At 40.2% G+C, this 72,089-nt stretch overlaps 1 protein-coding gene across 4 annotated transcripts; it reads right to left on the minus strand.

The window, feature by feature from the left end:
- Nucleotides 1-732: 732 nt before the first annotated feature.
- On the minus strand, nt 733-57,544 carry MBOAT1 (membrane bound O-acyltransferase domain containing 1). Of its 4 annotated transcripts, none has more exons than XM_017808638.1 (14): nt 57,425-57,519; nt 34,691-34,836; nt 34,074-34,151; nt 30,298-30,393; nt 27,167-27,178; nt 19,974-20,029; nt 17,749-17,803; nt 15,010-15,193; nt 13,070-13,262; nt 9,878-9,978; nt 7,087-7,151; nt 5,613-5,745; nt 4,312-4,463; nt 733-2,579 (listed from the first exon to the last, which is right to left on the minus strand). In XM_017808638.1, exons 1-14 carry the CDS (start codon nt 57,512-57,514, stop codon nt 2,447-2,449), a joined length of 1,494 nt encoding a protein of 497 aa, XP_017664127.1. In that variant the 5' UTR covers nt 57,515-57,519; the 3' UTR covers nt 733-2,446. The 4 variants fall into 4 exon arrangements, with proteins under 4 accessions (XP_017664127.1, XP_017664126.1, XP_017664128.1 ...); XM_017808637.1 differs by having other exon boundaries at nt 9,878-9,981; XM_017808639.1 differs by lacking the exon at nt 27,167-27,178 and having other exon boundaries at nt 9,878-9,981; nt 57,425-57,544.
- Nucleotides 57,545-72,089: the final 14,545 nt, after the last annotated feature.

Consider the following 72,089-nt stretch of genomic DNA (forward strand, 5'->3'; position numbering starts at 1 on the left):
ACTAATTCATCACATTGTAGGAGCTGAAACTACAACAGAAGTTGATGGTAAGTTCCACTTAGGTGAAACTGTAGAAAAGAAACCCCACTGATAATATCTGGCCTCTTGAACGTACAGCTCAGGAAGGGCCGCAGACCAGAGCACGGGCTGTGCAGGCAGATCTCAGGGCACAGAGCAGCAGGTACAGACCTGCAACCACCTTTGAGTTGAGCATTTATTTTCCAAAGGAGGTGCTGAAGCCAACCTGCTGGGAACATCAGTCTTCTGCAGCCTTGCTGTGCATTATGCTGGCTCTGCCAGAGCTCACAGCAATTCATTCCAGTCTGTGGGAGGTAAACACAGGCTCAGCACACAGGATTCCACAGCCAGCAGCACCCAAGTCCCCATCCCTTCCTGGGGAGGCACCCTGGTTCCCTCCCACGAGAAACAGGGATGGCACAGCTAGACCTCAAGGGAAACATTAGATGCCCAAGGTGCAACTGAGGCTGGTGTCACAAGGAGAATACGCACACGAGGACCAAAAAAAAGACTTGCCAAGTTAAGGACAAAGCTGCCACAAAAACGAACGGTGGTCATCTTTTCTCCATTTCAGCAGGAGCTGGATGGAACACTCAGCTGCTCTGCAAAATCCAGCAGACCTGAACACCTCCCTTCACAGGTGTGAGGGATTTCACCCACCCACTCACCCATTTTCACATTAGATGTTTGTGATTAATAACGCCAGGCGGTGACACAAAGCAAATGGTTTATTCAGATCAATCTTTTAATCCCATCTCACCCTTTAAAATAAATTACCAAATAAACTCTTCCATGAACTATGCTCTAAATTGTGAGGTGGTCATAGGACAAGGACTTCCCACAGAGGAAAAAAAAAAATCACTTATTTTGGAACTTGTTTTGGTTTCCCTGATTTTTTTCTTCTCAAAACATTAGGATTCTGTAAAATTTTAATCTGACACAAAAATGAGAATGCAGTAAATAGCAGATTCTCTGCTCAATCACACACTGATTAAATGTTCATAAAGCAATACCAATACTTTAACAAGGGAACTGCTTCTACAAAATCCTGATAAAAGCATTCCTGGAAAACATTTAAAAACATGGTTTAGTTGATTTTGATGTGCAGTACCAGCCTATTTTATTGGGGTAAGTGGATTTAAGAAAAAAAAAGAAAAAAAACCTGACACAGTATTTTGCAGTAGGTTATCTCAATGCACAACAAGCTCTGAGAAATTAAGCCTCAAAACATCCCTATAAGTCAAGGACTTTACAAGCAGGGAAACTTGCATCAACAGTTAAGTCAGATGTCAAGGTCATACAAGGACTCAGTCTTGACACTTGTGGTCATCCTATCACATCACATCACAATATTTTTCAGAGAATGATTTATTATGACTATGATAATTACTGCTCAGGTTTCTTATTAGTGTTATCTGCTGGAATGTAACCACACCATAAGATGGGATGTTTTTCAGTAGAACAGTTTGATCCACTGCAAAGCTTCTTCAGATTTAACCCACAACTGCAAGCTTTAAAACACTAACCCTGCATGGTTCCTCACTTATTTTGATACCAAAAAGGAAGTGCTGCCTCACTCTAAAACTGCAAATTAAGGCTGATGTAGCAATGAGCTCCAGCTGCATCATTAGAGAAGCACAACTCTGCACACCACAGGGTGTATGTCCCTTCTTTTACTCTAGCTTGAGTTCCCCCTTCTGCCTTTGTTTTTCCTTTACTTGGCTTTAGATTTTGGCTTAGCCAGTTATCAGTGCTCCCAGACATCTATTCCCAAGGGACTTGTCTTGCCCTCATTACCAGCAGGTGTCACATTGAAGGATGTGAAGTACCCTTGCTGCCGAGCTCAGGCTGCAGTCCCTGCTCTGGGGATTGCTGGGGAAAGCCCCATTCCCCCGTCCCCCTGCTGGGGCAGAAGTCAGTGCCAGCACCTTGAGCAACCCCATGTCTGTAGTCTTCTACTTGCACCATCTCTCTCTCCATTACCAAGAGATGAAAAGTTTCCCCTCCCAGCTGCCCACAGCACCAGGCTATCAGGCAGCTGGCCTAACTCTTTACTAGTTGCTTTCTGTCCCTCTCTCTAATCACAGGATTATTTGTTGATTAATAATTATGTATTTCTGTAAAAGAGAAAAAAATGCCTCTCTGTGAAAAAGTTTAAATATATAAAAACATTTCATAAAAATATTTATTATAAAAATCAAAATGCCCCATGAGCCTGTAAACGTTGCCTGTAAAATCTCCACTAACTGGAATAAATTGAAATACAGTCATTCAGGCTCTTCTCTGCCCTCTCCAGTAAGATTTTAAGATAGCCAACAGAAATGCCGCTTGTCTTGCACTTCAACCCTCATGCCACCCATTTTTCTTCTTCGTTTGTTTACAATACGACAGTTCGGTTACACAATGCTGGCAACTTTCTTTGGAGGCATCATTTGTCTTTGCTTTTAACAGAGTTCATCACGGCCTGATTCTGAGCCCTTCTTAGGGAGTGGGTTTGAGGTCTGAGTGGTAACAGGAGCAACACCAGGATGCTTAGAATGTGCATGTGAAAATACACAGACCTGGGAACAAAAACAGAAGGAGAATATTATATTTTTGTTGGCAATAACATGAATTGTGCAATATCAGTAAGCAGAATTAAGTGCTAAGGGATGAATGCAGAATGTACGAAACCTAGAAAGCACAAAAATACACCCTTGAATTTCACACAGTCACACATTTCACACAGATCCACATTTGATATCTGCTGGCATGGATGAAAACGTTGCCGTGAATGTTAATGAGGCAAGGAAACAATCAGCAAACTTTGGAATCCAAAGTCTGACAGCTCAGATAAACCCATCTAATTCAACCCCAGACTTATTCAGCCCATCTCTCTTTTAATGTTACAGTATACAAGGCCATGTTCTGAAGAAATATCCTTCATGCTTAAAAAAAATTTAAAAGTGACAGAAAGCAAAAAATTCATTCAAAGTCCTGACATCTGAAATAAATCAAAGCACTCAAGTTTTAACTGGGGAAGGTCAGGTAATGATGTTTACAGAAGGCTTGTGTTTTTGAAGGTAACTACTCAGAGATATCATTATTTGGTATCTTACTAAACATCAAATATTTTTATTTCAAATAATTCAATATACACAAGATTGAAGAGAAATAAAAAATACTTAAACCAAATATGTGAGGCTCTGGCAGCTTGGTAAGGATGATGTTTGGGAGCAGTACAGTCCAGCTCTTAACCACAGAAATGCATCTTTCCATGGTCTCATTTATGCTCCTTACCACAGTTCTTAATATCCTTGTAAGGTGCCTAAGACCATTGCTAGGTGAGCAGTGCTCAAAAAATTCATGCCCTAGTCCAAAGGTGTATAATTTCCTTGCTTAACAGTCTCTAAGTTTAAATGTTAACTGTGCTCAAAATCACCAGGGCAAAAAATATTAAGAAATGAAACTAAGAAATATTTGGAGTAATTTTTATATGGTAAGTTTTCTGTGTTGAAATCAAATGTTTTTAGAAACAGGAATAGAAAATGTCGAAATTCAAACCCCTCCAAACAGACTGGCATCAGCCTATCTTGACTACCAGTTTCGTGTCTTTTATGTTAGAGGAGGAAATTGTCTGTCTTCTGAACCAAAACCTGTTACTCTATGTTGACGGTTCACTGTAGAATGAAAGAAAAGCAAAGCAATGTACTCCAGTCTCCTTTTTCTAATTATTTTCTCAATTTCCCTATTTCAATTTGGTTTTATTAGAGTACATTTGATATACTCTGCAACAGCAGTGTTTTCTTATTTTAAGGAACCTAGGGAAGTACTCATTTCCTAAGAAAAGAAGCATACTTTAATAAAGAAAAGCATACTCATTTCAAAAAGTAATGGGCTGCCAGAACCCTCCATGTCTCCTGATCGATCACATCTCTTGTTGTACCCATTTAGCAGCTGGAAACCTGGTCTTTGCTCAACAAGTCCTTCCTACTGCCAACTCACATTATTTTTAACCTCTTCAGCCTTGGCTATGGCTAATGGCTGAGACTCAGCTGTTCTGAAAATGGGAACTGAGTATATGAAAAGTCGCATAAGGACACAGAGAAGTACAAGCAAAGTGCTCTGCCTTGGCATTATGATTACCTCACTATGTTACCGAAGCGCAAAAATCACCCCTTATACATTATGAAGCATCCTGTTTGAACTCCTTTCAAATTTGATGAAACGCCAACTGTCTTTCAGTGCAGTTTGGGTTATTTAACGGAAGTCTATGCCGGTGTGGAGAACAACAGTCAAGAGGAGAAAACTTACTTGTAAAACTTAATTGTGGGCTCAACAGCCAGCATAACAAACGGTGCAACAGTATAGCACACAGCCAGTTGAGTGACAACCCAGGTAACAATGTCGTAGGCTATCTTAAGAGGCACTGATGAGAGGAAGTAATGTCTGCAATTGTTTCTTATCTGCAGATTAGGGAAAAGTAAACAAAAAATTATATACATCCATTTCTTAGGCAAAGCCATGTGGACACATTGCAGTGCATAACTCTCCACTTACCATCAGCATTAGTATCACAGAAAGGTTTATACGCCCATTAGAAAGCACTGAGTAGGAACACAGAAGTGTATTGACTGGCATATCCAAGATGCCACAGTCAGTGGCAAACAGAGAAGTGGTCCCCAATTTCCTCTCTCCTAATCACAGAAGCAGACTCTCATTATGGGTGTCTGGCACAGTATCTTTGGGGAGGGGAGCTGTTATGATGTGATCTTCCTCCCTCCTTGTTTTCATTTATTACTGGTTATCAACAGTAAAACATAGTTACTTTAATTGGACAAATAAGTGTTTATACCTGCAAGTATGTGCTGCTCCATAGAGATTTTGGGTTAGTTTCACATTTATGAAATCCTCATAAATGAGAGGCAAAGTACACATTAAGAGAGCGTGTTCAGCAACCTCCTTTAGCCATAGTGGTTAATACTGATTACTAGTTTAATTCACCTTTCAAATTGACCTGACTATTTATCCATAGTCAAACTTTAATAAAAGACAACAGTGGTGCTTCCTAGCCTTGCACAACTGGCTGGTTCAGCCTGAAAGATCAGCAGTGATAAATTTATCAATAGTGAGACATGAAACCTGTTCTGACCAGTTTACTGCATCAACTGAATCCACATAAATTGTTCAAGTTTGGGCTAATGCTCAGCCCATAGCAGCTTCTTGTGTAAGACTGGGCCCAGAGCCAATTACACACCAGCATATAGGCAACATGACCCAGCAAAAGTCTGCAATCCAACATGATCTTGAATTCCGAGCTAATTTGACTGCATGAACATAGTTGGTGGCTCTACTAATTGAATATCCTCGAACAACATTTCCTCTGACAGCCAGGGACAGCAGTGCATCACGTGCAGAATCAGTGCTGGTTCTAACTGCTGGGGGTACTTTGCAATTAGCATCAATACAGAACAAAGTTTCAATGAACATCAAGCCTGCAAAGACATGCAAGAGGGCTCACATCAGGGACAAGCTGCTTGACCATGTGATGGTGCGGTTGGCAACTGGAGAGTATCTAGCACTGGCCTTAGAGGAGAACAAAGAAAGGTACATACTGCTCTGGCTGCAAGTGTGATAAGGATTCCAGTGAGAAACGTAAAATAATATCCAGGATAGATACCATGCCACAGGGCCGACAGGATAAATGTTAAAGCCGTAGGGTACCAGGGAGCTCTGTCATAGCAGACACTGCAAAAATGAAAACAAAAGAGAAGAGGTTGAATATAACTGAACAATGGACACTGCATTTCAAATACTTCTCTGTTTCTAAGGTCTTAATCTGTTTCCTTAATGGTCTTATCTTGCCTCTGTTACAGACTAGGGCACGAGGCACTCTCCTTTCATTTAAATGGAGGTTTAGATGGAATGAGGAAGCATGCTTTTTTTGCACTGAATATCCAAAGAGTGCCTGTACTCATTTCTGGCACTCAAAGCATTTAAGTAAATAATGGAATAAAGGACAAGCAAGACTTCCTTCACCTTTACATCACTATCTGGAATCATACACTACCCTTCAAAACTCTGATGATAGATCAAGAGCAAGTTGAAAGACAAAGAGATGTGACCCCACCCTTCAGTGGTGAACTGAGATATTTTTAGGCACAGTTATCTGGCAGATGCTGGGAACAACAGGGAGTGCCGTAAGCTATTGCAAAACAGGGGATTCCTGCTAACTTTAGCAGCCTGAAAATCTTATTCCCAAGATGCAAGCGAAGGATAACAGTTAAGAACACAACAACAGGTCTATTTGGCTATCCAAAGTTTAACTGAAACACTGTGTTCCAAAGAAACGAGTCAAGATAAATGCTTTTCTTATCAGGAATATAATTTGAATAATGAAAAATAGTAGACATTGACTTTTAAGATGTATGTATTTAACATCATTATAGTTATGATAGCTACAATAAATCTATGCCTGCATTTCAGACACCATGCTGACTGTACACTGAGCTTCAATCATGCCACAAAGTGTAATGAATAACAAGACATAGCCCAATCTACAAAATTTGTACTTGTGCTAGTATTTATAACATGTGCCTTAACAGTCAGAGGTTAAAATCAAGTCATCTCAGTGCCATATCCTAAACAAGGACTCCTTGGCAAGCATCTTCTGGTAAGTCCAAACCAGACTACACTTGGACTTTGAAGATTTTGACTTCTCTCCACTTCTTACTGAACTGGATCCCAGTGACACAGCAAGGCTCACCTCTGCATGGGAAATGTAGCACAGTAAAGCAAAACAGTACGGGAAGAATAATGGAGAGAAACAAGAAAATGCTATTACTTCCTATTATGAGGGATTCTAACAGTTCATTTATTACTTTGCTGCTCATATATAAAATATGAACATTTTACATTTGCAGCAATAAAACTTTACAGCACCAAATACCCTTGTATACCACCAACTGTTTAAGACACCGAAACAAAGAACAAGAGGCTATACATTCATGAGATCCACCAGTCAGCATTTTTCCAGGCCATGTAGTGGTTTTGGGTCTCACATGCATGTTACTGTTTGATTACCCTTACCGTTTTAGCCAGGCAGCTGTCTGAATGTTCCAGTTTTCAATGTACATTTTAAAACTTGTTGCAGTCTAAGAAAGAAGTTCATGTGAAATGTTAGCACTGAAACCTGTAAAATACTACTTGCATTTTAAATTCATGAGGAGGTACATGGAAAATATTAATTCTAGCTGCTAACTTTTGGGAAGACTGTGCCACAATCCATCACTACATTAATCTGATTTGGGAGAGACATTAACTAGGTTGATGGCTCACTGCCAACTTGGCACTTGCTCTAAAGTCTCACTTTGTTACATAAAATTAAATACATTGTTTGGTTATTTTTCAAATAATGGCAAATCTGAAAAGCTTTCTTGTTTTATATGGTTGGTCTTCCCTTCAGTTCATAAACAGCTTCATTTTTGGAAGAGATACCTTGCCCCCAATTATGCAGTCTGTACTTTCCTAGAGTACAATTAAAACAATGTGTTAAAAAAATCAAAAGAAATGCATTATTATTTGGAGAAGGAAGGGGGGGAGACTGAAAAACATGGATAAAAAAATTTTAGGACTAAATTTAGAAGCCAACTGTCAGTGCACTGCCAAGCTTGAGAAACCAGAGTAGACTCCAGGGTCCTGAGAGAACCACCCATACTTCCTCTGAGTTCCCCCAGCTTTAGGAGACTGCTGGACTCCGTTGTTCAGCATCAGTTCCCTAATCCTGATCAAATTCACATCTGGTGGTTCTCCATCCCTGCTCCCTGCCTTGGTTCCATGTCTGCTGACAAGAACCTTCAAGGGCCCCCTCACCAAGCAGGGTCATGATTCAGTGACACTGCATTATTTTGCCATATCAGCTGCAGGCAAGTGCACACTGAAAAGATGCATTAAGGGCAATGATTTCCAAAGGGAACATGCAAATATCTTTGCACTTCCACAATGAATCCCAAGGCTAGCAATTCATCCTCTGAATTTAGAGTTAAAATGATTAGCAATTCCCAGTGCAGCACTGCCACATTTTAATTGCCTTACTGCACCAAGAGAAGCCAAGAAAAATACAGTTTCTCATCCAACTAATATTGTCACTCTCTTTTGGCCTCCTTTAATTTCCTCAGTTACATTACCAAGAGTGAAAGTAGTCACTGGCTGTCAAAACAAGCATGTTGCCAAAGGCTTTCATGTCCCCAACATGTGTTTAGCCCCTGTCCATGTTTTAATGCTTGTACCACTCTTGCCATGTGCTTATCTTACTACAGATCAAATAGTCCCATTTAGCACTCAAGTTCCCAACTCTTCAGCAATTTTACATGTGCTGAATATACAGACTATACCTGTACATACTGCACAATCACACTTCAATTTCCAGCACTGTTGTTGGCACATAAAGTGATGGTTCAAGGCTTACCCGAAGTCATGGTCTCTGTAGTTCCTTTTTTATTCATTGCACACATGATCAGATCAGAGAGCACTCTGCTTTATGCTCTTGGAAACAATATCTGATCTCTGTTGTCCATGAGACCAATAAAGGAAGTAAGTTTTGAGAGGTCTACAGTTCAGTGATTAGAGAGGAGCAAAAGCTCCTATTTCCTTAATTTGGCTCGACTAAAGAGCATTGCTTGCTCTTCACTTTCCTACTTCAAACAATAGTTTCCTCAGCTCATCAAAGTAGGAATCATCTCCTGCCGAAGACTGAATCAGATATTTATTCAAGATCTCAGAGTGGCACCTAGGCTCCAAGTGGCACCAAGCATTTCTTGGCTCTGTATTCTGTACGTGCTCAAGGAGAGATGTACACTGAGAATTAATTAATATTAAAAAAAAAAAGAAAGAATGTTGAAAAAGAGAGAGTGTATCATGATACTTCCAATTTTGGCATCTTCAATGAAGAATTACAGGAGCTCTTTCATTTTTGAGCAGAGCTATTACAGTACGTTTACTTAATCACAGATCATTCTACAATAAAGCATTCAACTTATTTTCCTCCATGATTATGTTTAAAATCATAACTACAAAATTACAGAGGGAAGCTCCTCCTATTTCTAAAAAAGAAACCTTTAGAAAGCAGTCTCAGACACATAATATTTCCCTATCTCACTGGCATTTCCAAAATATTTTTCAGGGCAAACAGTTGGCCATTTTTTGCATTAGAGATACAAACATAAACAGCTTACAAAAGACTAATGGATTTTAAAAGTACACTGCAGTCACAAGAAATGTGTGACAGATGTTTTGAGAAACAGTGTGGCTTGCTGGATGGCGCTCTAGACCAGTAGCCATCTAAGCTCTATGTGGCTCTGCCAGTTCCCATTCAGGTTGCTTGATTTGTACCTGTTATGCCTCCTACCCTTGTTTTTCTCCATTCACAAGAGGCACTCCAGCCCTTCCAAGTGTTTGTGCAATGACTGCTTGTGCCTCTTTCACTACCACCACTTATCTCAACTAGGCTACAAAAGTGAAAGTGTTAGAAGTAAATAAACAGACATTTCACAGATGGTGAAGAATCATAGCTGTGAGCAATTTACTGACCCACTGAGCTCAGCCACAATCTACAGCACTTGACTGCTCATTTATTAAATATCTGATGTAATTATTTATTAGCATTCAGGAAAATATTTAGAAATACCACCTGAATGCAGACCATAAGGAAGCCTGTGAGACAGATGCTTTTTATCTGCCCAACAGATAAAATACAAAACCTCTTCACGCTAAAGAGGAGCAGTCTGGTGCCATGGACTTATTTTCCTTTCAACAAAGCCTCTCCCCATTATCATGCCCATTTCTCTACAATTATGCCAATGCAGCCACTCCTTTATCTCACCTCAATGTTCCAGATATTCAAATTGGACAACAGGTCCCAGCGGAAAGTGCCTCTCTCATCAACTCCACTGAATCCATAACCAGCTGCATTGTTGACTGCATCTGCTGCAATGTCAAAGCAAAACAGGTCAAAATCAGACTGCTGGAAAAGCCATATTTTCTTACAAGTCAGTATGAGACTAAACACACATTCAAACCAGCTTTGTAGCAATTAGCAACCTCTCTTTCCAAGAAAAGCTTTTTCTTTGCAAAGGGGTACTACAATTAGGCTACATAAGAGTCATTTCCTGGAGAGGAAAGACTAGCTACCCCTTAGGCAAAAGAAATAACAATGAATAGAAATCACTTTTCCTATTATTTTGCCTTTATTATTCACCTGAGATAGATATACAAGTGTGGCCATAAAATGAATATTTTCTTCAAAAGGGCAACTGGATGTCTCAGCATCTTCCAGAATTCTGAAAAGCTGTAATGTCTCAAAGACATGCTTACCATTTCTATTAAGAGTTCCAACATGATTGTTCTAATTAAGAGTGGCATTCAGACTTCCACAGACAAAGCCTTTTGCTAATTCTGCTGCCCAGTGCCTCACTAAAGTGTCTCACCATCTCTACAAATCAAATATTGAGTAACTTCAATTACAGACTTAGCTACTTTAAGCACAAGTAAAAGCTTGGATAACAGTTGGCATTAGATATTGCTACACACTTGTTCTTGCCCAGGGTGCTGGTCAACTATCTCCCCCCCTCAGACTTGCCTGGAAGTCACCTCATCACTGGATCTCGAGATTCTGCTTTCAGTGTGCCCCTGGCTAGAAATACCTTCTTGCAGGACTAAGAAAACAGAAGGGAGGATTCATTATCACCTCTGAATCACTAGTTGCAGCCAAAACTGAGGATCATAGGAAGAAAAAGTGAAGTGCAAATACAGGTAAGGTTTTTCCTTCTAGATCCTTTACAAAATAAAAGCCTGGTTATGCTTTAAAAGGTCAGTATTTCTTTCCCAATAAAGAAAATTGATTTTGCTTTGTAAATGCTATGAGTACAGGCACAAGCTCACGGAGAAGCCCTAATGCACAAAACTAGGGAGAGAATCTAATTAAAAGCAACATGACTAACAACAAATAAATAAACAAGCAGCCTTGTCTAACCTGAAACTTTCCATTTTATTTTCCACTTTACTAAATGAGCCAGATTTTATTGATGGAAAGAAAGGCCTCCATGTTTTTAATTATCTCCCTGTTCAAAAAAAACCAAACGAATGACAAACAAGAACCCTGCATGAAGTTGGCCCATAGGATCCTGCTCAAACTCAGAGGCTGGAGCTGCATGTAACAGTCACCCCAGAGCAGGGGAACTCCTGCATTTGCTCCTTCTTGCCCTAAAGGTTGCAGGGACCAATCATTTAGTGTTTATTTGCCAAAAACAAGAAATCAGAAATCATAGGATCAGCAGTTATAATATAGCAGACCCCTCAGCCTCTTGCTTCCCAAGCTGCTGTCTGCAGAGTGAGGTGTGAAGCACAGAAAGATGACAGTTGTCCACACTCAAACTGCTCTCAGAACCCCAATCTCCACAAAGCTCAGCAGAGGTTTGTCTCCCTGCTGACTTGAACAGCTCTGGTGTATGGCTTTCACCACTCCTTGGGTGGAGGCACTCAGATCTGAAGTGGTTTGACAGCTCAGAGTTAGATTTGCAGCCACGTTCCCATGACTATCGCTAATGCAGCAAGAAGCTGAATTTTCTTTCCGTGGATATGGAGGAATTCGGCAGCGCAGCTCTCACACAATAGCGTGCCTGTCCTTTTCTGAGGACAGGAAGCGTTTATCAGCCCATTTCAGCAGGCACTTTTGTAATGCCCTGGGCCACACCACCAGGAGCAAAACTGCAAAAGGATAAAGTGTCTGCTGTTCTGCTGCCTGGATTTGCAGTATGAATAAAGGAGGCCTCACCCTCCAGTATGCAGTGCATGCTTTCCACCACCCCCCCTCATTTGTAAGATATTTCTACAGCCTCTATGGTTTAGTCATGTCACAAATCCAAGTTCAATAATGGACTTTCAGTTAACTACAATGCTGGAAAAAATGGAGGCAACAATTTGACATTGGATCCAAAAAAAAAAAGATCGTGAGCAAGCCATTCTTAATCTTAAAGCCTTTCCCATCCCACACATGCCAGTCCTGGCTGCCTTCCCTTGATCTGACAGTTTTATTCCCAGGAGTTTAATCACAGTCTCGCAATGAATCTCCCTGACTATTTCCATCCCATCTCAGTGACATCCTTCTCAGCTTCAGATATATGCATTGCTGGCTGGGCTTTTAGGATCTCCCCTACACACAGTGTCTTGTAATACCAGCAAAAAAAATTCAGTAGATTTTAAGCCTGGTCTAAAGGATCTGACTCCTCACACACAGATGTGAAACATGACTTCTAAAAGAAAGAAGGTAGAGTGCAAAAAGATTATTTTGACCACCAGTCTAGCTGGTTCCTAAAAGAAATTTGCTTCTCTTTCTAATGAGCTGTCTTACTTCTCCTTTTCCTTGCAGAGATTTTTGGGTCCTTCCCAACACCTCTCCTTTGTTCCCCGTGGTTCTCCAGTCCTTTCTCTGGACTGTTCAAAACCAAGGTGTATACAGGACCCCACAGTGCCCTAGAGGCACAGCCTAACTTCAGCCCCACAACATGCACCACAGCTTTCTAATTGAGAGACATGTGCTAAAGAGGGCCCCAAAGAAAGAGAGGGGTCTGTTTGCACTCTAACATGCAGAGCCTGAGCCAGCATGACAAATTTTAACCTCTCAACCCCATCGATATAAGTGAAAAGCTATGAGTAAAGCATAAAAATCAATGTTAAGAGGAGGATTTCCTGTAATAATTAATTTGATATATTAACAAAGTTTTAATTGAGAGGAAATCGTTACATTGACTCTACTGTAAAGGAGCTGAAAAATAGATTTGGCTCCAGACACAGGGAATCTTCACAGACAAGCTGTGAAGATTTTATGCATGTTTTTTCAAAACTTTTGACATCTCCCTTCACCAGGGTTCGCTGCCTAAGGAACACAAGTACATCTCTCAAGTGAATTACAGGTCTAGGGACCATTTTATTCTGTCCCCATCCGCAGTGTTTCACCTCTCTCCCATTTATGAACTTATTTGTTACACACAAAAATACATGATGTAGCCACACTTACCCAACGTCCATGCAAAATAATACTTTGGTTTTGCTGCCTGTGTTACAACATACAGGTAACCAAGTCTTGACAAGAAGGGTGTTTTATCAAGAAATTCGTTATCTATAATATATGCCATAGGAAAGTTCTTGGTAAGCGTCAGGAATAAAATGAGAGATACTAGTGTGATACAAAGCTTGTACATCACTGCTCCCTAAAAAGACAAAACAATGAAACATTCATTAGAAACATTTGATTAAGGGGAAAACAAGGCAGTGTTCATGACATACAAAACCAACGTGCTTCAAGAACCAATAAAGTTAGAAATTACAAAGTTGATACTGACTAATTCAGAAGAGGTGATGAAGAAAAGGCCAGAGTCAAAGGTTTAGTTTCATTTGGTTTACTGAACTACCTATAGATACGTACAAGGGACAATCAGTCACAAGTCAATTGTGATTGGTGATGAACTTCATGAAAGACTCCTACACTAGTTAGTGGAGGTCCTAAAATGAGAAAGAAAACAAACAAAACCCTACAATGGAAAGCAGAAATCCTCTCTATATGTACTATCATCTCCTGGAACTGAAGACTGGGTTCCTCCTCAAAGCCAAAAGCATTGATATTCAGTATAGGAGTAAGTCTTACTGCCCAGCTACCACCCAGAGGTCTTGCTAAAAATGACTTGTCCAAAAAGTGTATGTGTTGTAAAGCACACTTGTACCCATGGTACAGGGTATCTGCTCTGCCACAGTGTTTTCTATCACAGCTACCTACCTTCCTATATACTACTATTGACAATCATGTCAGTAGTTTGAAGCTTGTTTTCACAGAATCACAGAATATTCTGAGCTGGAAGGGACTCACGGGGATCATTGAGTCCAACTCTCAAGTGAATGGCCAATACAGGGATCAAACCCACAACCTTAGTGTTATTAGCACCAGGCTGCTAATCTCAGGGTCAAACACACATAATAAGTAAACCCTTCTAGATACAGTCAAAATTAAAAAGTAAATCTGACACTTGGGTACCACGTAAAAACTGACTCATGTTCTGAAAAGACTAATAAAAATGCAATATACTATTGAAACAACAATGTGGTTTATGAACCAAAGTACTCTTTTTATATATTGTCCACATTCTGGAATAAATTATTGTGAAATTATTTTTTAATGTAGATTATAATATTCTCTGCTGATTTACATCTTATGCAATATAGGCCTTATTCTGACCTCAGTCAGACTAATGTAAATCAGAAGTGACACCTCTAGAGCCAGTAGAAAGACAGTGTGCAACAGGAATCAGCAGTGCATAAGCTCATACTCAACCTCAGAGGAAACATTCTGCCCACACTCACAAAGCTACACGTTCAGTGTCACCTTAAGATAAGAGACAGAAATCTGGTTTTCATGTGTTATCCTGCTGTACCAGAAGGCCATTTTATAAGAAAGTCTTAAGTAATATTAAAAAAATATAAAATAAAATTAATGGTAATAGTATGTGAAAAACTTACCTCTGAGTCATATTACAGTGTGAGATTCTCTTGCAAAGCACCTGGACAGGCTACAGCTTCTGATAAGCCATGAATCATATATTTCTAACATCTCCTGCACTACAGGGGAAATTTTACTTTTTTCCTGATGTTTCCTCTTCTGTCTGGAGCTTAACTGCAACTTGTCATTGTCAGAACCTTCAGACCATTCCCACTGCTTCACAAAGGAGTGCACATTAACCAGTGACTCGTTCGGCAAGCCAAACCCATTTGGGGAATTCACTAGTCCCTTCACCCCTGACCTTGTGATAAAAAACAGCAGCCACACATAGCAAAAAAACCAGTGTAACATTTACTGGGAAGATAATCCAAAACTGTTTTTAATTCTTAGTTTTTAATTATGAGAATCATGTACAAAGCTGTACTCTCCTACCCTCTGCAATAAATCTCTGTCATTTTAAAACTTACAGTTGGAGAAGGATCAGGAAGCCTGTCATAACCCTTCTGCTTCCAGTTCACTTCTAACAGTTTCATGTGCACATGCCTCCCTTCAATGAAGGCGATATAATCCTTGTAATTGCTGCAAGGCCCAGCTATGATGCTCATAAAATTGAGGAGATAACTTAAATACTCCAGTAAAGAAGGTCTTGACCTGTGAAAAATCAGCCACACAAAACAAAACAAAACAAACAAAAAAAACCAAGGTAAAACACAGCAAAGGCTTTCACCAGTTTTTGTTTGCACGGTCTGCCTCATTTCCCCACCTCTCTCCTATCATCCTCACCCCAGTTGAAAGCTGTTTGGGGGAAGATGAAACACAGTCTGCCTTATATTCTGGCGATGTCTGGCAGATGGCAGTCAGAACAAAAGTAACATGGAAGTGCTTAAGCTACAGGTGAACTAACGCTAAGGATTTGAGAAGTTGTGATCTTACGAAGATTTTAGTTTAAAACAGTAATAAATTTAAATATCCACTTTCAAACAAACTGGCTTGTGCATTTTGACCAGGCCACCAGTACCAGGAGTGAGAAGCTGGTAATTAATTTTGGACATCTGTCCAGTATGTCAGGGACCATAGTGCCTTGTTATACAAACCGCAGGGCAGGGAGCTTTTAAGACCAGGGCTCTCAATCCTGAGAGAGGCTCTCACTCACCCTTCAGTCCACCCTTTTGAAAAATGGGAAGTGTCATGTAAGACACAGAGGAAGAGAATGAAGAGACTCTCTCCTACTGTGCAAATAAAGGAAGTAATTGCCTATATTGCATCATGAACAGGAAAAGGAACTAAGGGAAAAAAGACCACATAAATTATAAGACAGCTGAAGATGAAAGTCAAAGAAAGTCCATCATGTTTATTTTTTTCATTTTGCACGTGCGTATCCCACCAGTTCCTCCTGGAATTTTACATTTTATGTAAAATGAAGAAGATTCACTGTCCTTGCCACAGGAAAAATAAGACGCACAGGGGCTCAGTTTTTTAATGTGGCAAAAAAATGCCAACATCAATATCGTGCACTGAGTGCTCTCCACAAATGTGATAATAGTCACCATTCAAGTCAACATGGAGCCCTGAGATGAGAGCACAAACTTGAGCACAGTGTTTCAGGGCTCTCCTGTTCAAGGCACAGATGGACAAGCATAAACCAAAACCCACTTAAAATTCTTTCAGACTAAAACAAATTTCTAGCAGAAAAACTAAGCAACAGTTAAACATTTTCTGTTGCCTACTTCTATTCTGAAGTGGAATTAGTTTGAATAAACAGTTAGATTAGCCAGGATTTTCTGCATTCACCCTACTGGTCATTGTAGATGTTAGTGCCTGTTAGTGAACAGTATGTTCTCTGGTGAAAGCATTCCACAGAAAGATGCAGCAAACAATTTGAGGTAAGTCTCATCTTTCTGTTCTACAAAATCAGGTCCATGATTTGAGCTACTGAGGTCTACAGTAAGATTAAAAATAAAGTCATTAGTTTCAGCTTAGATACTGCACATGGTTGGGTGGGGAGACATGAGCAATGCATGAAGGAATGTACAGAGGATGAGTGAGAAACAAAAACAGACCAAGAACAAGAGGGAAGACAAAAGGCTGTATTACCAAAGGGGATTTAAAACTCTTCAGTTATGAGCTCATCTACTGTAAAAGAAAAAAAAAAAGCCTGTTTGGTAAGAATTTGACTAGAATTAATCATATGGTCACAAGGGCCCAGTGCATTAAACATTATGCTGCGAGCCTTAAAAATAGACACAAAGCTATACAAGACTACCTACGGGATTTTTGCTTTTCAAGAAATTATTCTCCTACTTTTTGACGCTCATAGGTAGATTTTCTGATGGCTAATCTTCTGCCTTGGAAATGAAGGAAATAATTTCCTTGGCCTTAAACAAACACTTCATGGTGAAAAGTAGTTACGGTTGTAAGACTAATTCTGTAACACAGATTCTTAAAAAAAACCAACAAACTGACTTGCATCCTGCACTTGTATTGAGAGACAAACTAGAAAAAAAGACATTTAAAAGAGATGATCACCATGCTCTCTGAAAAATGAGAAGACTGGTCACATAACGTGAAGAACCGGGAGTATTAACATTATGGAGGGAGACAGAAAAAATAAAATTCCAGTGTTCAAAAATGATGGCAAAGGAAAGCAATACTTGAAGTTTCAGAGTCAAACCAAAATGAATTTTTACTATGCAGTGGTTTGCTGACAGGGTAGAAGTATTCTACTTAGGAAAATAACATATCATAAATCAGATGAAGATAACAGCCAAAAAGTCCATATAGTACAGTCTTAACCTGAATTTAAAAGAGTTAATTCAGCAAAGACTAGTTTTGTTGCATGTGGAGTATGTATTTAAGTCAATAAGACATTGCCAAGTATTTCAGTGCTTTACTGACCAGCACAGGGATTGGATTGAAGCCCTGGATTGAAGAAATAAGGAATATAGGAGAGAAGTTATGTTTGTGTAAGGTGGGCAATAACAGCAGCATTACAAAAACACATACTCAAGCAAATAGAAAAAGCACATAGGACTTTTGGCATATCATGGACTGGATAGAAGCAGGGAACATTTTCATGGCCAAGACACAAAGTTGTTCCTAGCATTGCAATGGAAAAGAAAAAAACAATAAAAACAAATAAACAACCCAAACCCTAAACTTCTTTGGGAGAAATTAAACACAAATCACTAGGGGAATTATATCCTTACTTTACAGCAAGCCGATTTTGCTCAGCAGTGAGTTCCTCAGCTTGTCGCCCTATTCCTAGAAAAAAAAGTCACATTAGATCTTTCCAAAAGACAAACAGTAAAAGTTATTCCCAAAGCCTAATGTTTGCACCCCACATGTAACTTTCTAAAACCACAAACTTCAAAATTTCTTTGTCACAGGCAGTTGTAATACATCTCAATTCCTAACTTTTAGGTCAATTATATTCATGTTCTACCCTATCTCTTTACCCAGTTTCTTACCTCATTCCCCCTTTCTCACCCTACACTGTGAGGAAGAGCAGCCATAGCATTCCCACACACACAATGGAACTGGCAATGCCATCAACTGGCAGTGACCCCCAGTAGCCTCTACAAACAGTCCTGGGCTGGAAAAACCTCAGTTGCCAGAAGCCGCTGGCTCATTTAAGCACAAGCCTCCCACTGGCTCCTTGGTGAGAAATGGAGCATTTCACAGCAGGAGGAGTGGGCAGTGGAAGGGAAGCAGGCTCTCAGGGAACAGAAGCTCCACTGGCGTGAAAGAGCAGCCCAGCTGCCTGCTGCTGGAGCAAGCCTAAACATACACATCAGTAATAATCTGGAATTGTACAAGGTCCAGACTGGAAGGGTGACCTCCTGTTGAGTGCACAAGACCTTTGGGGCCAGAGGTAGAGCACAGACTCAACATCCCAGGAAAACTTTAAGGAAAAATCTTGTGTGCTGGCCAGTGGTAAACCGATGTTGCTTATAGCAAATAGCTCCAGATCTTCACTCTGAAGCTTTAACTGCTCATACTGTGAGGAATCCCACTGGCTTCAGCAGAACTCACCAGAGGATGATTCACAGCACTGATCCAAGCATGCATGTGGATGAGGGGCTTGGCATCAACTTACACTACTGTTTTAAACCTATTGGCCATAATTACCAATACACACACAGAGGACCCATTTCCTAAAACGACTGCTGATAAGCTGCTCATTTCCATTCTCTCTCTACTGTTTCAGTTTGTAAATATTAAGAGAGCCTGAGCTTCAGAGAAACAATTAAGCACTTAATTACTTAAAGGGCTGGGTATTTTGTTTGTCTGTTTCCATTTATGGACAGCTCCGTTAAACTTTTACAAATAGAAGTTTGTCACTGATGCTTGAACTGCAAGCTGCCTCCGTTTGATCAACTGCTCCATACATGGGTGTTCACAATATAATGAGCCTTTTCCACTGTCATTAATCTGTAGGATTTCTGATCTGTTTAAAACACTCCTGCCTCTGCTGTTATCTTTTTCCTTTCTGTCTGTTCATTTACCTTCCATATTCTAGGTGTGTACCTAGGCTGCACAGTGCTGTGGCATGCTGAGCTGGCTGCTAGCTTAACTAACAGAGGCAGGGAAGCCCCAGCAACATGAATGCCAATAACAAGGTCAATTAGCTAAGCTTCAAGCTGTACTTTAGACTCACTAGTGCAAACCTGGCTTGCAAACAATGCAAACCCTGCAGTCTGTGATGTGGCCATCACCTAAATCCTAGATCATAACAACTCTATAGCAGGTTACTTATTTAGTTGCCCACATCTTATAATGCAATGGGCCTCAGACCATCAGAAAGTCACACTGCAACATCAGTAGGTGCAAGCAATAGTTGCTACTGATGACAACTGACATTTGTAGCCTTTGCACTGTACACTGTACTACACGCAGGCGTTTTACTGGGAAATAATAGTGTTCTTTGTCACAGCACAGCACAAGACTCAAGACAATGCTATTTTGCTTGCAACTGTGCTTCTCTCTGCACCGTGAAAAAGCTATTGAATTCCATCTCTCACAACTCATGAAGTATATTACCACTGAATATATCAGCGCTAGCATATTTTTTGCTAAATTAACGTTAATGACTGAAACCATGCACCAAACACAACTCTTGACTTCTGAGAACCAATAACAGCTTCAGAGAGCTTCATGGAGACGCATTGTTGCATCTAAACAGGAGATACCAGTACTAGCTAAAATCCAAATTGGGCCCAAAGGAAAAAGAGTACCCAAAGGGAAAAATACAGTTGTCTTTGATATTGCAAAGACAATTTGATCCTAGAGAACTGATCACAATTTGAAGTTTCTCATTTTCCTCCACAAAGCACTTCTCTTCTTCATTTGAAACAACTCATTGAACTACAACTCATTCACTCCATATCTCAGCCATAGAACGCACTGGAATAAAAAGGAATCTTTTTCTTACCATCATGTAACTGGCATGCAAGTGTTGTGATCTTCTGTGTAATTATCATCAGCGGACTATAACAAAGACAGAAACAACAGTTACATGTCTTGTAGTACAAATTATTCCCAACTTTCTTACTGAATGTCTTTATTCCTTTAAAGGGCATAACTGTATTAGCAACAAGTGGAAAACATCCAATTAAAACTGAAGGAGGCACTCAGGCATAAGACAATTGCCTGGGTTCAAAACAACCCCACAGTAACTTGCACTGGAATTTTTAATTGCTAAGTACACACAAAGCCTTATTTTATGTCTCCCTATCGCGCAGCAGTGCAAATTGTAGTTCAGAAGAAATCACACCACTAGGAAATACCAGCTTCTGCAGTCCACTGAGCTTCCTTTCAGGCAAAGACCAAATTCAATGCAACACTAGAATACAGCAACGCTTCTGTAACATAACTCCGGCTCTTCTTACTATTACTCTCCCATTGTCTGTCTCCTCAGTGCCCTAAAAAAATGTTGATTCTGCAGATACAGATGCTTATTTCCCCACATGAATAGCTCTATCAATTAGGACTGTGTGCAAATACCAGAATAGCTGTCAGCACAGCAGTTTCCCACTTGCTTCTTGGCCGTCCAACTGCCTTGTGCAAGATACACTGTCCAACTGGGAGTGTACAGGCATGTGGGATCTGGAACCTCTGAAAACATGAGCTAGCTGTACCTGAGCCAGGCTTACAACCCCCCAGAAGCTTTGGTGCCAACTAAACATGCAGCATAGAAATAACCAGTATGCCCAATAGAGCCACTTATAGTTCCCATTTTCAACTTGACAGAGCTTCTCGGCACCGAAGGCAAATGTGAGCTGCTGCAGCTAAGGACTAGGAAAAAAGACAAAACTCCTGATGCATGGGGGCATCAGGAGCTGCCTCCCGTGAGGATAAAGGACACAGCCAAGAGCATTTAGAGGTAGGTTAGAAGAAAGATGAGGGGAACACCATGCGGACAACTGACCACTTCCTCACTGGCAGAGGCTCCAGGGGTAACTGTAGTCCATATACAGCTTCTAAGGGCTCTGGAGCTCTGAACATAAAACCTGGCACTGAACAACTGCAATCTGGAGGGACCCATGGCTGGCAAAGCAAGGGATGAGCACCTGCTCACACTGCTTTTCCCCACCTCTCTGCCCCCGGGGACACCAGCACAGGGTGCCCAGATCTCACATCACCTATGAGACCTTCACAACCACAATAGCCAAGAGGTGGAAATGGGTGATGAGGATTCACCATCATTTTTAAAGCATTAATTGTGATGCCTGCATGTAAAACCAGTTCCACATGAGAGACCTGTCTTCACTGAGGATTTATACAATGGATTGTTTCTCAATTTGAGGATAAATTAACATTAACCATATAGAAGTTTCTGTTTGAACACAACTGATGTCTTCAACCTGGAAATTAAAACTCAAGTTTGTATACATGCTATTTACACAGTTTGACCAGTATACGGAACTTTTTTAAGAGATGTAGATGATTAATCCAAATATTACAGCTACTCATTTTAACTATTGCAATATATTTTCTGGAACACAATTAAAGAAAAAAAAGTTGAAGGCTTTTTTTAGTTCAAGAACTGTATTTTCCCCAGAAAATTCTCAAGGTAAGGAAAGAAGAAAAGTGCAAAAGTTACATTCAATGATGTCTCTATCTAAAATAACATTAAAATACTCATGTTCTGCAGAGATTTTAAAGAGATTTTGGATCATCCTTGGCTAAACTGGCCTACTGGTTACAATCCCAGTGGCTAAGATAAACTGTTTGCAACCAGACTATCCCCCTAAGATAAATCAAACTGATTTTCAAGATAATTCATACGTGGAGCATGGTAAATGCACAAATTCTGGCAAAAGACATTCTTTCATTCTAAATGGTCTTTTTTTGTCACTAAATTTCACTGATCTTTTTCCAGAGTCCACAAGTAATTCTGTGTGGGCAATTTGCATTTTCCACCCAAAACCAGAACACACAATATCAACCAACTTCATAATCAGAAATTATTTTTATTGTTTCAGCAGTCCCTGCTTGAAATGTAAGCAAAAAAAGTTTGCACATAAAATTCAGAATAGACTTAAATATGCACAGAACTTGAATACAATTGTAACACAAGGGCTTGTACATCAGCTCTCTTTGGGTCACCTAAGGAATGGACAAATTCAACAACGACTTTTCACCTTCCAGACAACTTCAATATTGTAAAATAGTCATTCTAAATTTTATTCCAATTAATCTTTCAAGAAAAATTATTTATAAGCTGTTTTCACCATTATCTTCAACATCCTGTTTCTCAAAGTAGATTTTCCCAGACAAAATTTAGTTTTGCTTTCAAAGATACATAAATCCTAATCCTCTAAGCATATGAAAAGGCAGATTTTTTTTAATCCTTAAGAGAGACAGAGGCTGTCAGCAAACCAGCAGTTCTACTGCAATAAACAGAGATTTTTATTTTGTCAGTGCTTGATCTTTTAGCTTTATGGAGGAACATTAACACTTGATTCAAATTGGTTCAATTTGTTGCATATGTTTCTTATGGCAAGCGCTTCATGCCAATAAGTGAAGTGAGTAACTTTAAAACTCAGGGTCTGAGCCATAACCGTATGACTTTAAGTGCCTAAATTTAGACACTTGACTTAGAAAATTGGGCCCCCATGGTAAGCCAGAGAGAACCAAAATGCAAACAATCCTGACGTGCTGATTAACTGAGGGAAGCCAGAGTACAGCCTGCACTAAAGTCATACAACATATAAACACAGAGGAGAGATGTTCTCTTCATCTATATTAGGAATTCATTGCCTCATTGATGGCACATTGCAACCCAGCAGAAAAAGTCAGCCTTTCCTGCACTTTAATCAGAAAAGACAGACAGTCTGTCTCCCTCAAATCCCACCTCCAAAGGAGACAAGCAAGCACAAAAGTGATGCTTCTGACATCGTGGGTGGGAAGGAGAGCTATAAAGTACATTAGATACCTTCCATTCTCCCTCCTGACATCATCGTATTACATGTCATACATAGTTTCCAGAGTGGCTGGAAAGCAGCCCAGCGGAAAAGGACCTGGGGGTGTTGGTTGGCAGCCAGCTGAACACGAGCCATCAGTGTGCCCAGGCAGCCAAGAAGGCCAGTGGCATCCTGGCCTATATCAGGAATAGTGACCAGCAGGGCTAGGGTAGTGACTGTCCCCATGTACTCAGCACTGGTGAGGCCACACCTCAAGTACTGTGTTCAGTTCTGGGTCCCTCACTTAAGGAAGGACATTGAGGTGCTGGATTGAGTCCAAAGAAGGGCAACGAAGCTGGGGAAGGGTCTGGAGCACAAGTCCTACGAGGAACTGCTGAGGGAATCGGAGAAGAGGAGGCTCAAGGGTGACCTTATCACTCTCTACAGCTAGGAAAGGAGGTTGCATCCAGGTGCTCCCAGGCAACCAGTGACAGGACAAATGGAAATGGCTTCAAGCTGCACCAGGAGAGATTTAGGTCAGACATTAAAAAGAAATTCTTCACAGAAAGAGTGATTAGATATTGGAACAGGCTGCCCAGGGAGGTGGTGGTAGAGTCACCATCCTTGGACGTGGCACTTAGTGCCATGGTCTAGTTGACATGGTGGTGTTAGGTCATAGGTTGGACTCGATGATCCCAGAGGTCTTTTCCAACTTAATCAATTCTGTGATCTCTTCTATACCCTACTTGGGAAGGTGAAAACCTGCTGTACAGTGGCACTGGGATGACACACAATAAATCTTTCACAAGAGCAGTGTCAGATAACACTTCACAGCAAGGGTAAGCAAGGTTTCAGGTGAACAAGGAGCATCTTCCTCCTCTCTCACCCATCTACCATTCCCCACTGACTTGATCTCATGGGATAACCATGCCTTCACTGCAGGAATAGGCAGAGCACAACAAAATAATGACACTACTGGAGCTCTCCCTTAATTTTAGGGGGGGGGGAACAGTATCATAAATTCCTAAGCATGTGAATTTTGATTATTAAAACTTTGCAATACCAGAGTATTGAATTGTCATTTCTATTCAGCCTTTCAGGCAAGCTCTAGTTTTAAACAGCAATAAAACATTAAGTAAGTTAATACATAAAATACAGCACCGTATCATATGTAGTCAACTGTTTCCAACATGGTAATATTTTAATGCTTAGATTCTACTGGAAAAGTCAGTAGTGTTAAAAACAAGAAGGGGAGTTAACAAAATTATAGAACTTCCAATTACCTTTCTTACTCCCAAATTTTGAGACACAGAGGTTATTGGAGTGGGGCAAATTATTAGGTTGAATTTAAAATCTACCTACCACATGTGCATTTAGAGATGAAGCATATTTATCTCTAGTAAGGAAGCATTTGAAATAAAACAAATTTAGAAGTCTAAACAACTTGAAATCCATTGTATTTGAACACCTACGAATCGCTTTGCAGCCACGTGCTGAGTGGGGATTCCACACCCTCTCCTCTTCACCTGTCCTATTAAGCACTACAGTTACAAACTAGCACAGAAACACAGAATTTGATTTACATGAGGTGTGACTTCCCTATGTTTTATATATTGGCTATGAGTTTAATCTCAGGTTGTAACTGCATTGTACCTGCTATACATAAACCATAGCAGGCAACATTTAATTAAAAAAAAAAAATCAAGAAATTGTCCCAGGGACAATTTAATTTTTCAAGGCATCTAACGTAGGATAAAGATAGCTTTGGGGTTTTGTTTGCCTCACATTAGATGCCCTGAAAAATAACACAAGACTAAAATGCAACAGTTTACAGAATGCTCAATAGAGGGTTTTACCCCCTAATTAAACCTTCCAAATGAAAACATACCAGTTAATGTAATTTTTAAACACAGTTTTCCCCAATGCAATAAATTTTCCAGGCCAGTGGAACTAAAGATGTCAGCATTGTTAGTAGACTGTTGTGGGGATCTTCCCCACATTACAGGCTGGCTTTTGCACTGAGCAAGCTTCGATGCTTACAAGAGAAAAGACATTTACCAAGCACAGTCTGCTTGACCTGAGGTAATCCCGTGGAGAAGTCTGGCACATGCTTGCTAGAAATAGTTTCCACTGACCTGATTTCACTAAGAGAGGAGGTGGAGTCAAAAGGCTCACAGCAGAAAAGACTCCAAAACAGCAAACGTTTATTTCAGGGTTACCTTTTTAGTCCTGAAGCCACGCCGAGAAGCTCACACAGTCACATTCTACTATGACGTTAACCATGCTGATGAGGGGATGGCCAAGCCAGAGACACCACAACAGCTTCACTGGCATGGGCTCTTACTTTTACTTTCGACAGTAAAATGAAGTACTGAAGCACACAGAGGAAAAACACTTCACTAAACACACTTGCACTTACAAAGCAACTTCCAATTTGCTTCATGTGCTGATGTGTTGCCATTTTTTTTCTTCTTTTTTTTTTTTTCTGTGAGAGCTCCCAAACAGTATTTCTTAAGCCTTCACTACAGAAGCATTTCACTTAAAAGAGTGTTTACTTCTGGAGAAGTGTTCTGGTGCCCTGGGATGCACAATTTGCATGGAGCTCTCTAGTAGTGACTGCCTGCTTGAATTTTGCCTAGTTCCCACACTGCAGTTCTTGCAGGGATCCTGTGTGTCCAAAGGTAAATGATCTCAGTGCAGTTGCAAGTGGACAAACCCCCATCTGAGCAGTAAAGCAGCAAACGGGCACAGAAGCAGACTGATCCCCCCTTACTCACCCTGCACCTGCACTGCTGTACTGCCCCAACTGCAGACCAAAATTACCCAGAGCTGCTGGGACGGACAATGCAACAACTCACTGCATGTCATACATTTAGAAGACAAGAAAATAAAAATAACCAGCCGAATTCGCAGGATCAGCTAGCATCTCTGCACTGTGTTTCAGCATGGTAACAGAGCACAGCTATCTTTGCTCTCATCAGCAAATGTATTTCCTTTGTAAAAAACAGCCGTTGTACCTTTATTCCTTCCTTTTGTGGTTGATACTAAGCCACCGAGAGGGAAAAAAACAGCAACAAAGCACTAACAACCCAGCAAAAATTCAGTGCCTGAAGCGACACTTGTTACTAAAGTATCTGCTTATATGGCTTTTCGAGAGGGCTCTTTCAACGATCATCCCTTTCCAAGCAGTTTGCTGAGAATGCTGCTGCTGCTGTTCTGCATTTGGGATAGGGCGAACACAAAGATGTCCGTGACATCTGAGGAGTGATGTCCACCAAAACACTCATGTAAGAGGTACAGATTTGACATGTGCAGGGAGGAAAACTGCTCGAGTCTCCCTGATAATTCAGCTATGGTCTCTCTAAGACCAACAGAAGATTGAAAGCAGTGTCAGTGTGTGTGGTGATTTTCACAAAGTGAGTTTCTCCGCTGTAAAGAATGGCAGCAAGAATCTTAGAATAATTAAGGTTGGAAAAGACCTCTAAGATCATCAAGTCCAACTGTTAACCCAGGACTACCATCTTCACCACTAAACCATGTTCCCAAGCACCATGTCACCACTTCCCTGGGCAGCCTGTTCCAGTGCTTGAAAACACTTTTCATGAAGAAATTTTTCCTATATCCAAACTAAACCTCCCCTGACACAACCTGAGGCCATTTCCTCTTCTCCTGTCACTTGTTACCTGGGAGAAGTGACTGACCCCCACCTTGTTTCAACCTCCTTTCAAGTAGTTGTAAAGTGCTACAAGGTCCCTCCTTTTTTCCAGGCTAAACAACCCCAGCTCTCTCAGCCACTCCTCATATGTGAAAGAAACTCACATCTGCACAATCACTCTGACATTTCACTGAATGACCTGCAATATTAGGAAATTTTGGTCAGACACTGCAAGAATTCAAAGAGGAAACTAAAAAGCTCTATGAGCTTAATCAAGCAAAGGATTAAAAAGACACAAGTTCCATATGGATGCAGACATCCTCTGAATTCCATCCAGATGATCATATGCATATGGCAGTTGTTCATGTAGCTTGCTAGATTGAAACCATATCTATTACTAGTTTCCAAAAATCACAATCAAGATTCCTTACTTTAAACTAATTTTTCCTTAAAGCCATAATATTACTATACTCAATCTGAGCCTGTGATACAAATGGAAAAAAACACAAAGTGTGTGATATTGCTACTGGTTTTATAAAGTTATATAGAAAGCAGGCAACTTACCAGCATAATCCTCTTAGCATAAAGAAGAAATAAGAGAGAGAAAGAGTTAGGAATTAGTTTTTCCAGGTATTATGTATAAATGTCAAGCAAAATAAAACATGCATGTTTCTCTCAAAGATTGATTTGAATTAAGGGTGAAGTACAGCATTCAGTTATTGTTTAATTAGTGTTTAAAAAAGAATAGTTTTCTTTGAGAAAGTAGTAAACAAAGTTCCTACATTATGTCACCACATATGATTTGAGAAATCATATAAATGAAAGAGATATGATAGAATACATATATTTGATAGAATATATATTTTTTTTAAAGAAATTAAAATTCAAGTGCAGCAAGCTGGAACTGGTTTTCCTTAAAATCCGGCAATAATTTAAAAAAAAAAAATTAGTTTTCCCTTAAGTACTATGTAATACATGAAAAACTGTTAAATCAAGAAATTGCTGCAAACAGCTTGAGTACAGTTCTGACTGTGGGACTCGGTGACTAAACCTACTGTTTGCATGAGTTAGAAGAATTAACTAGTCACCAGTAGGGAACAAGTTGTTTATTTCATATTTTTTAACCCTGAAACGATGCATTGAAGTTTGATCTTCCATTTTCCAGTTTTCTTATGATATAACTCAAAAGTTATTTTGTTCTCTCCATCTCTACCTGCATTTTACAAGCTATGTTCACAAAATATGGGGGCTCCAAACAAACAGCACAACCAACTATCACTAAAAAAAAAAATGTATTTGCAAGCACATGCATGCAAGTTGTTAGGTGCACAAAGCAGGTCAAGGGAGAAAAAGAAGGATGCTGGCTTTCAGCACTGATGCTGGGAAACACTCATTCAACATCTGGCTTGTCATTTTAGGGAACTGATACTGGAAAGGGGATGGCACTATATCTGGTTAAGTGCCTATTTGATGCAGATTAAAACTCCTCCTTGCAACCAGATATCACCAGAGACTTACAGGATATTGAGACCTCAAACACAAGTCTGCAGATGATGGGCTTTTTTTTCCAACTTAAAGATTCCCCTAAATCCAGTGTCTTGCCTTCTCAATGTATATCCCCAACCACATTCACCTAAAAGGGTGGGAGGCTGGAGAGAGATGGGCACAGCTCCACAGATTCTGTCTCGGTTGTTTATGAAGTCCTAAGGGAGAAATTTAAGACCATCCTTCCAGCTAGGAACCTGCCCGAATGCTTCCCTATTATCAGTTATCAACTATCTATTATGCAATAGATGAGGAACCATCAAATACGGCAGGACAAGCAAGAGGAGGTTCAGTTGCTGCTCATACATGATAAAACTGTGGTCGGAGAGTATATTTTGTCTCTCAGGGTCATCACATCTGTTCAGGTATGTGCATAAAGCCTCAGTGGGCACATATTATTTACAGCTGTTTTAAGACAGATTTATGAGGCAGACCTGGGTTTCACCACTTTGGACTGCAAGTTTTTATTGATACCACTACAGTATTTTTATTTATGTTAGCTTTTAAAATATACCATGAAGATGCAGTTCATATCCATACTATATTTTTCATTTGCTTACCACTTGGCAGTTTTATGTTTGACTCAAGTTTATAAATCGGTGTGTATCTTGAAGCACCAGGACAAAATCAAATAACACAGTAAGTTCGGGTATTATTCTTTCACTGCCATTATTATTCTTGAACTCATCATTAAATAAGAGTAGTTCTTTTTTCACCAAGAGAGAAGAAAATGCTACCTGGTTTATAAAATAAACCCCCAGTCTCAGCTGGATCTTTATTAAAATATCTTCTGAGAGAGAGAGCTAATATGCCTCACAGTGCATTTCTGAATGCACTATTCAGAAAAGTATGATCTCTTGCATTTCTCTCTCTGCCTCTGTCTCATACACACACAGAGCTATAGCATTCTAATCTCATTTACAGGCTTCTTGGTATGTCACACTCTTTCAAGACATGCTTTTTTGTATTAAAAGAACCACAGAAGAATTATAGAACTAAATTTCTCTAAATGTGCGAGTTCCCATTTCTGCACCCTTCTCTAATAAAAAAACCCAAAATTCACAGAGCAACTTCCCCTCCACCCCCTAGAATTTAATTAAATGCTTAAACCCACTGCCTCAGAGAGAGACACGTGTACATAGACAGCAAAAATCTTTAATCTCCTACTCTATGCCTGTAAGATGACAGACTAAGAGTCATGTCACAACTTACTGTGCCAGTTTACAGAATTTTTTCATAGTATGTTACTAATTAGTCTGCATTCAGACATTCAATTAAACAAGTGGAATGCAGATGAGCACACTGTTTTTAAAGCATGCAAAAGCATACCTTCCTTTCATAAAACATGTAGGGTTAGCTGTCTCTATTTTTGCAAAGCATCCTCTGCTTCAGTAAAATCAGAGACTACAGCATATATGAAAAACACTGTTTCATGGAAATGCATGGCACATAAAAACTTGTGCTAATTAAACAGCAGCCACAACCTGCCCCCATGAGAGAACCCATAAAACTGGTGCCAACAACCAAAGCTGATCTCTTATGTCTGTTTGGTTTACTCAGCCCGCTTCCAGCTCCCCTAGCAACTCACCCCCTGCCCAAGCCCTCCCCTCATGCCCACTGAAGTGCCTGGGATGGGTAAAAAACACCTTCCCAGCTGGGGTGGGAAATATCTTCCCAGCTGGGGCTTCAAGATAAATCAGAATGGGGGAAAGGATGACACAGAGTCAACAGGTGTGCCTAGGAAGCTGGAAGGAGAGCAGCCCATCTCACCTCTCAGGGCAGACCACCAGGGACCAGAGCACCAGCCATGCCACTCACCAGGGCCATAGTAGTCCTCCAGCTCCAGTAAGAGGCTGTACAGACTTACCCTCCCAGGCTGCTCTAGGTAGAAGCCTAGCTAACCAAGCTCTACCTTCCTAACTAGACAGTGCCTCACAAAAAAACAGTAGAAACAATGAGTCAGTGCAAAAATCATACAGTGCTTGTTCCTTCCTTAAAAAAACTAAAAAAAACCCACAACAAAACTCTTGGAAAAAGCTTAAGGGAAAAAAATTGCAGGTGCTCCACAGGTAACATACAAATTATTCTTAAAACATACCAAAATTAACTAATACTAATTGAAACAGGAACCAGCTTCCAGACTCACTCACCCGGAAAAATCTGTAGTGAGAATACCATAATGAAATATGTATATTCGGCTTATGTGGCACAACGTGAGGTATCCCATAGCTACGACAAAGGAGTACCTGAAAACACAACATACAGAACACATAGTTACCAACACAAGTACCAACAAGAACTAAATTGGGTTTGGGCTACTTTTGATTTTTGCAAATTAGATTGTTAACAAGTCTGAAGCTATGCTACAAGACCTGGAAGAAATTTTCAAAGAGGACTGATAGTTTTGTGTACCCAGCTGAAACATTATGGAGATGTCTCTTCACTCTGGGGGCGGGGAAAATCAAAAGAAGAAATAGGATCAATTCAAGTTGCATATTTCAATTTCAAAGTGCCCACCTTCACATATTATTTTGAAATTTCTGCCCAACTAAAGTATTTGAAACCAGATGATACTGTATGTGCATCACTGAAGTTATTCACTGACTTTTTTATCTGTAAATGCTCTTTATTTACAAATTTCCCTCAGATCTAGCAGAGACTAAAATATTTCAAGGTTCAGGTATTTTCTCTCCTCTGATTTTCTACAAAGGCATATAATGACACATAGCCTATTCTTTTCAGCTCTGCATGCTGAAACATCCCATCTTCTAGAAGAATCATAGAATCATTTAGTCTGGAAGGATCTTTAAGATCACTGTGTCCAACCAAAGAAGCATTCCTTAAGTAGAGTGTGACAAATTCATTCTCTGTTTTTCAAGATGATAGCAAACTTAAGTTAGGCAGGGCAGTAGCATGACTCTTTCTATCTTAAGAGCTGAACAGTCTGAAGATTGCAAGTGCTGCAGTGTCTGCGTGGGCAGATGCAGCCCTTCATACAAGTAACTTCTCCCTGTATTTATGAGAGCAAGAAAGAGGATACTGGAGAGGTAAGAAGCAGATGGATGTTTGGAAACAGATTGACACATGAAGCAATCTACACAGTGCAATGGAGAGCTGGGGCACCAGAATGAAAGGCTTGCATCACATGTACATGCCAGGACCAGGTCTACTGGTGTCCACTGTAGCAGAAGTTATCCATGTGGAGGAGAAGGTGCAAAGACCAACAGATTACAGAATAAGATGGCACATCGGGTATGCAAGGAAGAGCTGAGCCACAGGAGGCTGGTAAGCACACACTGCCAAGCAGGATTCCCCCCCAGACCCATAAGAGGATCAATCACAGGGGAGAACTAAAGGTGAAATCAGACAATAGGATCACTCAGCAGACAACTGAAAAAGAGCCAGACCTTTGTAAAATTATGGCTGGTTTTAAAAGAAATGAGTTTTTCCTCCCTGGGGACTAATAAACTGCAGTGTGAACAACAGTGATGGATTGCAAGTCATCCTGTAGGTCACATGGCCCATAGCAAACAGCTGGATGAAAGGCAGACTGAGGGGACACGACAGATTTTTCAGGAGATTCAGCGTAGAATTTATCTTATTTTATCTGGGTCCGGCATCCCAGGCATCCTGCCTCAGCAAGGTCTTTGGACTCCTCTCTCATCTAGGGAGAGCAGCAAACATCCCTCTAAAGGCAAGTCACCCATCTCAGACACGTAACAGTAAGAGACAGCCTGAAGGATCTAAAATAAGCCTCAACACTTAAGTGTAAAGCACTTAGATTGAAAGGGGGGCAAGCAGGGAGAGATATGCTGAACTGCTTCTGCAGCTGGGAGCACTTCTGTTCCTGGATTAAATTGTCCATTTATAGGCCTTGAAGGCTAGCAGCCTCACCAGAGAGCAAGCTATCAGAAAATAACCAGGGAAAGGAGCATGAAGGTTAAATTATGTAGTTTATTTCATTTGTTCTCTTCCACTGTATTTTTTGGAGGGAAAAAAAAGCCAAGTCTTGAAGCCCCACTACGAAGGATTCTGTGCTTTTACAGGCCCCCTGTATGAACAGCTCCAGACCTTAAAGCGACATTGGTCAAGCTTACTCTCAAGCAGTGTGAATACATTGTTATTTTGCCAAAATTCATAATGTTGATGCACTTTGAGTCACGCTGCCATGGCTAGTGGAATACAGTGGAAAAGTCCTAACCCAATCCTCCCAGACCTCCTGAGGTTTTTCAGCAGGTTGTATTGACATTTCACATTGAATCAAATCAACTCATTACTATCTTGCAGCAGCGGGTGACATTATATGAACCAGCTTATTTTGTGTTGCAGTATACAGCTATTTTTCCCAGCTGTGTCCATTTCCCTATCATCACCTCAACTTACCTAGGAAGATGTAAATAACCATTGGGTGATTCCCTGTGTAGACTTGGTTCCCCTGATCTACAATCACTAACTCCTGTATTTCCCTCAAGTGACTGGCAGGGACAATGCCCAGGAAACAAGTAATACGCATTTTTAACACCTTTTTGTTTTGGTCTCTGGATGGCATTTCTTTAACAAATATTATCCAATCACCTTTTTTTCTGAAGTTATTAATAATTCCTGGACTTCTGGGATTTGCACTCTGTGAGGGGGTGGAAAAAACCTCCTTAATACCTATCTTGCTGGTGCAAAATGCTAGTGACTGCTGTAGACAGGCTTGTTGTTTATACTTCATGTTTCTAAATAATCTTAAGTGGGGATCCCACTTAGATATTAGACAGAGTTCTCCTCAGGAAGTGACTAAAAAGAAGGCGAGATGATTATCTGAACATCAGATCCTCAGACAGCCCTGGCCCTGAGGACAAGAGAAGAAAGGCTTTCCATTCACCAGCCCAGACTGTTGTGGATTTTGAGCATTCAGCAGCAGCTACAGAAACAGCCACACAGAGCAGAGACAGAAATCACCTGTAACACACCCAAACCACAGTATTAACCACATGCTGTTAGGTAGACCAACACAAAAGTACGGAAGTGGGAAGAACCACCAGCTATAAAGTAGCAGCTTTACAAATAAAAATTCCTATTTATGTAAACTGATGGGAAGCAAACAACTCCACCTAAACAATTTTAAAAACTCGCTGGTGCTGAACTCTGTCTCAAGAGAGTATGGTACCAACACGAGAAGGCTTAGTGACTGAACAGAGAAGTTCTTCCACACAAATTTCTCTCAGTCAGTGAAAGAAGAAGACATAACTATCCTGCAGTTTTCATTTTCATAAGAAAGTACTTTTTGTCTTTTGGCCAGGAGGGCACTCATTTGATAAAGCTCTTCAGGAGCCTTACGTGCCTTCCTTCCTCTAAGGCATTTGTATAGGGAAAAGATCAATATCATGGTGGAGAACTTCTCATGATCATAACATAAGCTTCTACTAAGCAGCAATGACAGTTCTGGTACTTTCTACTTTTTCCGGCTCAAAGCCCAGTACCAAATGCAAGACTTCATTTTGTGGATCACTAAGTTATGCTGCCACAGTGACCTTATTTGAACTACCTAACTCAAGAATAAGTGGAAAATACCTAAAGGCCAAAGAGCAAGGGGGAAAACACATTAAAAAGGATTATAGAATGCAATCCTCAAGAATACAAGACCAAGGAGAACATGACTTCATTATGTTTAAGAAACCAGAGGTTTGGCCATAAATTATTAAGCCTGGAAAAGTCAACTTTTGAGGGCAGCAATTTTGTAGGAAAATACACCAATGCAAGAAACCACAAATTGAGATTACAGCTGCTTCTGTAACTGGATGAACAAAGCTCCTGCAAGTAACTGGGAAAGAAAAGCAGGAAAGAAGAGAAGGTGCTTCCAAAAACCCCTCATGCTTCTCCCTGAAAGCAGAGAAGGTGTCAGAGGGGCAGCTCCACACTTGCAGCCACATCAGCTCACCTGTGGATGTTGGGAATACTCGCCATATTCATAATGCCATAGTTCATCATCACCAGGACAAAAAGATGAATGGAATACCTTAAAGACAAGAAAGGGAGTATTTAGATAATTTCTATGTTACCTGGAAGTGCTGGCAGTTCAGAGCAAGGGAATATTTTTCCATGCAAATTACATAAATGCGATGTCATATCAGAGTACCAGTAAACATGGATTACCCCAATTAGATCTTTATAGCCTGAATATCCAACAAAGACTGATACTTACTGACAAGATGTTATTCATGTGTTTCACTGAGAGAAAGAGCAGCCTGGATCAAAGTGCGCATTCAATTTCGATATATCTTTTCCAAAAGAGGTGTCTTAACAGCAGACTGGCATGGTTTTAACTTCCAGAATAAACATCACAAATTAAATTAAATACTCCACTTAAAAATACTTTCATGACTCATTTTACTTTGAGGATTTGGAATAGATTATGCAGGTTAAGATTTTTTTTAATTTATTTTTTTAAGATAACCTTAATTGCCTTAAGGCTAAAAAGATGTGATCCAGAAAAGCTGATATGAAGTTTGAAAATATTTTACCCAAGCTTTGTCTACATGGTGACTAAATACTCACCACCCAAAGCAGAAGACAGCAAAGTATATTCCAAAGAGGGTTGCAAATGCATGGCGAACAGCGGAGCTGGCATGACTGGGACTCAAGTAAATACGAAACCAAAATGCAGCCAAAAGTGCAAACAGTTGACATGCTACAAAATTGATCTGTAAAAGACAAACAAAACAGAAAGCTGTTGTTATTCTTAGAGGAGAAGGAGAAGAAGTCTCTCCGGTTCTCAGAACAATTAAGAGTAGAGGCGGGAAAAAGGGCAAAAAAGTGAGCTATGAATCTTTTGTTTCTTAGCATTCTCACTTGTGAGCCCATATGGTAACTTCTCTTGGTCAATGACACAAGGGATTAAACAAGCCTGTAGGCACCCAAAAACTCATACAAGAGGAAGGGCAGGCTCCAGCTACCCCAGGGTACAGAAGGGCTCTGGTGTTCCTCACTCTCCCTGGAGCAGGGCTCTACTCTCTTGCCATCCCGACGCAGGTGACCAGGCTGCCAGCCAGACTCCTTCTCTGTCCTCTTGGTGGAAGGCAGAGGCCAGGAAGCAGACTGGGATTTTGAAGCATCACCCCAGTGCCTGACTTTCTCCAATCCCAGCACAAGAGCAAAATCAACAATCCTGATGTGACATTGTTTCACAAGCAGTAATAACTGGACAGCTGCCTTAGTTGAATTCCTCCACTCCACAGCATCTTCCACACAGATCTTCCAACTCACCATTTTTTGTGGTTCAACAGTGCAAAGAAAACAACTTTGTTCCACCACCAAGCAGACAGTTAAAGGAATATAGAACTGTTCTTTGGCTACTGCATGTGGGAATCAGTCTGGCCCCATTGTAAGGAGGTAGTGATGGCAGTGGGAGCACAAGACACGCAAAGGGCAAACAGTACATGACTAGAGGCTACCCTTATCAGACACAAGGACAAGCAAAAGCTTCAGTGTCCTCAGAGCAAAACTGAGATCATGCTGCTTTCTTCAAGTCACCTTGTCTTTGGCAGCCTCAGCAAAAATCCCAGAAGTCAGAGAAAAAAGCAGAGCTCAGGAGTTGTCTCTAACAGAGCAAATACAGCATTAGGATATAACATCCTTACGTCCACCCTGGACCCTAGACAGCTGGAGTTAAATTCATTTATTCAGTTGCAGTCCTTTTTTTTTTTTTTTTTAAATCACCCTGAGGTCTACAGAAGTAAGTCATTCCAGAATGAGCAAAACTAAATAAGCTGCAACATTTAAGCAATCACTTGGATTAGAGGATTATCCAAAGCTATCAGTCCAGGACAGGATGATATATCTCACTCAAATGCTCTGACATGCTGGCTGCCCAGAGGTGGTTGGATTCAGCCAGGCTTCTTGTCAAAAACAGTTACAATGTGTTTAACAAGATACTACAGCCCCAAAATGCTTTTATTCTGGTGGACCATATCCAACATGGTGCAGTTCATGCAAATCCTCTTATTAGAGGTTTGTTGGCTTCATTGCTGCAGTTGCTTTATTTCAGTCATGCAGGCACTCATGCAATAGAATAATGCAATAATTTAAATACTTAGGTATGCTGAGTTTTAGTTCTTTGGAGCAGAGCCAATATCAATTGGTTTCTTGCTCATGTAAGCAACCAGCATTTATAATAGATGATGTCAGAGAACTATACTGAAGCAAATAATTCTTATTTTTAGTGCAAGATTTATAAAGCAAGAGAACAAAATTGCCCTGGTCTCACAAAACACAGATGTTGTAGTAGAAATCCCAAACTCTTGTCTATTATCATAGAGTTACACTCAAAACATTAACAAACACGTTGCTCCCATCCTTCCCCAGCCAGAGGTACAGCAGAAATCTCTGAACCCCCTACAGGGCTGCTCTGATTGCATGCTTTCTAAGCAAGTTCCCAAAGCGATGGATGCCAACTCATCAATGACAATACAGTGAACCTTAATCCCACCTCAGCCTGCTCCCACTTAGGGTCACACTAGCAAATCCAGTGCAGCTCAACTCTGCAGCATGCAGAGCTTCTCTGATTCAGTATAAAGGAGGAGAGTGCAAAGACTCACAGGAACTTGATGTTGCTGATTGTCTAAAAGACACTCACAGAAGCTTCACACCAGTAAAAGCCATCAAGATAAGCAAGTGTTTGCTTTTTACTTTCATCCAGTTCTCGTATGCCCAGTTCGAGATGTTAAGGATGCTGGGATTTCAGAGGTTCACACACAGCAAAATGAAAGTGCAAGATCCCACAGCAGACACACTTGTAATAGCATTTAAGTAGCTAAGGCAGTAGCAGCAAGCAAGCAGCAGAGACATCACATCACATTATACCCATTACATCACATCATGCAGTGAAGGACAGCTGATCAGCCCTGCATACATATGCTGCTGCTTGCCTACACCGTCAATTCTTTTGAGCATGTGTCACCTGTGCTACTTGGATTAAAGTCAGGATGGGCGCACCAACCATGCCACTATCATATCTTCATTTTGTTGTGCAAATTAACCAACACAGTTTCTTATCTGTGCTCTTTTTGCAGGAGTTGGGGTAAACCTTTGAACCGGGATAAAAGCAAAGTACACATCACCCTTATGTTTCAATTAGTTTTCAGTTTATAAGGGCTGTTTCTGCAGAGCGGCCAAACATCAGACTCAATGTACACAGCAAGCAATAATTTGGTAATAGAACAGATTTGGTCTGTTTTCCACAGAGTAATAGAGGGACATGATAGCTTTTCATGTAACTACCACCTCTGTTTAGTTATTATATGTATCATTTTAAAAACATACAGCATTCACATGTGTACACACAAAGGCTGCCAGTTCATCTGACAGTGACTTTACTGCAATCCATTTAACATTAATTTTATTCTTTATTCTACATATTTAAGGCACCTAAGTAAACAGATCCCTAAGAATTTAAGAAATGTTGTGCTGCATCACAAGTGAACTATGTCACCCTTTTCTCCCTTTCTTTTCCCAAAAAGAAAAGGGTTCATACTATTCCCTTCTGGTTATTTCTACTGTTGCTAAAAACACCTTATAAACAGTTTACTGAGGGCTTCTGAACATTGACGAGTGGTGTCCACATAAAAATAACACGGAAATAAAAACAACATGGAAATAAAAACTATATGCGAATTAACCCTTCTCATTCCGATCCCCCATCTCAAGTCATTTAACCTATTTTTTTAGTCAGTCACATCTATTCAATATTGCCATAAAAATTTTGCTCATCTGCTCTCCACTTTGCTAGCAGAAAAGAAACACTTTTGCTTTTTACAGTCATTTTCTTCCATGCTCTAGAGAGTAAGATGTAATAAAATTAGGAATCAGAGCACATGACAGGTTGCCAAAAGAAGACACTGTCTTCCTTTCATTACACACTGGAAGACAGAAAGGCAGTTTCATCACAGTATCCTGCAATGACATCTGGAAGACTTGTATCTGAGTCACAGCCAGCTGAAGACAGCCTTGCAATGCAGAAACAAGATATCTGCACTTTTGGAGAGAGAGAAAATCTGGAAGAGCTCCAGCTCAACTGGCTTGATCATTATTGTTGTCTAGTTAATGAATCCTTTTATTCTTTATTAGTCTCAACTTTAAAAAGCTGGATGGATCCAGAGCATATAAACATCAGGTGTGAGCAACAATGAAAAAAAAATAAACTGTAGTTCCTCCCCTTATTCCTTCAGATTCTGTAGCAGCAATAACTCAAAGTGATATTTAGATTGCAAATCTGAGTTTTATACAAAGCAAGCAATCAGGTCAAACCAACTGACCAAGCACCCATGATGCTGATGCAAGAATAACCAAACATAACAGTTTCAAAATCCCCTTATACTATTATGCTATAACCCAAGCCCTCAAAGGCTAGTTCTATCTGCCTTGAGCCTTTGCATTTTCTACCATTTTTAACAGGGTGAAAACAACTTGGCAAACGTTGGACTGGTACTGTAGGGAGGGGACACACAAATTCCTAGGGATTTGGAAGCACCCTTCCAGTCATCTCCATCAACAGGCAAGGCATATTACATAGGAAAGTCATCTCCTCAACTTCCTAACTACTCTCAGAGGACAATTGGGTATTGGGTCCCACTAACCATTTGCAGGTGGGCACTTTAAAGGGCAAATACCAGCTGGCAAATCACAAAATAAAGGTTCTAAATACCTGGCATTAAATACATGGATCTAAAAATCTCACCATTTGGAGGACCTGAGCCCAGTGGAAACAACACTGAGTAGGAAGAATTTTCACCTTTTGTTCTGGAAGCAAAGTGGCTCCATGGTGAAGGCTGGAGGAAAAAAAAAAAAGAAAACAAAAAAAAAGAAAACAAAAGTAGTAACTTGCCAAATCCCTCTAACAGGAAAGCCATGGAGCCGTAGAGGATTCCCAAAAAGAGACAGGTAAATATGTTGCTTGGTGCACTGAAAAATTACTAGGAAAAAAACCCACAAAAGTCTTAAAAGAAGAAAATGGAAAGTGGTTTTCCTAGCTAGGAGTTCTGGAGATAGGAAACAGAAAATATGAGAGGAGACAAAACCTGGATTTATACACTTCCACCAAATCATCACAAAGAATCTTGATCACTGCTTGCTGTAGTTCAAAGTAGGCTGCTAATCATCCACTTCAGGAAGTTTCCTTTTCCCTCACCCCATAAGTCTTGCATCTGCAAATCTCCCCGTTTAAAAAAGTGGTAATATAAATTTGAGAGTTACTAGATCACACTCTAGGAAGACATAGTAAGTACAAGCACATAGTCTCTTATTTTAGTGCTTTAAACCTTTTCTTTATAGTTAAGCATCAGAAAGAAATATCCTGCATTCTGTTTTGACCACAGAAATACTTTGTTTTTCCTCTAGTACTTTTTTCCTCCCTTACACTATCAGAAAGACTGACTCACTTTCCAGAAATCTAGGAGGATTCAACAAATTGACCGTGCAGTTCTCTCCAAACTCCAAATGGCAATTAAGTCCATTACGCAAACCAGACAGTCCTCTGTAAGCAAAATTCCTAATAATGCTGTAATTCACTCACCATGAAAATCACTGTGAGTAGTCACACTGCTAACTTGTCCCTTGCTGGATGACAAGGTGCCAGTGTGTCCCCAGCAGCACACAATCTTTGGACAAAAACCAGACATGTTGCAGATTTATACATATTCACAGAGGTATAAGTGTGTTACAGCACAGTCAGGGCTGCCAGAATATTTCCAGCTAGCATCCAGGTCCATGTCCACTTCGATGTGTAGCAGATGATCCTGTCTGTCCTCAGATTAGAGATATCACAGAAGATACCTCTATTCCAGGCTTTGCAATTACCAGACAAATGAGAGAATAAGGCTTTAAATCTGCATTTCATCTGCTGAACAAAAGAAAGTATAAGAACAGAGGCCTCTCATAGTGGCTCAGCATAAAGTTGTAACTCATAGTCAAGACACTTTGTGTTTGCTGCTATCTACTAATGAGCTACTGAGCATTAGTTTAGGAGGTTGCTACAAGGTTTTTATATGGAAAATTAGAATTTCTCCTCTATTAACCAACTTAACACAGATGACCAAACAGCTGTTTTCAGTATTTGTAAAAGCATAAAAAATCTTGTTAACAGAAACTACTGACAGCAGTAGTAACTCCTCAAGTCAAACCACTGTCTGTGAAGTCCAACAGTCCTTGGGCAGTATTTTGGAAAGGGGATGCCATAATAAAGGAATCCACTTTGCCAGAGATCAGCCCCATTTTCCAGGATGGTGTCTTTCTTGCAAAGAATAAAGCAAGAACTACAGAAGTGCAATACTTTGTTTTCCATGTTTAAAGGATTCTTTTGTGCATATAATCAAAAGACACCTGGCAAACAACATGTTTAAGTTCACTTTGCAGAAGATATTTCTACTTTGATGTTGAAAAATAGATCTGCTGTTATGATAACATTTCATAACATCCAAATTGTGATATTTAAAATGGGTGTGTTAAGAATGAGAGATGGAAAAGTCTTTAATCAGATGTCAAAGATATCTGATACTTACTGAAATTTTTCAAAATATTTTGATCTTCCAGACTATTTTTGTGAACTATAAGGGCAAATATTCTCTGCAGAGATCACTTAGCTCTACACAGGGAGGGGACAAACACCGCCAAAAAGGAGGGCGATATCATAGAAAGTTTCCCACTGCTAGAATTTTGAGTTAGGTTTCCACAAAGAAAAAGGATTTGTGTAACATCATCTGTGTAGCTCCCCTTATTGCCCACAGTGGTATCGCTTTGCACAGAACTCGGTGCACTGAGAGCCAGCACAAACAGGCATTTGTAAAGAAAGCAGAACTGACTGCCACTTGCAGGGTGCTTGTATTTTTTTATTTTTTTTTTTTTATAGTCAGGCACTGTGGACTGCAAATGGCATAGATTAGAGAAGAGACAAATTAATATACATTGGGGAAATACTGATTTGACTGCTGAAACATCACAGCTCCGATACTATACAAAAACAACTCATTTCTCTGGCTTTGTGTTGTAGGAGCCCTATGGAAGATTTTGAGGGGACAGAAGCAAAGGTTTGAATATAGAATTTCTTTTATGGGAGAGAGATAAAATGCAAATATGCATGACTAATTTAAGATTATTGTGCTCTTCAGAAACAGCACTAAGTTGTCATAGCCTTGGCTTTTTTTGTGCAGTTGCATGCAGAAAACGGAGCTGGTAAAGTAGAATATACCAAACTGACAGTATTTTGGCCTGTTGTGCTGTTTTCCTGGGTAAATTCTGCTGTTTCCGTACTTGCAGGGTCAAATATCCTTCCATGATTTAGACTGTAAACTTGAAACAGATGTTCTTTCTGGATTACTTCTGCGAAGCCACTAGCAGAATAATCACTAGCAGGACACACAAATATAGCTATAGAACACATTAAACCCTGAGACTTCAAAAATTTTTAAAGAAAAACATTTGAGTCAAAAGTAAACTTGAGAAGTCAAATCTACATCATAATGCTAAGTCACACACCCATACATTTACCTTTGATGTCTGATAAATTTAACATGTGGACCTGATCCAAAACTAGCTTTAGTTTGCTGTCAACAGCACTCACATTGAGCTGTAATGACTCTGTATGTTGAACAGATGTTTAAGCACTGATTATTTATGTGCAGCAATGTTCTGCCACTACTTATATCTCACTAATTACTCCTCTATCAGTGAGTAATGCCAAATGATGACATTCCCTTGTGCCTGAGATACCCAGCACTAATTCCTACCTGCAATAGAAACAGCAGCAAAATCAAATAATCTGGAGCCTTTACTCATTCAGGTAGCTCTTTTAAACCAGAATGCCTTTAGGTTATTAGGAGAGATGCATCATTTTTTCAGCCTACTCAGCATTGAGGTAGCACACTAATTACAGTACCCTTCAATCCAAAAAAAGTACTTTAAAAAGAATAAGTTGACATATCACTGTGCAGGTAAAGTATCACACAGTATAATGTGTCAGATATGTCTAAAGCAGAACTACAGATAGCAGGTCAGAGTATAGAGGATATTTTAATCTAAAAAGGAAAAAGAGTAGTAAAATGTTGTTATCCAAACAAGAAGTCTGACCAAAAAAATCAATACCAGCCTTGCTTTCCCAAAAGCTTCCCAAGGAAATAAGGGTCACTTGGATCAAGCACTTCCCATAAGAAAGATGTGATTTTGTGCCATCTACCCTCCTTGCTTATGCAAAGTTGCAGAGGGTACAGACTAACCTTATCATCACATTACTCCATCAGCTCTTCTCACAGGGTGCACTCAAAAGACACCGTTTAAGCGTATGTGAAGTTAGGAGACACATGCTGAAGTGAAAATTAGCAGAAACACAGAAGACAACCACTCTGGGAGAGTAAAATACAACAAAGCAGAGACAAGTGCCTGCAAAGCCTCCTCTGAAAGCCTTCCCACAGTGGGGACACCAAGCACTTCTTCCCCCCCTTTCTTAGCCACCTGCAGGGCTCAGGCAGCTATCTGGAGCTTGGCTCCTTAGTTTTCATAATCATTAAATACACCACTTACCCATCTTTTTCTCACAGACGAATTCTTGGATAATAGGTATTGTTCCCGACTGGTCTTTTCAGACGTGATGAGTGCTCCTAAATCCCAAACAACTAATTTCACATCACCTCTCAAGAGCATTGCCAAGCCCCTGCTCTACAACACTGTCAACTCATCCACCACAGACAAAGAGTCAGCAACAAAAAGGAAGCAGGACCAAGACAGGTCTCATTGGACATGATCCAGATTGACTTCACCAACCTCAAGCACTAACTGCTCTAGAAATTTCAGCCAAATTTCTACATTTGTATTCTTCAGGAAAATAACTTCAAAGTAGAAGCACTAAGATTAGCATCAACACAGACCTGATTTTTTCCCCCCAGATTTAAAGGTTTAGTTTTTAAAAACTTACAACACAGCACAGCAAGTCAAGCACCTTTTCACTTTGTCTGCATAACTGATCAGTACCTAGATGATGTATTCAAAAAGAAAGAAAACAATACAGACAAGTGTTTGTAAACCCAGCAACCCTGCTGGCATATCTTTCTGTGGCTTCAATGTCAATTATCTTCCCCAAATACCAGTGGGAATTGCATGAATGTAGGAATGGCAGGATCCTTGTAGCAATGTTTCTAAAAACCCAATTCAGAAACACACTTAACTTTCAGGTCAGATGAAAGCCTTGTACATGCACATATTCATCAATCTAAAAATAAAACAGTAGGCTTAAAGTGCAATCCTTCACTAGAATGGGAAGTGGCACATCTAAAATAACTTGCCCCATTCTTGCTGTTGCAATGTCTGTGCAATTCTATTTTCAGTTCCTTTTCTATAGAAAAATGTAAGTGGTCTTTAAAAATACAAACCAACAAAAACAGATCAGTTTTGTTCACACTATCCCAGTTATATCCCAGTAAGTGGACATAACAGAAAGAAACAAATATCAGTAAGGGGGAAAAAGTGCCAACTTCACAAATTATTCTAAGCCAAAAGAAAGCTGGCTTTTTTTTGCCACTATAGACACTGTCAGCACTGTGCTAAATTTAGGCACATTATCCTTGGAATTAGTGGCTTGATCAAAGACTAAACTTTTCAGATATCACAATGGTATTCTGTAATACTTTATTAGGCCTTTACACACAAAAAATCTGGAACATCCTGTATTTAAATGCTCAGTCATGTTCATAGTAACTTAAAAAAAGGGCACTGTAAACGTTAGTGTATTAGGACATGCTTAAAAAATTTATGCAAGGACTTTGCTAGAGGAAGGGTAGAATTTATCTGTCCTGACATTCCTTTTGATACCTGAGGCAGTTCATCTAAATTTCTTTTGATTTCAATGGGGAAAAAAGGCAATTTTATGTTGCAATTCAACAAATCCTAAAACACAAGTCTAAAAGAGGTACTTCTACTATAAAAGTAATCTAGATGAGTACGTTTAAATGTAGCAATGTACACTGAAGACTTACAAAGATGAACAATATTTATACTACATGCATTAACTTTACCAGAAGCAAAAAGAAATCTCTGGATTGTGAAACTGGACTTCACTTAGTTATAAGAAATGAGGTTTCCAAAAATGACCCACAGTTTCCCATGCTCCAGTGTTTGGCTTAACACTTAAAGACACCATAAAATGGTATCCTATTACAGAAGCTGGTATTCTGCAATAAAATAAGCCCACTTCAAGTGCCTGAAATAAAACTGAGGGGAAAAAAACCCCGAAACAAAAACAAAACAAACCCAACCAAACTGAAAAAAGTGCCAATCAGGAGAAAAGCAAACTGGCATATCTACTCCCAGACATGTGTAGAAGAGTTTTAGGGCAACAATGCTCCTACATGATGGGTGTAGTCAACACACTTGGTTTCCTGCTTCCCCAAGCAGGTGCTACAAACCTCAGTTCTTCCTGTCCTCCTCCTTGCCTGAGCAGTCTTGTATCTCCAAAACACAGAGTGACAGTATTTGCAGATGGAGTGAAGAACAAAAAAGATGCTTTCAGATGAGCTTAAAAATATAATTCTAGGGTATATCAACATGGAAAGGTGAGGATCTGTGTTGTACTCCCATGCTCCAGCCTAGCAAAATAAGGGGCCACCCTACCCTTTCCAACAATGCAGAGTCACAGAATTTGTTGAAAGAGGTACAGAAAATATTCCCAGATACCTTTCACAGGCAGAAGAGGATACACAAAGATTTTGGGAAGCCATCAGTAAGGGCCAGGGAAAATCTGCAGTGAATCTGCTGACAATTTTTTTGGTTTTTAGAGTTAATTTTCAGTCATCTCAACCTGTGCAGATGCACAATTGACAGGTTTTTCACACAAGAAGAAAAAGAAGCATGGCAAAACAGGAGGAAATATATGCACGAGCACTCTTTTTAGTAGTAAACTTTAGTCAGAACCATTTATTTGATTGGAAAAGTCAGTTTATATTTTGGCAATTATGTTTGCAAACATAAGAGTTAGTAAAATTCACTCTTTTTGCTTCCATAAACAATGAAAACTTTATATTCTTCAGTTGCTTGCAGAGTCACCCATTTTCACCAAGGTCCTTGATTCTGCTGGCCAGCAGATTTTCTGGATAGCTATTTTCTTCATTTTTAGCCTTTTTCCAAAGAGATGTGTATGGGTTTGCTGTTTTGTTTTTTTTTTTTCAATTCAAGCAAAATTATCGTTTTTTCATTCCTTTGCTGTAACAGTGGCCATGTGGAATCAGAACTGCCAACTCCAGACACTCACTTTCAGTCTCCTGAGATTTCACAGCCATAAAATACTGCTCTTTCCTATTGTTCTGCAGTTTAAAAGTAAAATTATTGCTCTATGCTTTTTAATATATGACACATTTATCTAAACTTCATTCACGTGGGTTGCAGACTTACTTTTACTCCCTTCAGAACAGTGGCAGGAAGAGAAGCCACCAATAAAACGTGTACAGTGACAATATCCTGTTGTGGTTTTTTTTCCTTCCTTATTTCTGCTCAGAATTTGCAGCATACTTGCTTCATGCTCATTTATTTTGGATCTTAAACCATGCAAAAAGACAAGAATGTAGCCCCAGCTGTTTAGTTATGCCTGTTACAAGCACCTTACATCTACAGCAAATATCTCGGGAAGCTGAACTTTGTAGCATGTCTAATTTTAGGCGCTTAACTTCAGACATTATTGAAAACAAGTAACTTGGAGATGACAAGTACTCAGGACTTGGCACAAGTCAAACATCTCGACTGTAACTGAAATAACATCTCTGGAAATCAGCAGTACCTTTCCAAAAAAGTCATGCTCTGAAGGAATTTCAGGGTTGACCCCTCAAATTAAAAACAAACAAACAAACAAACGAAACCCCCAAAACATTTCCTAGTTTTCAAACCTAGCAACCAAATCAAAACAAAACCCAACAGGAAAACACACGGCATCAGTAAGCGTCAGTTGCTGAATAAAGAAATATAAACAACAACCAAAAAAGAAGAGATATGTGGATTTTGCTATAAATTAATTTTATTTGCAATATACTCTATTTGAGGAAAAAAGACTTAATTTCCTTGTCTCATTAAAGCCTTCTTTACACATCCCTCCACCAGAGCTGCACAGTTCTATTTGCATGCAGTACAACAGAACTTTTGGTTATAACACTAATACTTTCCAAAGATAACTGCAGTATCGGGAGGAAAAAACTCACGTTTTTATTGCTTAATCACAGTATTATATTTTTGTATTCTTGCCATGCTTATGAGTCAGCAATAGCAGAAACATAACCTGCTTTTGTTAGGCAACAGGAATAAGTCTCATTTTTTCCTCTTCAACAGTTTGGAAAAAAAAGAGAAGAATGCTCTTACAATTTAAAATTATTACAGTGATGCTCCTACTATGCAGTGACAGGCAACTCATTATCCAAGAAACGAAGTACAACAACAAAATTCCAAAAACTCCAAGTGAACTGTTCTTGAAATACCCTTAGAATTTGAATATAGCCAGGGAAAAGAAATTCAACAATCCTTTAAGTTGCATAAACAATTATAACTTCCCTTTCAAACAAGCCCTTTACACATAAAGCCTAAAAAAACATGCTTTAAGAGAACTAGGACACTGCAGGATCTGCACAGCTTTCCATCTCTCAGGCTTTCCATCTCTCTTTCTATCGCAAGGCTTTATGCCACTAAAATCTGGATGTCTCAGAAGCACGATGAGAAAGCATTTCAGGGTTGATTTTTAGCAAACTTAGCTATCTCAAAACACACGTGGAGTTTTCCCCCACTGTTACTATAGCACTAAAGTGCAGATTCAGATTCAGGTAGCATTTCAGTTTTGCTGATGCTGGAAGGCACACGAGCAATGAGCAGCACATACTTTAGACTTTATAGAGGACAAGTGAGAGGAGCCTCAGAAGCAGATGACCAGGGTTCCCAATGACTGCCTGATGCCTCTCCAAGGCAAAAGACGGTAGTTTCACCTGCCAGCAAATAAATGAGACCGCTGTCTCATAGACAGAAAGAGACAAAGCAACTGCAAAGACATGATCCTCGAATCATGTGCCTGGAAACAGGCACAAGTGCCATTTAGGGTCTTCTAAACTGGACTGCTACATCACCCTTACATCTGTGCTCAAAAACTGAAGTGTCAGAGGAAAAGGAAAAGAGAAGGCAGATTCAAAATCCATTTTCCCCTAATAATCATTTAAACTCTGACTCAACTTTATCCAGGCCAAAAAAACCCTGGAAGCCTAACTGAGATATCTAGGCAACTGAGATAATGGTGCACAAAAAAGGTATGATTGATAAGCAGATAGATAGCAGACTACTGATCAGGATGTCAGAACCCTATCAAAGGATGAAAGCAGACTTTACTAGACACCTGCTGGCAGAGTCTCTTCAGAGAGAATATGCAGATTGTGAAACTACCAAATACGGCATTGAAGACATGCAGCATGAACTGAACAGAGGGGAAGTGCTCAGCATAGGGACAAAAATCCCCCAACAGTTAAAAATCAGAACAGAAAAATAAGAGGATAACCAACAGGGAAATACATTGTAAATCATATAAGGAGTCACTTACTTTTTACATAAACTAATAAATAGAAGAACAGGTGCAGCCAGGGCTGCTTGAAAGTGGGATGTTGGAGAAGTGACCTCTCCTGGACATTGGCTGATCTTCCCTACAGAGATCTGGTGCTTCCTGCAGTATCACCATGTGAAGAAACATGAGTAATAAATCCAGCACTGAGTCAAGCTCTGGGAGGGGCTGACGACTTTAGCAGCCCCACTCACCCATAATGGAAGAGGCCATGCTTGGGACTGCCAGCAGTGACTTGGGATCCTAAAAGCATCAGCAACACCAGCAGCAGAGCTGCCAGAAACCAGTGCCTGCAGAGGGGACAGGCCCTGAAAGGAGCCAGAAAAAGAGCAGGTACTTCCAAAAGCTTTTTCTTTTAAGCTAACATTACTCTAGAAACTCATGTTTTTCAGATAAACATCCAGGTCCACGCTGGCTCTGGCCAAGTTAGTACCTCCTGTTGAAAGGGGTTTCACAGCCACATCTAGACTGCATGCAAAAGACCTTAATTTTAATCACTGATGAATCTGCAGCCTTTCAATGTTATCACATTTTTCTCTGCACATGAAGAAACACAGGGAGACAGAAGGAAAGGAGTCCCTTCTTCCTGTGACCAGAAAGATTGTGAACTCCCCATCCCTGGAGGTGATCAAGATCACCCAGGGCTCTGAGTAACCTGGTCTACTGGAAGGTTCCCTGGCACAAGGGGTTGATGTTAGATGATCTTCAAAGTCCCTTTCAACCCAAGATGAATTCTAAGTTCATTAATTCCATTTAATGAACTAGTTCTCGTTCAGTTTAGTTCTAGTTCATTTTAAATTCCAAGAATTCTATGATTCCGCGTCCTGGATCTATTTCTTTTATGCTGCTCACATATACTTTCACCATGATCCCTCTTAAAAGTCACATTTCTAATGCAAACCCTTTAGTTCCCTCATTTTGCTTTTGCATGTTTAAGAAAATAAGCTTACCCTGTAATTTTTTTCACTTTTACCTAGTTCATATTTTCATTCTATTTTCATGACAAAGAACAGTAGTCATCTTTTGATTGACAAGAGCAACTATAACGGGACAGAAACATTTCCCTCTGCCCTGGACCATTCTTTGTTCTAATCCTCATTTTATTTACTGATTATCACCAACAGAACATCTCTGAAACTTTGTTATTCCAAACTGTTGAGCCCATTTTCCTCTCTGCAATGTTATATTTGAAAATTGGGAACCAGAACCCTACCACAGAAGTGGTAATAAAGGTAACACAAAATTAAAATCACATTCTCTGAATAGAAAACAAACAAATGTTTCCTCTCTCAAGAGTCTATCGTATTTCACAGTGTATCACAGCAACATGCCTACACTTTTGACATACTTGTACAAAATAGGGAAAACCCACCCATACCCATACCAGTGCAGTGTTATTGTTGCTGTGGCAACTACAGACCACAATTTTTTGCCTCAAGAGAATTAGCACGAACACAAACACACACACACAAAGGCATAAATGTTGTGAGTGCTAACAGTGCCCACAACTCACTGTGGATACATAATGCTGCCATCAAAAACTGTATTTAATTCAAAAAAGTCCTTTAACTTCTCAGTCACTGTCTCCAAATCGTTTGTCTACACTTTGTTTTCACCTTCAATATAGCATAGTTGGCAAAACATCCTGAAAAACCATTACACATAAGAAGTGTAAATGTCAGACTACTAAAACTCCGCTTCTGAGCGAACAAAGTAATTCTAAAACTCTCTCTAAAATAGATAAATTATTGATCTATAAGCTGGAATTTGCTGGTATAAATACTTAATGCAAACCATAGGAGTCAGGGATTTGAACCTGCCCTCTGTGTGTGCACGTAAGATAAACAAAGTCAATAATGTACTCTCCTTAACACTCCATCTCACTGATAACAGGAAAAAACCTACTTTCACCAGTTTATAATGTCATTTAAGCTAGATGTAAGAGTTAATAATTAAAACTATTCTACTCAGTGGTCCATTAAAAAAAAAAAAAGGTTTACTTAAAACCAATACATGAGCACAAAAACAAGCATGGAAGTTATTCAAGAAATGTTGGGAGTGGGGGGTCCTCAAATGTCTTGGGTTTTGCCTTGTTATTTTACCTTCCCCATTCCTGTCCTATCTGCATACCAATGCCAAATTGCACTTGAATAAGAAACCACAAACGAAGAAAATGCTCAAGTCCAATTAGAGCTTTTGTCACAAGACTGGGGCCTGTAGAAGCAGCAAACACTCACCCAGCGCATGACAGCCTGCAGTTGAAGTTTCTTTCTTGGCCTGAAATTGTTATTAAGTTTTTCTAGTATTCTGCATGCAATCCAAAGAAATTATCCAAAAGAGTACTTTCTTGCATCCTCTTCCCACCCCAGATATGCCCAGACTGACACACTCACTGAACTCAAAGACCCCAGAATATAATCTCACACTGATCAAAAATTTTAAACTTGCTATTCCATAAGATTGCCAGTTTTTTGTCTGGGACTTACCAACCAGACAGATACATACACTCAAATCTATTTGCCTTTTGCATAAGTCATCTAGGTAGGCAGCTCAGATGCTTTGAGACAGCATCCGACCCACTACGCTGCAGAGTGTCACATGAGGGCACAGGTAAAAGTCCCATTATCCAGCCACTCAATCGCCCAGGAACACCAGGCAAATGTTCAGGGTGCTCAAATCCCACCTGGACAAGGCATTCAGAAAGAGGGAAATGAAGAATTGTTCTAATATCGTTTTGCCTGAGACCAGATAGCATGGCAACACCCATGTTACAGACTGACTGACTAACTTCCTTAAGTTTTCAGAGTAATACTACCATTTCCTGTTAAAGAAAAAAATAAAAATAATTCCAGGGTGGTAGAGTTGTCTAGCTAATACCTTGAATTTTGGTTTTAAAAATTATTTTCCATTTGGATATTTTCCTAACACTTAGAAATATGTTTACAAGACTTTTTCCTCACATTATTAAGATTTTTTTTTTTTAAAGCCTGGACTTTTCTTACCATGAGGGAAGCCCACAATGAGCAGAAAAGAAATTTCCACTCAACTCCATTAAGAATGCAACATACTGCAAATAGACGCCCTCCAAAAAACTTCTAAAAAACCATTTATGTCAGAAACTATTGCTTGTGCTCTTGTTTTTGCGCTCACCTACAATTTTGCAAAACCTGTTTAAAGTGCTCTGAGCCGGGAATAAAAAGGACTAGTGAAAATGAACATTTCCAGTCGAGATCATGCGAAGGGAGAATGACGCAATCTTGACCTGGGGAAGGACCACCCAAAGGGTTTCCCAGAGCTGTTTTTCTCCTCGTGCTGTTCTCTCCCTTGGCAGAGGCAGGACTGGCTGACCCAGCTGATCCCCGTGCAGAACGGGCTGGATTCCACCTATTCAGAAGTGACCAAACAAGCCTGACCAGTGCTGTGCTCTGAAGAAACCGCCAAATGAAGGTCAGAGAATTCCACTATGTTCGTCTTACCAAGTGCTATGGTGCAGCAAAACGGGTTTGAAGAGCAAAACAACTGAGGGCGAGGACCCCTCATTCGAGGGACTAATTGCTGGAAGGGTCTCAATTCAGAGAAGCTGAAGTCTAGTGCTGCGTGCGCCTTAACAGATGAAATACTGCAAGTTTCTGGGCCACATCCTTTGGCTTCACATTCATAGACAGCAACCCTGTGTAGGTGCTCCAGGGCCACTTCATGTACAAGTGTGCCAAGTGGGGACAGTCAAGAGATTCCTTCCTGAAGCCCACTCCTGATCCAAACTACATGTTGACATAAAGACTCCCACCACTATTAATAAAGGACAGTAGAAATTTTTGCATCAGACTGTACTTTTAAGAGCCAGCCTGAGTTTCTGGAAGGTCTCCTTAATCACCCTCACTAGACTACCCAAGCATCCAGGAGACAAGGCTTGGTACCCTCAAGGTTACCTGTAACTACTAGGTGACATACAGAGTGATTTTTTTCATTCCAAAGAGAAACACGGCCCATTGACATCAGACTTTTTATGTGGTTTTAGATAAGTACAAAAGGTTGGATTCACCTCTGCAGTAATGCCGAGCCCAGTGCTGCAGCCACCCCTGCCCAGGGATTAGCAGCACCACTTGCAGTTTGGCAACTCTGCCTCAAGCGCTGCCCACTCTTGTGAACTGTAACAGGAGCCAAGGAACAGCCAGGGCATTAAATAGTGTGCCAGGCTGGCCAATGTTCAGTAAATTCTAAGCATCAGGGGCTCCCCTGAAAGCACAGAGCCAGATCTGTGCTCAGTGCCTAGAACCCTAGGCTGGAGCCCAAGAGTATTCATCACTACTCTATATTTTCTCAAAATAGCTGCAGAGCCCCACTAAATCAGTTCTGGCATGATTAATGTGCAGAGAAGGTTTCAGGAAACTTTATGCAGCCCTTCAACGTTTATTTTTCCAGATCTTGTTTAATACAAATGAAGAAGGAAAGTGCTTAAGAGGGGGAAAATTGTAAGCAGCTGATTCCAGTTGCACTTTTGTCCCCTGCCAAATTAAAAATTTAATAGGACAGACTTTGTTTTCAAGGCATAAGAGATGTGGAAATATTTACACTCATAGTATCAAGACATCAGCCATGAGTTTCAAGACTGCAGTGCCCAACTGAGTGAGAACACGTTGAAAAAGGCAGCACATGTTTCCGAAGCAGAGGAAAATGTGTATTATTGCAATTGTTAGTAATAGCTGAACTGAACAGGAAAAAATGCTTTGGAGACAGCCCTATTCTTTGGAATGTACTATACTTCTGTCCCAGTACTGTCTCCAGAAGATACAGAATTTGCACTAATTGCACTATGAACTGCCCTGCTCGCAGGCACCTCTTTAACTGGGGACCAAAGTGTTATGTCCTTCATGGCATTATAGTAAACCACTAATGGTTTCTTTTAAAGACAACAGTTTTACAAAATCTGGGTACTCAAAAGTCAGAAAATATCAAAATTAAAGTTGGTTTTGGCAACGTAAGTAATATTTCTCTATAAATGTGTTTTAAGATGTTGATTTCAAATTTCATTTTTCCTTACTGTTTCTCAAATAAGTAAAAATTACACAGCTTTATTTTTTGCTGTTGAGGGTGTCAGGGAGGTATTAAATGACAAGTACTGCTGCACTTTAAAATGAAAATGTAGAATTTTCAGTTGTAAAATGAGTGGCATTAGGAAATTGAAATGTAGCATAGTTGAACATGGACAGTTGTTGCCATTGCTTTAGAGCAGCTCTTTTTAGTTAAAAATCTCATACTAATCCCTCTTAAGTCTTTAATGAACTTCCATCTTCAGTTATCCCACTTCAGTCTGTAACAAACTACCTTTCTTCCTCAGCATTACATCTTCTAATAACTCAACTGACAACCATTAAAGGATCCTCGAAGTTCACAGCCTAAAGTTGGTTGAGTTCCTTGAAAGCTACTTTTTTATTTGGCTTTACACTGCCCAAAAAGTGGATTAGAAAAGTCATGCAAAGAGGCTTGAAACTACCAGATCTGCTGACTAGCTAAATCAGAAAGTGTAGAAGTGAAACTGAAGGCGGACAGCAAAAGAGTTGAAAAATGTGAAAGTTAACAAAACCATCCCTTATTTTGGGATCAGAATACATGTTTTTTGTAAAAGGAAAAAAAAAAGACACATATACCTTTTTCTTCTTTCTCTTTTTTTAAACCAGCATGCTTTGTGCAGAGAGTTATTCAAACTCAAGGAATGGTGGGAGGACATCTTTAATACTTGAACTATCGCAAGACTCAGAGGCATGTCCCACACATGTCCCCCCACAGTTAGTGTTTTATTTAAACTTCTGCCAAAACATAAGTATGCAGATGACCTACAATGCAAGAATTAAAATGAAAAATAAGGCCTACAATCAGCAGCCAAAGCATTCAAAATTAAGTTTAAATGAACATTTGTTTCCTCTTTAGGGAAACATGGCTAGCCTCATCAATGAAAACACTGAAGTTAAAAGCCCTCTGATATAAACATGAGAAGACATTCATACAGTTTTTGAGAGAGTCTCCCTGAACAGAGAACACATTTCCTTGAAAGTCCACAAACTTGGTACTGTCCAACATAGGTCAGTGTAAGGCCTGTTAAAATGTAAGGTTTATTGTACAGCAGTTGACCATTTGCACTAGAGTTGCTACTTCTAAGACAATAGGAAACCTGGGATATAAAGAGTACTACAAAATAACCTTGAGCAGTGAAACTTTTTAATCACGTCTTAACCCTTCGAACCTAAATTACTTCCAGAGCTGCTTAGACCTTAGGAAGGCGTGGTAAAAATACATATGGATAAACAATCCCATTAAATTTACTTTTAATATAGCTTTAAATAATATATTTATTTCTTCACTGTATTTATACACACTCACACACTTTGTTTACATAAATTACACTATTAAAAGTTTAATGTTTAACTTCCCATATCTCACTGATTTATGGTAGAGGACTATATCCCAAAATTGATTATTTGGGGCATATATAACAAAAAATTGTATACTTTGCCAAAAGTCACTCTATAAGTGTACTGGGAGGGACGACATTCCAGCATCACTGATTTGGAGCATACGTGATAAGGAAATAAAAAACACCCCAAAACTCTTTTCCAAATGCTGCTGAAGGTATGTCATTGACCCAGCCAGATATTTTTAGAACGCAAGTCAACTAAACTTCAAAGTCTGCTTTCCTGGGATATGAGAATGAATTGAACACACAGAGTCTTTTCATCCTCTTTCAAACTCATTAATCTTATTACCAAATATAGCACTTCTTAAAAAATAATATTTCAATGCTAAATTCAAAGATAAATCATCCATTAAAGAGACATGCAAATACACACTGAGAAATCAGGATTATTTTAGCATCTAAAGCAGTAAACTGCTAAACAAAATGTGAACAGTCTGCCAAGGTACACAGTGCAGACAGGAACTGCACCCTCTGTAATTCTGTGCTGCTTTTAAACCTAAGTTGTAATTTTTTAAAATTAAGAAAACAACCAATGTGAAAAATTAAATTTTCATATTCATCCATGCTTCCCATAACGAGTGATCCAACAGCTGCTTCTTAGATGACAAAACATTTTCCACCTACCATTACTACAGCTTTTCTGCCCCTGCTATGAAAGGGTAACAATGACAACTTTCATTTTTCAGATCTTCGGCTCAATTTTTTTCTGGCCTTTTTCATGGACTGAAATCTCCCTCATAGCACAGTCCTCATGGAAAACCTATAAAAGAAGGGACAAGTCCTCTGTGCACTTAACACAGAGGTGGGCCCAGATGGCTTTCACATACCGCAGTGACATAGAGGGTCTAAGCTCCACCTCTGCACCTTTGCCTCTTGCTCTCTTGGCATTTTTGAAGGCTCAGGGCCAGCCATGGGGAACTGCCAGCCACAAGGACCAGAGGGAGATCTGGACTGTCACCACCCAACAGGCTGAGCACAACAGTGCGAACACACAGTGACAAACCAGAGATACCTCCCCTGTTGCAGCCCAGCCACTGAGCAGAAGGCACAGAGCCTGTCAGCGTTACAATAAACCTGCCCCTGCTCCACGTGGGATTCATATCTAGTAAAACAGTCTTTCATATGCAGAGCGCCATTCTGCTTAGAGGAGAAAGTGAACTTTTCCCCCACAACAGAAATCCCTCTCTCATTCTAATGAGGAAGGTAACCCACCCACCTGGCAGAAGAGCTGCGTGAAAATGTTTTTATTTTGCTTCCAAGGGCATTAGCACTGCAGGTCAGAGTTGAGACTCATGATCTGAGGGGACAGTGGTAGCACAATGCTTCCATGCAGTGATCTGGGTATTTCCTATTCCAGGGCAGCAGAAATCTCTGATGCTTTGCATCGTGCAGCACCTTGCAGTAGGGCAAGAGGAGACGTTTTAAAATGATTGATAGCTATTAAGTAGGGTGGATTTTCAGGTGAGGAAAACTGTTATTTCATCACGGCTGTGCTGCAGTTCTGTGATAAACCCCAGCAAGGTGGGGCTCCTCCTGACGCATCACTGCTCCATGCTGCTGGAGCCAAAAGGGTCGTTCGCAGGGATGGCACCTACACCTGTGCACATGCTCTCATAGCCCAGCCACACTGCTGACCCCAGAGCACGTCCCCCCCGCTTACTGGTGTGGGCTCAAGGTGCACATCACCAGATACAGAAGTGCCCACCATCAGCACCCATGAGACCAGGGCCCTGGGACAAACACAGCATGTAACCAGATGTAGTGAAGCATCCTCAGACCCGGAAGAGTGCAAGGAGAATTTTCCCCATGGACAACATCATCTTTGTATCACCTTGGCTGAATGGAAGGGCAAGTTTTTGAAAGCTTATAAAGAAAAACTGCAGTCTGTCAAGACTTCATTGTTTGGGAACTGAGTCATCCTAACACTATACGTACGCTGTGGCACCACAAACAAGCTGCAACAGTAAGCGTTTGCTATTTCTGGGTTTTTTTGGTGTTCTCATATTCATCAATCATGGCATGGAACACCTCAAAAAAGAAGCTATTGCTACTCATTCTTCTTCTTCTAAATTAATAGCTTACAGATAATTACAGGTCTTTATTGTTTAACTGTTTTAGCGTTGAGCAACAGATCTCTTTTCTTGCATCGAAACCTGTTTCCTGTCAAAAAAGGGAAAACTGGCATGGTTAGATGAAGGGGTATAATCTGTAGAATTCCTTACTCAACTTGGAAAAAAAAACAGTAGTAAAAAATTACACCTAGCACCAGTCATTCTGCAAACAGAAGAAAGCAAATAAATTTCAATCTTCTGTTTGTTTTTTACCAAGCACACCTCTGCCGCCCTTGTTTCTTAGAGCACAGTTTAACCTCCTAGCAATTTGGTGGAGACTTGTTCTGGTTATCACAAACTTTCAGACCTAACTTCCTCATCAGTGAAAGAATGCAGGAAGGCAGCAGGTGCATGCAGGCTTGAGGGACAATAAAAGGTGTTGGTGGGGGAGGGCAACGTTTTCTGCCTGTTAGGGGTCAGTTTAACTAGGAGACTATAAACAATTAGAAAACACCACCACAGCCAAAAATCTATTGTGCTGTTAGGGATTTAGTGCAAACTTGCTCGCCCGTAAGACTGCTTATGTGTGTGTGTGTGTGTGTCTGTGTGTTTTGCCTATCTCCATACACACATTTTGCAATTCCATCAGGCACTTGGACTAGGCTGGAAGTGACTTCTGAGCCTGCCTTCCACAGTCCCGTTAGCCACAAAAACAGCACCTGAACGTAAGGATTCCTTACAGGCCACCCCGGCCCGGCGGTTCCCAGAGGTGGGCCAGCACCCGAGCTCCTGAAGCATTCCAGACTGCCGCAGTCAGCCCAGCGCCGTGACTGACAGCATCCAGCAGCATCCAGCAGCGAATTCTTGCGAGAGTAGGAAAAGCGCCAGGCATTGCCGGGAAAAATGAAGGGCTTCCACGGTGACAGCAGCTCGCCCGCCCGGCAGAGCGGCACGACTCGACCCGACCCCCGCCCAAACCCGCTCCCACCGCGGGGGACGGTGTCTCCGCGCTGCTCCCGAGGCCCTTAGGCAGACGCGCGGCGTGACAGCGACGGACCTCCCTCCTCTGCCAGACAGTATCCCCTGTTTCAAGACGGGCGTGGGATCCCCCCCGCTCCCGCCGCCCGCCGGCGCGGCGCGGCTCGCAGGCTCACCTGGTCCAGCGGGATGCCCAGAAGCGTGCTCAGCGGGTGCAGCAAGGTGGAGCCGGTGGTGCGGTGCGGAGCGCCGGGCTGCTCGGCCATGCCGCATCCCCGCACGGCCCCGGCCCCCGCGCCCACCTGCGCGCCCCTCCCGTCCCGCCGCACCCGCTCCGCGCAGCCCCGGCCGACACCGCCCCGCCGCGCCCGCTCCGCGCCGCGCCGGGGCCAAGGGGCGCTCCGCGGGGCGGGGCCGTCGCCGACGGCCGGGGCGGGCCGGGGCGGGCTCCGTGGGCGGGGAGCGGGGAGCCCTCGCCATCGCCGGGGCTCCATCTGTCGCCTCCCGTCGCCCGTGGCACGGCAGGGTATCCACGCGCGGCGGCACCGGGAGTGCCGTGGGCCCCGCGGGCTCGGCTCGGCAGGGTGCGCACCGACAGCCGCTGCCGCAGAGGAGTTTCCCCGGTCCCAGATTCTTGCCAAAAGCACAAACTTGTCCGGCACCCGCAGGGCCAAGGCGCCGGTTCACAGCTGCCCCAAGCAGAGGAGAGCTGGGGTGTCACAGTCAAACCAGTCCTGGGAAGAAGGTTTTTTGCCTTTTTTTTTTTTTATAATAATTATTACTTTTATTTTATTTTTTTATGTATTTATTTAACAATGAGACTTTTTTTTTCCAGTCGCTGCTCTTAGAAACACTAACGTTTTAAGTGAAGAACTACTTTACTAAGTGAAGAACACTTTAAGTGAAGTGTGTCCCGAGCATCCGGACACAGCGATTTGCATTTGCTGGAGACTAAGATGCATGTGATAGTGGGGAAATAGTTACTTTTCCTTCACAAGGCGAAAAAAAATGGGAAAAGGACTAGTGATCTTTTAAGTTGTATGTTTATCTTGTAAGTGAAATATGGCCATTAAATAGGTGCTTCTGCCAAGTTCATCTTCTCTGCAGAAGCAGCGTTCTTGCGCTTGCCCCGGACAATGTAGTATTGTGTTGCAAGGAGAGCTCAGCAACGCTGCACAGCTTTCTGTTCGGCTCGTCCTGCTGGCATGCTCAGAACCTGAAATACACCAAAGGGTCCTTGCAGGCTCAGTTACAGGCTCTTCAATAGGCTCTGTCATTTTCTCTTCTTCAACTAGTTGCCAACTGTGGTAGCTGAAACTGTAGTAGTGGCTTAAAATGGTATCATGCCATGCTGAAAGTGCCCCGTTTACTCTGTACAGCGGAGTGCTGTGCTGGAAAACCCAGATGAAAACAGTTCAGTAGGGAAGGAGATTTACAGAAGCAACATTCTCTCAATAGTATCATTTTAGTGGTGCCAGTTTGAATATATGTGAAAATATATACGTACACACAAGCACACACAAACTTTAAGTAGGGAAAGTAAGTGGTTTGGAAGAACCAGATAGCCATGCATAAGAGTTGTTAACTATTTCCATTATAAGTCGCTCTTTCCAGTTGTTTAAAATTTGCCAGCCTGAAATTATCTGGATGGAACTTTCCATGGTCTGTGTCCACCACAAGCAAGTTGCTTGTTGAGCTTTGGCTAAAAATGTTGACCTGCTTTTGGGAACAGAATAAAATATTACACACACCACGCTACAGATATTCGCAAAGCTTTTTTCACTGTGGGAATCTAGTACCTCTAGGATGGTGACTTCAAGTTTAGACACGGTAGTTTTTCTGAAATCAAGGAAATGCCTTTCCTTGTCTTTGTGAAACTACTCAAGAGTCATCAACCGCCAAAGTTGCAGGGAATAAGCCATGTGGAGACTCAAGGGATCAGCATATAACATTTCTAAAGACTATAAGCGTTCTTCTACCCTTTACATTTCCTCCATGTGACTGGACTATATCTGCCACTGCAAGAGGAGAGTGGGATACCACACAGCTCCAGGCATAGGAACTGAGAAGAGCATGCCTGACTCTCTGTATTCAGTACTCGCCCATCTGGGTTTTGTGCGGTGGTGAAAACAGCTGCTCCGGAAAACAGCTGGAAGGAGAAAAAGACAGATGGAGAAAGCCGGCGCAAGAGCACAAGAAGGAGGAAGATGACAACTCTGAAGTGGGTTAGCACAAGAAGCTCAGTGAAGGGAACTAGAGGGAAGTTGGCTACAGATGCAGAGGAACAGAGCAATCCTTTTACTTTGTACTCTACTAGCTTCTAGCTATCGGGACTTCCAAGATGGAAATTTCATCTGGAATATCATGTTTAATAGCCTTTCATAAGCCTATCTTACCCTTCTAATATTTTTTAAATTAACTTATATTTTTGACCTCCACAGTATCCCATGGGTTCTGCTGTTTAATTATGTGCTGTATGAAAAAGTACTTCCTTTGGTTTGTTTTAAAGCAGCTGCCTTGTAATTTCATTGAGTTCTTGTGCTGTGAGAAATAAGTGAGTAATCATTGCTTAATCGCCTCCCCCATTCTATTCATAACTTCATATACCCTGAGTTGCCTCTTGTCCTCACTGAGGAGTCTAGTTAATCTCTCATTGTATGAAAGTCATGGGTATCTTTGTTCTTCCTTTTCACATTTTCCTGTTTCTATTTTTTGAAAGGAAGAGGCTATAGTTTTGTGGTAACATAATGTGTTGTTCTGTATTCCTTTACCAAGAATTGCTAACATCATCCTTGTGACTTCAAAGACTATTTTCTCAAAAGTAGTAGGTAATTTGCAGCCTAATGTGTATGTATAATCAAGATTTGCTTTTTCCTGTTTACATTTATCAATATTAAATTTTAACAGTCTTTAAATTGCACCACATATAACACTGTAAAATCTGTTGCAACTCTATAATGAAGTTTCGATTATACTGAATTATTTCATATCCATGCTAACTTGGTCTTCTTATGTTCTTTCCAAAAACTTAATGTGTTCAACAAGACAGATTTCTTTGGATCAATTTTCAATGAGACACTTATTCTCATCCTGTATTTATTTCTTTTTAACAGCTAGCAGTCCAGGAGGGAGTATTTCCTCTGATCCTGTGATTATTGTATTTCTTTGGGTGAGAAACCTTAGCCTTTCTAGTATCTGTAGATACAAATATACTTTCTTGACAGAATCACCCTTAGTGTTTAGAGAAATCTAATAGATCAAGGATGTATAACTTCTGTGCAGTGGCTATAGTTTCCCCATTATACAATAGTTTCCTGTGAAGACAATAGTCTTCAATGCTTAAAAGACTTACAGACATGAATAAGAGTAATTAAAAAGCTTAAACTAAATTCTAGTACAGTCTAATATTATCATTTTCTTTCATGGGAACATGAAATCCCTATGAGTGTTTTTCAGCTTTTAAAATGTTTCCTCCTCTGTTTTCTTGTAAGAAAGACAAGATATATTTCTTCAGAAGAGCAAATTAGACTTTGTGGAAAGAGAGATATAACCATTTTATCATTCACCTTACAACACTGACAACGTGAATTTTGTATCAGGCTCTTTTATTAAGACAAACTAGTTTACACCTAACAAATAATTCTAGTGTTAAAGTAGAAATTAAAGAAGAAACATAGGTGGTCTTGCTAACAGTTTTTCTGTCTGGATCTGCGGTGTGTGATGGCTTAGTTCAGTTCTAATTGAGAAATACATTATTTTGCTAAGCTTATATAATGTTATTTTATAAGCTTATATGTAACACTTCTGTGGGCTTTTTAATACTTATTTTCTTGTTGTTTTTTTTTTTTTTAATAACTTACTAACAAAGAGAACTAGTATACAGATATTCCTGTGTTTTCCTTCATATCAAGACCTGTTTGATGTTAAATTTATATTTGGGTGACTGACTTTATAAACCTGGTAGTTTTGCAGCTGATAGGATTCTCCCATAACTAAAACTTTGAAAAAACCCAAAAAGACTTGGTAGGTTTTGTGTTGCAACTGTGAAAGAAAATACGCTGACTATGTAGCTGTTACACACTTATAAATCTAAGACTAACAACACAGCTAAACTTGCCATGGGTTTTTATGTCATCATTCAGGTTAGGACTGGGTTATTGGTATGTATGTACTGTTCAGGTGATACTCATAAAATAACATGAGTTTTATCTGTTCACTGGCAATTCTTGACAAAGGTGTTTCCCTGCTGAAATTCCTAATTTCAGCAAAGCATTAAAACACGTGCTTAAATCCCATAGGACCACAGTTGTCATTAAATTTTATCTAATGCTTTAGTGCCTTGACATATCAGAGTGAAAATAAGCTCAATTTATGGAAAAAAATGGATGAAAATATGGAAAATATAATCCTCGCTCAGTCTTATCTAAAGTAAAGTGAAATAAAACTGTGTGCAGAAGAATAAAAAAGTAAGTGTGAGTATTCTGATTACTTGAAAATACAGGGAAAGTATTGTTGCCTGGGTATTTTGATTCATTACCCTGAAGGTACATTAAAACAACTGCTGGATAATAAATGTAAGTACAAAATGAAGTATCTCGAGGAAGGGTGTATTTATTAAGTAGTTCCAATCACAATGGTTGAATGAGATGCACTCAAGGATGTTTTGTTTTGAGTGACTGACATCCTTCAATCCAAGTTTTAATCAAAAAAAGTGTTGTGGACATGGCAATAGGCGTTGAAGCTGTCTGCTATGTATAGATTATTGTGCCCGTGCATATTTGTATGCATAAACTTACAGATGTGTGTGAATGCTGTAATTGAAGGCTTTTGCTGTGTGCTCACACATACTGCACACATAAATCATGTACATATTAGTAATTTAATCTTCTTGTATTGTTAGTGACAGAGAAAATGTTATTGGTTGTTGCTGACATTTGCTATAATTATACAAGAAAATATATATAAATATATATATATATAAATATATATATATATAAATATATATAAATGTGATAATAACCTCATAAAAAGGGTGACATACCTTCTTATGCTATGGGTACAATTTGGTGCTTTGCTGAACCAAACTCAGACTTCTTGAGGCCCTGAAGTAAAATGGAAATAGCAGCTTAAAATTCACTGGGAGCTACAGGGGCCATAAGGAAGTGGACAGGATTTGGAAAATTCGAGAAAGTCTTTACTACAACAAGTCTTTACCACAAGTCTTTACTACAACACGTGATACCAAAACATTGAAAGGTCTTTAGCATTAACTACAGCACAGGGAACATCTGATCTAAACAAAGGGGTATTTTGAAAAAGTAGGCAGACTTCCAACAACCTCTGTGGTTGCAAGGAATGCCCTTAAATGTTCATATTTTTCTTGCAGTCACCTACATCTGTGCTCTAATATTTGCAATTTTATAAATTAATCCCTACTTCCATTCAACTTTTCCCTTCTCCTCAGTGGGACAGAAATTTAATTAAAAATGCACATTTTCTTAGTTGAGAACTTCTACTCTTTAATCTTAGAAAGGTTTCAGAAATCTCTTATTTGGAATAAACTAACAGTAAACTAATTCTCTATAAAACAATTAACAGTTGTATATCAAGAACATGTAGTTTCATTATTAAGGTTCATAGATTTTCAAAGATTTTCAAAGGCACAAGTTTTATGCATACTATTTATACTGTGAACTCTCTGAGTAGTGTCAACAATCTAGATCCCAGCTTTTGTACCAGCACTGATATGCATGTGCAGCAGGACAAGCTCCTAATCCAAAACTCCTCTGTTGAATAATTTTTGAACTCATTTACTTTTTCCAAACTCCAAAATAAAATATGAAAATTTTTTTGGAGGCTAAATTCCTCTCCTGAACACCCAGGTTACAGCATCAACACTGGTGATTTCCAGGAAGGTGGTTCTGCTATGTTCCAGGCTTTCAGGTGTGCAAAAAAAGCACCAGCTAGGTGCATTTACAGTACAGCCAGTTGCTTGTGCTATGCTTTGGAAGATGGATAGTTCTGCATCTCTCTGATGCAGAACTCTCCACCTGCCACCAAACTACTCTCTGACAACTCTTCCCCAGGGAAAGCCTTTCCTCTGTCACTGGGGGGCAGAGTTTGTGGTGAGTATCTTATCAATATGTATCTTTCTATAAACCTCAACTGAAAACTAAAGTATATGTCTCTCTCCAAATGTGCTGGGGGGAGATGAAGATGAGGGAGCCAGGCTCTTGTCCAGAGTGTCTGCTGAGAGCACCAGAGGCAGCAGGCACAAATTAGAAATCAGGGAGAGAAAGTAAAACACAAAGAGAGAAAAACCCCTCACCTTGAGGAGGAAGGCCAGCAGCAGCATAGGTTGGCTTTGCAGGTCAACTGGTGCACCAGGGTCCAGTGTCTCCTTCAGCTCCTGAAGGACTTGTCCCGCTGACAGCTCAGTGGAAGATTCCCTCTGTCCTTGCTGCAGGATGTCCAGGAGCTCCTGCAGGAGAGGCAGGAGAGTTGTTTGGCTGAAAAAGCAAGGGGTGGCAGTAGCCAGAGCTCCCTCATGCTGCAAAGGACCTGGGACCAAAAGCGTGTTCTAGGGGTGAAAAGCCCAATCCCCCATCCCCCAGCCTCCATGGGGACACGTAGCAACCCTACAGAGCAGGGAGGGGAGGAAGGGAGAGCCAGGGCTCCCTGTTCCCAGGCTGCCTTACCTACATGGGCAGGGCAGCACACCATCCTCCTCACAGAGGGCTGCCAAGGGCTGACCTAAGAGAGCCCTGCTGCAGCCGGAGCCCATCTGGCCTGGAAACTGGGCAGCAGCCATGGGGCTCCACTGCAGAACAAAGGACCAGGGCAGCCCCTTCCTCCTCCTGCTCTTGCTGCCCATCTCTCCTGCTGCAAAGGAGCACTCACTATTATCAAAAAGGAATGTTACCTGCTGAAGGAGTCTTCAGAGATCATAGTATAATGATTTTTAATATTTTCAAATAATAGTGAATTAGAATGTGGATCTGTTGGTGCAAAAATAAAGACAATAGGAGGCAATGAATAGAGGTTTACATATACTTCATAGCTGGTGATTCATTCTACTAACATGAGGCCTTCTGTGTGTAGACTTGAGACAATTTTGCCATCTAGTTTCTTTTCCTGCTGCTCAGAGGGATCTCTTGACATCAGTAAAATCAGTGTTCATAAGGCAGGCACATGCAACTATAGGAGGATTCTTTTTCCATTTACTAGTGAATTGAAAAGAAGATGATTTATATTGGATCTTTTTGGGAGCTCTACTACTCTTCATTTAGGAACATTTTGAGCTGTAGAAGACTGTGTAATACAGCTTGAAACCAAAAACGTGGAAGGGCATTTCGTGATGTACAGAATGAGAATTTGAAAAAATTGAAGTTTAATAAGAATTTCTCATAGATAATATGAAAAAAAAAAGGTTCATGCAAATATTTCAGAATCCAGACAGTAACTATCAGACACATGGAGATTTCAGTTCAACTACATTTCATGAAATCAAGAGAGAGGTTTCCTAAGGAAAATAGGAGATGTCTAGGAGTGTTAAAATAACAATGTTTGTACTCTTAAGAAAGGGTTTGCAGAATAGTTGTTTAAATGCAAATCATAGTGCATTAAGATTTTTGATAATAACATTCCTTCAAAATTCCAGGTTTAAGTTTACTAGGCACCATCAGTGTATCTAGTATAACTCTTCTTATCTGTGTCAAATGAAAAGAGAACACGAAGATAATTTAATATAGAGTAACTTTTCAGCTTCTTTAAATTGTAGTTCACTGGCGGCATTGTTTTTTAGTATCATCCCAGTCTCCACAGTGATAGTCTCTTAGAGTTTGTTCTCTGCTACCATCTAGAGGGGTAACTGTACAGCACAGAGAAAAACAACTTTCTAGAAAGTTAGATAAATAGTTCCAATTTCTCGTATCATTTTTTTCCCCACAAATCCTGTTTGCAATAAATACAATAGGTGTGGAAAAAAAAGATGATGAAACCAGTTTGGACTTAGAGTTAGCAGAAAATTATTTTATTGCTTTGAAAGCTGTAGGTGTATTACTACAGTTTTATATAAAAAAAAATTAACCTGGTATAAGGAAACAAGCCCTTTGCACTGTAGTTAAAAGTCTCATGAAAAAGATTCAATTAGGTTGCAGCAATCATTCAGTACCAGAGAAGGGATTTAGAGAGCCAAGATTTACAAACTTTTTTGTCCACTGCTGCTATCAAGTAACACTATTAGATAAATCCACTGCTCAGCAACACCTATAGCCTGAATAAAATATCTAGTAACAGTAGTGCTAACAGAACACTTTGTCCCTCAGTAGACTGTTAAAGAGGTCTAACTGTGTACACTACTCTTATATGTGAGGATAAACACAGCTTTTTCAAATAATATCCAAAGGAAAAAATGAAATTAGGGATAAGTATGGTTTGAAGCTGATGAGTGTCATTTAAGGTGACCAATATATTAATTATGTAACTACAAGAAATTCTGGATTGTAAAGATTTTCTAATTTTTTTTTCATAGAAATTACATTTTTCTACTTGAAATTGGTACTTCATTACTCTGTTTAACTGAACACCTGTAGAGACATGGTTAACACATGCTCAACTAAAATCTCATCCACCCTCTCTCTGTCTCTTGTTGTAATTACTGAAACTTTTTTTCCTGCAGCATTAGCAAATTTACATTTTTCCGATCAGAGTGTGACTGCAAAGTCTGTTTCCCAACTTCTCCTTTTTGAACATGTCACTCTTATTTTTGCCTATTCTGTTTTGCTGTGCCTTGTGTCACTCTTCCTTTTCTAGGTTCCTATTGTCTATTCATCCACCCTAAGACAAGCGTTAGCCCTTATGTTAGATTTTCAAATGAGCACTCTTGGGTTTTCTTCTGAACTTGCTGTTTTACAATTAGGAGTTGACCCTAATAACCATGCAAGATTAATATACTATACTCTTTTTAATTACTTCTTAAAACTTTTTTTTTTCTTATTGTTTCAAGGGGGAGGGGGAAATGCTTTCCTAATGAAAGCTTGTCAACAGAGAGTTGTTATGCTGAGATCACAGCACAGTCACTGATTAGTGCTGTCTTATTGTTTCCTTGGCCTTCTATGCCAGCTGGTCTATATCCAGCTTTGAATCCTGCCTCCTACTTAGATCATTAGCCCCTTCAGCCGGAGCCGCTTGCTTTATTCTGGGCTTGTGTAACATCCAGCAAAATAGGGTCTTCCTCCACGAATGCAGCTGCTTGGCACAGTGATAATAAATGTAATAAACATATTGCTGCTGTGAGTATTATTATGTACGTAATATTTATAAGCGTGGAGGAAAGGACTGGATTCAACACCCAGTAAACTCCTTCCAGAAAGAACATGACCCAATTAAAAATGAAACCCTTAGGTGTATTTTCATCACTGGCAAAGGCAGGACCCCTGCTGACCGATCAGTAAAACATTGATGATGTTTGTTTTAAAGGCAGGCACTTAACAGACCCTCTTGGATGGATCAGTCTGTGTTGCTGCCTCGAGCCAGGATCATCAAAGAAAAATTGTAGATACTGTAAGGAAGAGAAACTGAGATCTTCAAAGTCTCCTGACATCAATCACATCCAACAGTAGATATTTTATAAACTCACCATGGATGTTGGGACACCTTCTTGGCTGTCACAAGACCCGGTTAAGGAAAGAGACCTGCTGAGACTTGGTTAAGGAAAACAATTTAGATGAAGTTGACTGTTATCTTCTTTAGCAATTGCTCAGAGACAGCATCATGTCTACAGTATTAAATGACCGTACGTGAACAAATTACAGGTTTCTTAGCAGTGCCAGAAAATAAAAAGTAATCATCTGCTCTACTATAAAGCTGAGCATCCAAATAAGTGTTTAGCTTTATTAGTGGTCCAACTGGACCAATCTCATAGCACAGCATGTATTTGCTACAAGACTAAGATGATGCATAGAAAAACTGGGCCTCCAAAAGCCATTGGAATGGTGCAACAGAAGAGTACATAAAGGTCATGTGCACTGAGGAGCTTGAAGTTATATGAATAATGTGATTGCATCTGTTGTAAAGATGTTTGAATATTACTCTGTCTACCTCAGTCGTACTACTCAGCTCCTCTTTCAAAAGTCAGTTCCCTTACCACTAGCAACAAGTCTTTTGCCCAAGCTGGCAGGAATGTCATGAGCTTGTCTTTGCTGAATGTTTTTCACTGCATATTTTACAGATTCATCTAAGAAATGAATTGATTGGCAGTGATGCAATCTGCTAGATTAAGTCAAATGTTACTGAGTTTCAGCAACTGTTATCTTGTTCAAGTGATGATTCTGTTAAATACTTTCGGGGGGTTAAAAGTCCAGTGTGAAAGAAGGGATGGAATGACTAATGTAGCTGAAAGCTTCACTCATATATTGCTGCTAGAGATTCACTGGCTATATGGCCAGAAGTGATCCTGTGATGGTCACAAAGTCTGAACAAGCTTCATTTTAGAAGGATTCAGCTTTCTTTTTGTCTTTCTACTTTAGCTTTCTTTCCACTAAATCAGTTTTGGACTTCATTTGGAGAATATGTACTAAATGTAGAAATTGAGTACCAAAAATTATAGCTATAAGATGCTTCCCTTACTTTTGAAGTGAAGTTTTGCTTAGTTTCTCAGTTTGCTTTGCACATTTTCCATATATCTGCATCAATGAGAAGATGTTGAATTTCACTACAAAAAACCTTACCTGACTTTGTACTGCAGAAGTGGCCAAGGCATCGTGGACACCTGAACTCTCATACTGTACACATAGTAATGGAGCTTGTCTCAGAAAATTAAGAGGTTCAGGGGTTAAAGACTGGGGGAAAAAATCCATTTGATGAGGTAAAATAAGCTTTTAACAATTATTTCTTGTCCAGACTAGAGCCAAACATTAAGAAAGGCAGATTCTCTAGCTTTTAAAATTGCTGGGAATAGAAAAGAGTTATATTCCTATCAAAGTTTTTTTAACAGATAATTACCCTGAAAGACAAACAGAGGTGAAAAATGAATACTTAATGTAGAGGAAGGGCTGATTCTCTGTCCTAGTTAGGACAGCTGAGACCAGTTCATCACTGGATGGGTGTAACCCAAAACTGTGTATTCTATAGCCTTCCATGCCATTTCCCAGAAACTGTTATCAATGAACCATTTACACTATCTGCACATAGAGCCCGACTCCTCAGGCTATAAACTAGGTGCTAAGAGGCCTGAGAGATAGGAGTTGCTCTTGTCCTCACGCCCATTAAGGAACCCCCAGCCCTGAGGGAGATACTGAGCATTCCTGCCTGAACTGGAGGATATATAATCTTGGAGTCTTGGGACCTTTTGAACCACTCATGGGATCCAGAGGAAGACTGCAGATCACCACTCTCAACCAGACTGAGACCACCACTCTCGACCGGGCTGCAATCACCACTTTTCAACCAGGCTGCAACCATCACTCTCGACCGGACTGCAACAGCACTCTTGACCAGACTGCAACAGCGCTCTCACCAACAGGTTTTCCCCTCTCCTTTTGCTTTGGACTCAGGGGGCCCAAAGAACACCACTCTGTTCATGCCCCAGGGTGCTGGGTTATATATTTGGGTTTTGTGGGTTAAAACCAATTGTTTGTCTGTATAATCGTACTTATTTTATTATTTTATTAAATTGTTATTCTGACTTATAATCTCTCTTTTGAGCTGAGTTCATTTCCCCTGCTGGTTTACCTTTAAACCAGCACATTCTCCTGTCGTGAACAGGTAAAATAGAAGTTATAACTTTGTAATATTTGTAACCACAAACCTGATTATCTTTAAATCAGAAACCAGTTCTGTTATTAACTCCTATTAAAAAGGAAATTCCAAATTAAGAATGCCAACCTACAAATTAAAAATACCTTCCAGTACCTTCCCAGCATCATTTTTTCAGCTGGGCAGTATCTGGTGTTAACAGAAGGGTGCTGAAGCTGGTGATCTGTAGCACTGGACAAGAAGACAGTCCTGACAACCTGCTCATTTTGTAGGTTGCATTCCCCTTGGTAATGATAACTTTCAGAACCTTTTTCCATGTTTTCCTTCAGCACCATTTCTGAGGTGCAATTAGACCTCGGTTAAACGCGTGACTAGCAGAGGTCTGCAGTTTCCAGTTGGTTCCATAGGCATACTTTCTTTCCTCTATCCCAGTATTAGAACCCCTGGTCCGGTGCAGGCCTTCTTTATATGAGGTCGTTGCTTCTGTCACTACACAGGCAAAACAGCTTCTTCTGAAGTGGATGACCCAATTACTGTGGTAACAGATGGGCCAGTGTACAATGCACTTGCCAGTTGACTGCTTGCAAACATGTTTCTAAACGGATATCATCGTAATTCGCTGCACTGGAACTGACAAATTGCATTCTACGTGACAGAGTATGATATGGATCTGCTGCAGTGATAGCCTCCTATACAGTTAATGAAAGGTCTCCTTTTCCATCCCATGCACAGGCAATGCTGACAATGAGGGTGATCGCCACTACATAGTTATTGAACTCCTGTAGTTTCCATCGATGCTTTCAGCTTGCCTGAGTTATCCCTATAAGGAAGCATTTAGGCTTCTGATCTAACCCGAATTTATCTTCTCTAGCTAGGCTGCAGGTAATGTCTTGCAGATTGCTGCTGAGTGCCACTATGGGCAACATATTCCAGTTATGTGGGTTTTTTGAATGGCACTACTGATTTTAGAGGCCTGGCCCGAGCTTTTTAGAGAGAGCATCCTGACTTCTTGAAACCAAGCAATGCAATGATTTTGGTTTAAATTCAAACCACAGAGGACTGCAGTTTACATCTGTCATGTACACAGAGGGATGCAGCCATTTGTTTGTCTTGAAAAAGACAGAGTGGTGTCAGCTCTGCTGTTCTACTGTGTCTACCAATGGGAAGCACCTTCTTCACACCCAGGCTGAAATTAAGAGGTAGTGGGACAGTATCTGAAACATAGAAATACTCAGGACTTCAGTCCCAAATTCCCATGCAATGCAGGCAAAGCCCTCTCTTCAGCCACCACAGAGGAGCTTATTCAGTGGCTGTGCTGTCATGGCCTGACTCTCCCCACAAAGCACCCTGACTCCTGTGACATCCAGAAGAAAACAACAGAGTGTAACAAAGAATTAAGACTGCTGAAAGTGTATTAACTCTGAGCAATCCCTGCTCCCTCTTTCCATTGGATTTGCCAACTTTTCCATGTGTAGATTTGACTCTGGGGAAGGAAAGTAAAGCAAGGCTATTCATCCTCATCACACTAGCAAACCATAGCTTTGCACATTTTTCCTCCTGAAAGATTTTTCTGGTCATAGGAGTGGCAGGGCAGGTTGGTAACAGCATTACAGAGTTTTACATTAGACTTTTGGAAGAGTAAAACTAGTCTGTGCTGTACAATATGGTAAAACATGACCTAATGTTGCAACTCCCATTCTAATTTGCCCCTGCCTAATTCAGCTCAGATTGGGTGTGCAGATAATTAAGAGCTGACTGCTTGCTCAGGCTGTTCCTTTGGTTTCTCACTCATGCTGGTATCATGAAATAGAAAAAAAAATACTATCTCAAAGCCCAAATTTGTTGCCTCAAGATCCCCACAGATACAGCATTCATCTGCATTTTTGATTATGGTAAAGAGTGCAAAACACACAGGTAATCCTAATATTCCCAAGGGATGTAACAGAAAGAAAACAAAATTAAAACCACTAAGTTATTAAAATATTTTTGTGATTACAGCTCACTAAGGATTCTGAAACAAGCTGTGGATCAAAAAATCCACAAAAAAGTGTGGTCCTTTCATAAGGTACTAACTCTCTGTTGCATAACATACTTCCTGCCATCTGCAAATTGCAATAGCTTTACTGTCAGGGATATTCCTTTTAGAGAAACAAACTATCCTTTACCTCTGCAGGATGTGTCTGAGGCTGTCCCATGCATCAGTGAATAGCTTTTTAGTTTCTGGCACCATCGTTGCGGTTCCTCAGCCTGAGAGGTCCAAGCACACAAAAAACCCAGCCACTGCTTCATAGTTATAAGAAAACGCCAGCAATCATTTCCTAAGTATGTGACTGTACTTGAAGATTGTGTTTCACTTGCATTTTATACAGTGCAAATATCTGTAACTTATGAGACAACCTTAGTCATTTGCTGCTGAGAAGTAAAACTGAATAGCTTTTAGCACTTGAACTGCATTTCAGAATTCAAGGCTGTGAACAGGAAAAGCTAGAAACAGTCTTGAAAATACTTATTACCCCAAGCAAATATTTCAAGAGCCTATTTAACAGCTAAAGCGTAAAGAGGAAAGTCTCTTGTAAATAGTTAGCACTGAACACTGTATGTTATACATGGTCAGGAGTACAACAGTAGAAACTTCTAGATGGTTAGTAGCATGCTGAGAAGCAAATAATTGACCAGCTGGGCTAATAACAAATAGAAACGCATTTTTTTGGCATTTTTTTAAAAGCTGCGCTAATTGTTTATTTTGACTTTATAAACTATGTGTATGTCTTTGGCCTCAGGAAACTTGAGAACCTTGAACTTCATGAAGGGCTCTGCTCTGTTTGGTATATCAGAACACATAAGAATAAAAGCTTTAACTTCTACTTTACTCCAGACTTACAATCATACTTTACTCCAGATTTACAACCAGTCACAATCATCAACTGTTACTTACATTAAATGGTGGGGGGGTTTGCTTTCTAATACATTCCTTTTTAGAATTAGATGGATACTTTATAAAAGGCAAAACTTTCTCCACAGTACTGTCTGCATTTTCAAATAGTATTTTCATTGCCAGATAGCTCCATTTTGACATTTTCCCCT

The sequence above is a fragment of the Lepidothrix coronata genome, unplaced genomic scaffold (assembly GCF_001604755.1).
Source record: "Lepidothrix coronata isolate B3197 unplaced genomic scaffold, Lepidothrix_coronata-1.0 Scaffold23, whole genome shotgun sequence".
In the NCBI taxonomy this organism is placed as follows: Eukaryota; Metazoa; Chordata; class Aves; order Passeriformes; family Pipridae; genus Lepidothrix; species Lepidothrix coronata.

Bases quoted from the DNA above. Each gene is read 5' to 3' on its own strand.
- MBOAT1 (XM_017808637.1), bottom strand. From the start codon at position 57,514: ATGGCCGAGCAGCCCGGCGCTCCGCACCGCACCACCGGCTCCACCTTG. The intron at 17,804-19,973 runs GTAAGAAAAAGA...TTTTTTTTCTAG, and splicing joins TGCATGCCAGTTACATGATG to GAATAGGGCGACAAGCTGAG. The intron at 2,580-4,311 runs GTAAGTTTTCTC...TTTTGTTCCCAG, and splicing joins CCCACAATTAAGTTTTACAA to GTCTGTGTATTTTCACATGC.